Below are 71,748 nucleotides of genomic sequence, written 5' to 3'. Positions count from 1 at the left end.
CATTTTCATCTCTTTTCAATCCTTTTTTCTCTTTACCTTCTTCGTCCAACCGTAACTCTAGATTAAAACTCTGCGTTTTGCAATTTGGGAAAATTAGGGAAAGGGATCTAATACTAGTTAAATTTATTATAAAAGGCCATAAAAATTAAAATTAGGATGAATGACCAAGGTAAGTGTAATTGACTATCATAAATTTAGTATAAAAGCTGTCAACCTTAAAATTAACATGAGGTATTGTCAAATTTCAAAAAAAAAAAATCTTTAAAAAAAGTTATGCAGTTTTCAATTTTACATCCAAAAATAAAAAATAGTATTAAATTTAATTAGAACAATATGATTTAAAAAATATTTACTTTTAACTAAGTGAATTAATATAATTTTTTAAAATCATTACTTTTAAAAATTAAATCAATATGATTTTAAAAATATATCCTTTTAAATAATTATTCAATTTTGTCAAGAACACATATCAAAATCTTGATACCTAGATTTTTAAGAGAGATGACATTATTAACTTACTGCAGCTAGGCATTAATTTAGGTTTGCCTTAATTTTCTGTTTTTCATCTTGTTATATAAAAAAATAGCTTTCTCTCAAATAATGTGTTTTTATTAATAACTGTCAAATATAATGTTTGAGATGTGGTTAAAAACAATATAAGAGATATGATTAGGGGCAATACAGTACTTTTAAAACTATATTTTAATTTTTTAATATATAGTCCTCCTAGATAATAACTATTTTTAAGGTCCTCTCCAATAAATATTATTTTTTGCAGGTCCTTCATCATAATTTTCCCTTGCACTTTTGATTGTCTTCATCTATTCTCGATTTTATTGTTGTTCGAACTTTAACCTACCAGTTTCGTTTTTCTTTTTAAAATATATACAATGGTCATGGGGTTGCAAAGGTGATACTTGGTTAATCATTAATTCAAAGAGATATGTTAAATAAAGAAAAAAATTTCATAGAATACTTCTTAATTTTATTAAAAAAATATACTTACTTTCACTTTGGTTTTGGCAAAAGGTTGCTTGTATTTCAAAATAATACAATAAATATTTAAAAAAATATTTTTAAAATAGGAAAATTATCTATATGATATTAATGTTTCATCGAAAATTGGCTCACCATGTGAACCGATTAGTAGCATTTAATTTTGGGAAAATATCAACAGAGGACCATTGAAACTACTTTATATTAAAGAAGGACTATAAGATTATGAAATTGCACTGTGTCCTCTTGATCATTAGCTAAAAATAAGTTTTCAGAAGAAATGATCACAGTACCTCTAAAATTTAAAATAATTAAAAAAAAGTCACCTCCACTGTCACTAGCACCGGCCACCAGACCACCACCGATAGCAATGACAATTATATTGAAGAATAATTGATAAAGGTGACTAAGTGAGGGATTTGATCATATAACCCATTAGCTTTCTAAAAAGTTTGGTGGCCTGCCTATGTAATCATATATGGCAAAACAAAATATATATAGTAATCCAAGCTTCTAAACTACTTTCATATTATAACATAACAGTGTATTATTGTTGATTTTTGAATGGTACTTTATTATTTTATTAATGTTACTTGTTATCTGACTTAGTTAATTATAAATTGAGAGTTTTAAACATTCATGCATTTTATAAGTTCTAATTTGTAAATTGACATTTAAATGACAATAAAATAACATGTTTATGTAGGTAATAAATTTAGTTCCAAACCACTTGTTAAAGCTCAAATGGGTTGTTTTTATTTTATAATAATTATTGTCAAAACATGAATGGCTTATTGCTTATAAGAAGTGAACACTTATTCTATTAGATTTGTGCTATTGGTCATCAACAACAAGTATCCATTTGAGTTTTAATAATAACTTATTCAAAATAAAGAACAATCTATTCAAACTTTAACAAATTAGAAAAACTTATAGAATGAATTTAATTGTATAAGTATTTGTATTTTATCAATAAGTATCTACTTAGATTTTTAAAATAATTCATTCAAAATTAAAAATAATTCATTTGAGCTTTAACAAATTATAAAAACTGATAGGATGGGCTTTATTGCAGAAGTGTTAGTCCTTCATCAACAAGTATCCATTTAAGTTTTGATAATTACTTATTCAAAATTAATAACAATCTATTAGGATTTTAACAAGTTAAAAAAATTGATAGAATGAACTTAATTTTATGTGTTAATCATTCATTAACAAATATTAATTTAGATTTTTACAGCAATCAATTCATGATTAATAACAATACATTTGGACTTTAACAAAATAGAAAAACTGATAGCGCATATTTAATGAAACAAATGTTCACCCTGCATAAACAATAAACCATTTGAGTTTTGACAATAATATATTCGTGATTAACATGAAACAATAAAAGTAATATTAATAAAATAACAAGTGTTGTTCAGGAATTAATAACACACCATTACTCCTCTGATCCTATTTATAAATCACTTTCAACATATTTAACAAATACCAAGAAAAACCTTAAAACTCATTAACTCTGTCTTAAAATTTAATAAGTTCTCAATTTTGCCCCTATTAAATATATACACTTCAGTAACATATTTTATCTCTCCAACATTCAATGGAGGGTAAAAAAAATTTATGATGAAAATTAAATGGCATGACTTATAAATAGAAATAAAAAAAAGATCTATTTTTACCTTATAAATAGGACTAGAGGGAGTATGTTATAAGAAACAAGTAATTTGTAATTAAATTTATTACCTAGATGAACTTGTTATTTTAATGACACTTAAATGTTAATTTACAAATGAGAACTTGTAAAATATATGAATTTTTAAAGCTCCTAATTTATAATTGACTATGTTAGATTAAAAAATAACATTATTAAAAAAAAGACAAGCACATTCAAGAATTAATAATGCACCATTGTATTATAACATAAAAGTGGTTTAGAAACTTAGGTTACATATATATATATATATATATATATTGTCATATATGATTAATTGGGCTTGATGGCCACCAAGCTTATGAGGTGGCCAATAAAATTGTCACAAACACTGTGATGACCCCACCAACTATAGTTCATGGCTAGTGCCAATGACAAAGGGGTAACTTTTCTTTCATCATTTTAAACTTTAAAGGTAATGTGATCATTTTTCATAAACTCACTCTTTTTCACATTCTCATAACAAATAAGATGCCTAAAATCACAACCAAGTACCATAAGCTCAAAACTCACTAGACCATATCCAATAGACTCATTATGACCTATGCATACACCACATCATATAAATAACACAAATATCTCATTTTCAACTCTCAATCCCTTGATATCAAAAACAAAAAAGGAATGTTAACCTTACATACACACAAAATATTCAATATTTGATACATCACAATTATCCTTATATTTGTACTAGTATTTTAACCTTATAGGAAATAATTCAATTACATACAATGATTTTAGGGCCTAAAATACAACAATTTGATCATGCAATTCATATAGCACGAGTATATTCAAAATGCATCCCTAGTTGGTAAATATAATCATAATTACATTTTAAACAAAATAAAGTATGAGGCTTTACAATAGAAATTGATAATTCCTAAGCTTTTGGATTTTTGTGTTTATCTACACCTAAGCTAGAGGACGTCAAGTGTGAAGAAAGAGGAGTAAGTACAAATACTTAATAATTAAGGTATATCTATCTTATGTAAATGCATGTCAATTGATATTTTAAAATATGTATGGAGTATATAAGCATACATACCACAACTTCATCGCATGTAACTCAAGCCAAAGTCACAAGTAACCATAACTTTATAAAATCTTATCACAATACGAGCAACTATGTGACAATAGCAATATTTAACAATCAAGACTTGCTACAAACTTAGTAACCATGTGACAAGTTAATTATTATGGATGATCAACTCCAACCTTATATCATCCTTATATCTTACAACTGAAATCATGGGCTATAAATCAAATATGTCTTCTTCTATATGAATAGACTATCCAAACTCACTAATTATGAGAAGTAATCGAGCTAAAGGTCACTATACTCATCCTCAAACCACGATTTCTCCCATTCTTCAATCCCTGGGTTGTCAAGAACCTTAGGCTAATCTTCTCAACATACAAATGGAAACAAGTTAGGTTTGAATCCTTTGACAAATAGTAGGACAATCTCTTGACAAATAGTAGGACAATCTCTTGACAAATAGTAAGACAAATGCTGGCCTTCAGATACCAAAAGGCTGTCATACCACATGGATTTACTTACATCTCTTCCTAGACAAACACCACCTAATATGATCATGTGATGAATCATGCTTACACATATGGCATGTTCAATTCACAATAATATGCTCAACTACCAATCTAGCATAAATGAGGCCAAAAAAACATAAATGTCTCATAAATCCATATCATCATCTCATCACACTCACTTGCATATAGCTTAATCTCAAGAGACATCAATATATATATATATATATATATATATATATGTATGTATATATATATGTATGTATGTATGTATATGTATATATGATTTTTATCATAAGCATCTTATATATGAATCTCACACCATTATGGCATCATATGAACTCAATAACTTACGTTATCTTCTACTATATTAGAAACATTTTCATTTTATCATTAGAATCATAAACAAAAACAATTACTCTTTCTCATTTTCTCACTTCTCAAGTATATATATCACATAACAACCATTATACAATTTAACTTTCATTTTAAAGATACATTTATCAAGAATCAAATCAATTAACACATAGATGTACAAAAATAGATTTCTTTCGATTACCACAAACATTTGAAAGGTTAAAAGTTTACCTCTTAAACAATTGCTTTTAAGGCTAGTTCTTAAGCCTAATAGGTGCATGAATGATTATTCTATAATTAATCATACTAAACACTACTGATAACATCATTATATGTTACCAACACTCTAATTCAACACTTTGAACACTCAATGTTCTCAATCTCTTGCATTCAATCATGGCCATTGAATTTATTAACTTCCACTAGCCTCAACTAACTTCATTAAATTCTTTATTTATCATTAATGGCATTAGACAACCTTCAACCACCATAATAAATGTCATTTTCTAACATTTATGAGAGCCATCCACTAAAGTTGTATAAAATCATAAATCTTAGGTTCGAATAGCTTAAACAACTCTTATTAACTTCATTTAAGTCAATGGGTTCGGACTCATAAGCCTATAAATTTGAAAATCAACTCTCCACTACAAATCGTAACTCAAAAACTTTCAAAAGTAAAGAAAGAAAGAGGAGAGGAGCTTAGTAACTTACATTTAGTGCTTGCAAGCTCTAAAATACTCTTAATGCCTTGAATCTCCAAGCCCTAGTAGAGCAAATGATGAGCTACTTTTATTTTTTAAACTAACACAGCCCTTATTTTTGTAGAATTTCAACCATGCACCTTAACGCACATTGCACGCAATATGGCATGTGGTATAGAGAGCAACTCCTCGTGATTGTGACCCATGCATCATGGCGGACCTCTAACAGGTTATAACTTGTGTCACAAAATTACCTCTTCCGTATTCTTCTTCCTCAAAGGCCCATGTTTGCCTTAGACCCAAACTTAAGGCTGCAACCAAAGCCTAAAAGGGCCATTAGCCCTCTTTAGCCATCCTGTGACCACTCACTATAATAATTTACTTAATTACTCTCATTTATCTTAATTAATTAGAGGTTAGATTTTTAGGATATTACATATATCCACTCAAATCATGATAAGTAGATCTTAAAATGTTAACAAAATGAATAACAAGAATTTATTATATAATAAATAATCTATAAAAGACTCACATCTTAATTTAATTAGAAATAAGTATATTAAGTATATAAGGCTAATTATATAAGCTTTTTCCCATAATATTTTTCATATAGTTGGTGACATATGGCCCACCCTTGAGCAAACATATTTCCTCCTAGTTATAATGACATTAAAAAGTAAACATCTAAATAGCTTCTATTTCTTTTTCCTTCATATATACTTGTCACATAATTCATTCAATGTTCATTTTGAATTCATTTTTTTATTTAGATTCTATATTTTAAATTACAATGAAATATTTTATTAAAATAATTATTACCATGTCATATTAATGCAATATGCATGACACACGACATGGAAAAAACATTTTTATTATTTTCAACATAATTTAAGGAAAGATAAAATTATAATTTTTACTTTTAACACACATGATGATGCCCTAATTTTTTTTTTAAGATTAGCAACATTGTTCTCATTGTTCAAGAATAATAAAATTTAAGAGAGAAATGATCATTTTATTATTCTTTCTCAATCAAAACAGCTTTTTATATTAAGCATATGCAAAAAAATATATATATTTAAAAGCTGTCCTTGACAAATGAGAACAATGTCACTCAATTAAAAAAAACAAGAGTATCGTCATGTCTATTAAAAATAAAAATTATAATTTTTCCCGTTTTAAACTGTATTACCAAAATGTAACTCTAGATTTATACTAGTTTTGAACTTTTGATTGTCTTTATAATATATTTTTTATTCTATTGTTGTTCGGACATAACCCACCAATTTCGTTTTTCTTTTTAAAATATAAACAATGGTCATGACCTCAGGTTATACCAGGTTAATCATTAATTTATGGAGATATTTTAAATAAAGAAATAAATTATTTTGAATTCTACTTAATTTTTAATAAAAAATTTATTTACTTTCGCTTTGGTTTTAGTGGAAGGTTTCTTGCATTTCAAAATAATGTATTAAATATTTATTATTGAAAAATTATTTTTAAAAATAGGAAAATTGTCTACATAACACTAATGTTTCATCGAAAATTGACCAGCGATGTGAACCGATTAGATTCTTTTTCATCCAGTAGAAAAATTAGATACATAACATATAATAAAAAAAATCCACTGATTATAGGTGCTCGAAAGGGCATCCCACAATGTAAAATGGGACTTTACATGTATTTGAAGGTTCTTAAAAAAACAACAAACAACATAATTATCTAAATATTTTTTTTGACATAAATAACTATATAAAGATATTTTGTTACATTAAAAAGAGACTAATAATACCCACTATAATTAACCGGATTTTGCATTTCATGTAAACGAGATCTCATGATTAAATACTTATAACATCTTCCACAAAAGCTAGAACTTGTTGATATTAATGAACAACTTTATGACATATAAGGATAGCGATATTCACTTATACTTACAAGCATTGTTTCGTTAGCCACAGAAAAAAAAAAAACAAGCATTGTTTTAAGAATTGGACTAGATGGTTGGATCATTGACTAGACTCATTAATATGGCTTAGTTTAGACTAAAAAATTGTTTTTATGGGGTTGAGTCATGTTGGACTAGAGTAGAGCTGCCATTGATCTGGAGCTTGATCAAAGATGAATCAGAAACCTAAACAATTTTTAGAAAATTGAATGAGGTTGAACCTAGTATGGGGTTGGTTCTATTGAAAAATATTAGTCTCTCACAATACGATGAATTAATTCAAATCCTTTTTGGGAGAAGTAATCACTTTTAATGCCTAACCGTGCCTCAAACAGAATTGCTTCTAATAATAGGAGACATGTGTGTAACAAAAAAATGGCTAAATTTTTTTAAAAAAAGAAAAATCTAAAAATTAGACTATTCTAAAAGCCCAACTTGATTTTCAAGCCCTTCGCAAGCGTATAATATGTTATTTGAGACCATTTTTTAAAAAAGATGTTAAAATCTATATATGCAAATGCATATAGTTGAGTCTACTATTGTTTGATATAACCAATATGACCTACTTATGTTTGACAAGTTATATAATCATAATTTATAATGTTATTGATTTATGATCATATTGTGTTATTTTATTTTATTAGTAACTAAACATACTTTGCATTTATTACTTATGTTATATATATACATTTGGTAATTTATTATTGGGCTAAAACAATTTTAGTCCCTTATGTTTTGAGGTTTTTGTAGCATTCATAAAACGTTACAAGTCTCAAGTGGCTTTTCATTAGTTAATGAAACATTGCAAGAAGATGTTCAAGAAGTCTTGTACCTTCTTTTTATTAAAAAGGATGGACAAGTAGCATTTGGTTCATGAAATGCCAGCTCTACCCCTTTTGTTTTTTTAAAAAAAAATTTGGTTCCTTAACTTTAATTTCTATCATTTCATTACTTAATGTTTGATATGGTTATCAAGTTCTTCCTCAAAGTTTTGCAAGACAAAACAGCCCATAAAAAAAAACCAAATGTGAAATTAAATTGTTGACCAATATATACATTTAGTAATTATTATTAAATTATTATGTCACTAGTTCGACCAATATAATATTAATCTAACTAGTTAGACCATAAAATTAAAAGCCAAGATCCTTTAACCTTTCTAATCTAACATCCAATCAGATTTTTAAAACACTGCATACAAGGTCCAATATAATTTAAATAAACCAATGAAATAGTTGAATGTGACATTTAATTATAAATAGTTAACGATCAAGATCTTATAAATTTGGGTCTGGCCTCTGATAGCTATTCATTTAACAATACAAATCTAGAGGGCAAAAATAATGGAGATTGGCAGAGGTGTTTTAGTAAAAATGATCATTATGATTATGTTTTCCTTCTTAGCAATTCAAGTTCATTGTGAGCCATTCCAACCCAATTTTCCTACCATTCCTCCTACGATTCCCCCGACGATTCCTCCTACCATTCCTCCTACCATTCCCCCAACGATTCCCCCTACGATTCCCCCTACCATTCCTCCTACGATTCCTCCTCGGCAGCATGCTATTCCTCAAACAATTATGCATGATCATTCTATTTCTTCTGTCACTCCCACTTCTTTTTTAGATGAAGCTGACCATTTCTCTTCTCATGAATTGGTCTCCAAACTAATACGAGGTATGGATTCTCTTTTAAACTTTAGCTCATTTGTAAAAAAACACATCTAGAATAAAAAACATGCTGGGTCATGTTTGAGTATTGTTGGGACCAATTAGAGGTAACAACTCTCCCAAAGTTGTTTTTTACATTCACATGGACTTGAACTTGAGACTGTGTTTAAATAGCTGCCATAACCCTTTCCATTATGACCAACATCTGCCACATTGGTTTTATTCTTATATTCGTAATAGAGATATAATCTACTTTCTAGATAGGTGTCATTACTTTTAAAAATGAATTTATTCTTTTAAAAAATAAGAATTAAAAACTTTAAATCTGCACCAACTCAAAGCTTCACAATACCATGCAAGAGCTTTGCATATGAAATTCAACATTTGAGTGGTGAAATAACATAGTGATCAATGACAAAGATTTTTAAATATATATGAATTTTAATTGCGAGAGTTTGAATTGAATACTTTAAATCTAAAATCTAAATCCAAATTCATGAATACAAATGATATCTAACACGTATAGAAGTGCTCAGAAATGATATAATATAGGGAGAAATTAATGTATGTATATGTGTGTTTCTATATATACTCACTAATAAAAATAAACTGATTCATAGATCTCGAAAAAAAAATAAAGTAACAGAATTTTAGTCATTTTATGATGTGGTTTTGCATGGATTATTGAAGCAGTAAGGAATCCATGGCATGAGATGATTGGGAAGAAAGTTGAGGAAGCAGCCATGGAAGTTCAGAAAGCGATCCCTTCTGCGATGATAATTGTGAAGAAGAAAGACATGCCGTCAATGGTTCTGCAGAGCAAAGGACGAGAAGTTGCAGTGATTATGTTCACTGACAATAATCACATTGTTACAAACATTTGGGTGAAAACAATTCCTGAGAAACATTGATGAAACTTTGTTTGTGTGTTACAAGGATGGAGAAGTATACAGATGGTTATGCGTGTTTTTTTACTTATTTGATCTGGAAACCCCCTATTTGACTTAATCGAAAGTTCGTTAATGTATCGTTGAAGTATATGCACTTTTATGTGTGTATTCTTGTCGTTGTTCTGTTTGTTTTGACTTCTACGTACGAAAATCCACCTTGTATTTTATGTATTTCGTGTTAATAAAGTATACATTTTGTTGATGTATCTTATATATATATATATATATATATGTGTGTATGTGTATATGTATGTATGCGTGCTTGAATGTTGTGTTGTGTTTTATTTTTTGTTGGTGTTCTGTGTATTTTTGGCTTCGATAAGACTCTGCCTTGAATTTCGTGTTAATAAAGCATACATTTTATGATAAGAAAAAAAGAACAAGAACGATGGGTTTATTGTAAGAAACTGGACTTTTTATATGGTGATCTTTCTATTATTTTAGTTGTTATTTTCTCACACCAATTAGTTAATTGCAGTAATAAATTATTATTTTTACTTTTATTAATTCAAATCAAATTCGTCTATTATGTGTTGCTGAAATGACTCATTTAAAACAACCCATACTTCTCAAAAAATAATTTAGGAATGAAGATATCCTTGAACCCATTTGTCTTGTCCAAAGAGCCTCCACTATTTCTAGTAATATGAGATGCACTCTCATGTTTAGAAGAGAGATGGCAGCGTGGGCGATTTGAGAGTACTTCAATATGTATAAGTAATTTGAACATGGAGGTATACCTTAATTCTGGTGAATCTCTAACCTAAACTTTTTTTTTTTTGTAAAAGAAAAAAAAACAAGAAAGTTGGTCTCCCTTGAAAATCTTTATCTTGCATAACAAAAAGAAAGAAGAAATTAAAATTTCTCAATCTCAACATTTCTTTCTTCAACTTAACCCAACATTTTCATTGTAAAAACATGGCGTTATCAAATGTTATTTTTTGTTGGCTAAAAAAAAAACCGAGAGAAAAGGTTATTATTTTGTATTAAAATGTCAAAATTGTCCCAATAAATAGTAGGAGCAGTAATAATTGGTGATTATGTATTTTAATTTGTTTCTGGAAGCAGTATGGTCTTCTCTCATTTATACATCTCAATTTTTTATTTTACATATTTTTTTCTAAATATCTCATATATTATGTTTGTATACTTTATTCATCCTCATTTTAATATCTTTTCAATTCTATTTTTCTTTCCTTTTTAAATATTTTCAATAAACCAAATCTAATTCCAGATCTGGTCTTTGAAATACTACTTGTTTTGATTGTTCACATATCTTTCAATAGCAGCACTGTCACTGAATACGATCTATCTCTTATATGTTGGACACTCTGGTTAATATATGGAAGCCAGAAATGATAAAGTTCATAATCACATTGAGCCCAACCCTCAACCATCATTGATAATGCCCAGCGGTTTATAGCAGAATACTGGGAGAATCAGGTGCGATCTTCAAGCATGGAGACTTCAACAGATTCAACAAGTTCTACTCTAACGAGACAGTGGTCTCCTCCTCCTTTGGAGTTCTTTAAAATCAATTGTGATGGCTGTTTCTTTGAGGGCAGAACTGATGCATCTATGGGGCTAATTTGCAGAGATGAGTATGAGTATTTTGTGTGGGCTTTTGGTGACAAGGTAAAGTCCATTTCTGCCTTTATGTCTGAAGCCCTTACCTTGAAAATGATAGGATTATATTTGAAAGTTGTCGTCTTAGCCTCATAACCTGTGTTAACGAAGGCCAACCTGAATTGGAGGACTGGAGATGTCGGCTTTGTTAGCTCCTAAAGCTGGGTTTTCTCTTACATTCATTGCAACAACCAGTTTTAAGGATGTGTATCCGGTTGGATGAGTATCTACACCAACACTTCCTTTAACCTGTCTTCTAGCCAAGGATGCTTCAAGCTGTGCTGAGTCTTCGACCGATCACGATATTTCTTCCACACGAATTGGTGTTGGCTGATGGTTTTTTTTTTTTTTTTCCTTTCTTTCTTTTTTTCCAACTGTGTTTTCCTTCCCGTTTGGCTGCTCGTTGGTTCATTTCTTTCCTCTTTTTTTGGCTTTTACTGTTGACTTGCACTGCTACTCTGCTAGCTTTTGTATCCCTCCTTTCTGGAATAGCATTGTTCACTTTCGGCCAAATATATATATATATATATATCTCTGAGTGTATATATGTATATATATTCTCTATTCTGTTGTTGTTATTTACAGACGTGAAGCCAAGTTCTTTTTTCTTTTTAAAATATAAACAATGGTCATGGGTTCAAGGACGGGTCCGTCTACAGTGCTCATTAGGATCTAGATTTAAAGTATTATTCTATATTTTTATTTTATATTTATTAAAGAAAAAATTTCTAAAAATTATAAAAAAAATTAATAATTTTTTATTTTTAATCTGATTTAAATTTAATTTGAAAGGTCCAGCTTAATATTAACATTTTTATAGTTGCTATACATAAACTATCAAAATATATAGATATACTTTGCACATTTGAATAGTCAATATATAATAATTATAGAAATTTTAATATTAAGTTAGACCTTTTAAATTAAATCTAGACTAGCTTAGAAATAAAAAAATTATTAAAATATTTTATAATTTTTAAAAATTTTATTTTAATAAATATAAAATAAAATAATACTTTAAATTTGGATCATCTAGATCAAAATTTGAATGGTTTAGATCTCACCATATTGATAAGCACCTAAGTTAGATCTGTTCATGGACATGGAATTGTAATTAGGGAGAATTACACCTAAAGACATCTCAAAAAAAAAAATTATTCACAGATAATGACTAATATGGAATTGTTTTTTGTTAAAATGATAATAGAGATTATTTTTTAATAGTGACTTGTTGTGGATCCTTACTAAGTCCTTGGATGCAATTCTCCCTTGTAATTAATCATTAATTTATGGAGATATTTTAAATAAAGAATAAATTATTTTATTTCTTCCTAGTTTTTTGTTTTAAAAATATGCTTAGTTTCACTTTGGCTTTTGCAGAAGGTTGCTTATATTACAAAATGATATAAGAAATATTTAAAAAAATAAAAAATCATATCATTTTAACAAGCTTCAAGAAATATTATGCTATTTTTTAAAATTAAAATTGTCTTTATAATGTTAATTAATGTTTCATAGAAAACTGGCTATTTGAACCCCTAAGTGGTGTTTTTTATACATATTTATAAACAAATCACAGATTGAGGTGTTGAAAGGGAAACCCACAATGTAATATATTGGATTTGGAAGGTTATTAAAAAAACAATAAACAACTTAGTAATTAGTTAAACTTTTTGTTACATAAAAAAGAGGCTTATACTCATTAATTAATTAACCGATTTTGAATTATATAAACTAAAACTCGAAATCTCACACTTTAATATTTACTCCCTTTGAACCATAATAGACTGAGAATTGGTAATTATTTCATTATTTTAAATATTCAATATAAGTGCCTTGATAATAATGTATAATTAACAACTCACTACATCATTTTTTTTAAAAAGAATAATAAATGAAAGTTATGGGAGCATAGTTAAAAAAATAATTATAAAAAATTACCTAATACACTATATTTTGGAATAAGTGAGTATAACCTCTTTCATTCGAACTCACATTTTTCTAAGTAATGCACTAGAACTAGCATTTATTTATATGAATAAACAACTTCATTACAGATAAATTAAAGGTAAAGATATTCATTCCATACAAGGTCCAATATAATTTATACTAGTTTTGAAATTTTGATTGTCTTTATAATATCTTCTCTATTCTATTTTTGTTTCGTATTTAACCCACCAATTTTGTTTTTCTTCTTAAAATATAAACAATGGTCGTGGCCTCAGTTTATACCAGGTTAATCATTAATTTATGGAGATATTTTTAAAAAAAGAAATGAATTATTTGTGATTCTACTTAACTTTTAATAAAAAAATATATTTACTTTCACTTTGGCTATAGGGGAATGTTTCTTGCATTTCAAAATAATGTAATAAATCTTGATTAATAAAAAATTATTTTTTAAAATAGGAAAATTGTCTATATAACATTAATGTTTCATCGAAAATTGACTCGCGATATGTGAACCCCGTTAGTTTATTTTTTTTCATCCAGAAAAATTACATGCATAACATATAATAAAAAAATCACTGATTAGAGGGGTTCGAAAGGGCATCCCTCAATGTAAAATGGGACTTTAAATGTATTTGAAGGTTCTTATAAAAACAACAAACAACATAATTATCTAAATATTTTTTGACATAAATAACTATATAAAGATATTTTCTTACATTAGAAAGAGACTAATAACACCCACTATAATTAACCGGATTTTGCATTTCATGTAAACGAGATCTCATGATTAAATACTTATAACATCTTCCACAAAAGCTAGTACTTCTCGATATTAATGTACAACTTTATGACATATAAGAATAGCAATATTCACTTATACTTACAAGCATTGTTTTAAGAATTGGACTAGTTGGATCGTCTAATGGACTCATTAATATTGAAACTGAAATGATTTTTAAAAAATTGAACGAATTTGAACCTAAGATAGGGTTGGGCCTATAAGAAAGGTCTAGTTCCTCGGAAAATTCAGATTTTTATTGGGAGATATGCTCACTTTTAGTGTTTAACCATGCTTTAAATAGGATTATTTTTAATAATAAGAGACATGTGAGTAGTTAAAAATTAGACTATTCTGAAAACCCCACTTAATTTTCACGCCCTTGATCACAAGCATATGATATGTTACTTGAAACCATTTTTGAGAAAGATGTTGAGATCTATAGGTGAAATGCATATAGTTGTGAGTCTACCACCGTCTGATATAGCCAAGAAGACCTGCCTATGTTTGACAAATTATAAAATCATAACTTATAATGTTATCAATTTATGATCATGTTGTGTTATTTTATTTTATTAACAACTAGACATACGTTGGATTTATCATTTATATTCAATATATACATTTAGTAATTTATTATTGGGATGAAACAACTTTTAGTCCCTCATATTTGGAGGTTTTATCCACTATCCAAAAAAAAATGCTTTGGTGGTATTTTAAATTTTAATTTTATGGCATTCATAAGACGTTACAAATCTCAAAAGTATATAAAGTCTTAAGTGGTTTTTCATTAATTAATGAAACACAACTAAGAAAATGTTCAATAAGTCTTGTACTTTCTTTTTAATAAAAAAGGAAGGAGAGGTAGCATTTGGTTCATGATATGCCACCTCTCCCCCTGGTTTTTTTTTTTTGGTCCCTTAACTTTAATTTCAGTACTTAACGTTTGATATGGTTATCAAGTTACTTCTCTTAAGTTTGCAAGACGAAATGGCCCATTAAACAAAAAAAAAAAAAGAAGATCTGAAAATTAAACTGTTAACCAATATATTTAGCAATTTATGATTGAACTATTATGTGACTAGTTCGACCAATATTGGTCCAGCTAGTTAACCACAAAATAAAAAACCGAAATCCTTTAACGTTCCTAATCTAATATCTAATCAAGGTCCAATATAATTTAAATAAACACTGCATACAAGGTCCAATATAATTTAAACAAACCAAGAAAGCTGAATGTGACATTTAATTATAAATAATTAACGATCAAGATCTTATAAATTTGGGTCCGGCCTCGCATAGCTAGTCATGCAACAATACAAATCTAGAGAGGAAAAATCATGGAGATTGGCAGAGGTGTTTTAGTAAAAATGATCATTATGATTATGCTTACCTTCTTCGCAATTCAAGTTCATTGTGAGCCAATCCAACCCAATTTTTTTCCTATTCCTCCTTTTAATCCTCCTACTATTCCTCCTTTTATTCCTCCTACTTTTCCCCCTCTTATTCCTCCTGTGATTCCTCCTGTTATTCCTCCTCCCATTATTCCTCCTGTTGTTCCTCCTCCTGTTATTCCTCCTCCTCCTGTTATTCCTCCCCCCATTATCCCTCCTCCTCCGGTTATTCCTCCTCCTCCTGTTATTCCTCCTATTTTGCCTCTTGGTTATCCAAAGTCTATTCCTTCTCAGAAGCATGCTATTCCTCAAACAATTATGCATTATCATTCTATTTCTTCCATCACTCCCACTTCTTTTTCAGACGATGCTGACCATTTCTCTTCTCACGAATTGGTCTCCAAACTGATACGAGGTATGGATTCTCTCTTCAACTTTAGTTCATTTGTAAACAACACATCTAGAACAAAAAAAAACATACTTGTATTGTTGGGACTAATTAGGGGTAGCAACTCTCCCAAAGGCATTTTCTACATTCACATGGACTTGAACTTGAGACTTTGTGTTTAAACAGCCGCCATAACCCACTGGTTTTATTCTTATATTTATAATAGAGATATAATCTACCTTCTACGTGTCATTACTTTTAAAAATGAATTTATTCATTAAAAAAATAAGAATTAAAAACTGCAAATCTGCACCAACTCAAAGCTTCACAATACCATGCAAGAGCTTTGCATATGAAATTCTACATTTGAGTAGTGAAAGAACATAGTGATCAATGACAATGAATTTTAAATATATGAATTTTAATTGTGAGATTTTAAATTGAAGACTTTAATTTTAAAATCTAAATTCTAATCCACAAATCCAAACGATACCTAAGAAGATTTGAAGTTTATCACAAGTTGTAATATTTTATTTTAACGATAATCCATATATAGCAGTGTTCAGAAATGATTTAATATTGGGAGAAATTAATGTGTTTATGTATGTGTGTCTATAGATACTCACTAATAAAAATAAACTGAGTCATAGATCAAGAAAAAAAAAATTAAAGTGACAGAATTTTAGTCCTTTTATGATGTGGTTTTGTGTGGATTATTGAAACAATGAGGAATCCATGGCATGAGCTGATTGGGAAGAAAGTTAAGGAGGCAACCATGGAAGTGCAGAAAGCAATCCCTTCTGCGATGATAACTGTAAAGAAGAAAGGCATGCCATCAATGGTTCTGCAGAACAAAGGACAAGAAGCTGCAGTGATCATGTTCACCGACAATAATGATATTGTTACCAACATTTGGGTCTTGGTGAAAAATATTCATCATGAGAAACATTGATGAAAATTTGGGTTTCACAAGGATGGAGAAGTATAATAATACGTACACACATGTGTGTACCAACAGATGATTGTTTCTGGCTTAATTGAAAACTCGCTACCTTGATGTATCAGACACGTGGATGTATATATGTGTGTTTGTACGTGGATATTTTGTTTTATTTTTGTTACAGTTGTTTTTATGTGTATTTTTACTTCTGGGAGACTCCATCTTGTATTTCGTGTTAATAAATAAAGTATACATTTTGCGTTAAAAATAAAAAGAAATGATGGGTTTATTAGGAGATACTAGACTACTTTTAATTACATGTTGATCATTCTATTATTTTGCAACAATTTGCATTAAGTTATTGTATCTTTTATGAACTAAATTATTATATTCATTATTAATTTAAATTAAATGTGCATAAACGGTAAGATATTAGAGAGAACTACTATGCCGTTGATTGGAACGTCAAATTCTTGTCCGCTGGTGGTCCCTGTCATTCCGCAAGTGCCTATGATGACTACAAAATCTATAATAACATAGTTTCTGTCAAATTGATAATAACATTCATAAGCAACATGACCAGACTTATTACAAACTGGACAAACAGGACAATTATTACGACCAGCACATCCATGTCCACGAGATCCTCTATTGTTGCGACCACCACCTCAAGGTGGACCTCTATTTGGAGGACGAGAATCAAAATTGAAAGTGAGATTAGCAAAAACATTACCAAGACTCGCTATTGGACGATGAACTCGATCAAGTCTGGACTTGTATGAAAGAAGTTTTGACTGTAATTCCAACCATGTTAGATTTTCTTAATCAGCAAGTTGACAACTATAGGAGTATATTCTGAATCTAAACTAGATAAAGTAGTCATAATCAAATCAAAATTAGAGATAGGACCCCCTGCTAATGCCAAATTATCTGATAGAATCTTCATTTTGTCCAAGTATTTGTCCATACTCAGACTACCTTTCTGTGCCTATTGTAAATCACCTTTGAGTTGCAATGATCACGATTGAGTCTGAATATCGATGAATTGCTGCACTCCAAGCCATAGCTGAGCAGAGGTTATGCAATGTAACATGAGAAATGACTTCAGCTATCATTAATCTGAGTAGCCATCCATATAACAATTAATCAGTGGCTGTCTAATCCTCAAAATCAAGTACGTACTTCTTCATTCTCAACAATATACTTTGTTGAACACAGCTTCATGCTGAGTAGATAACCATCTAATTAATGTCTTTTAACTATGGAGAGAACATGTGAGCTCCATAGGATATAGTTCATGCGATTCAACTTGATTGGACTAGCTTGATTCAAGCTGCTGAGAAGCGGTGTGACTTTTGTAGTCATTATAGGCACTTGTAGAATGACAAGGACCATCGACGGATGAGAATTTGACATTCCAATCAACAATATAGTAGTTAAGGTCTCCATGGACTTTCTGCTCTGATACCAAGAGAAAACTAAATAATAAATTTAAGATCTAAATTACACACTCTATATTTGATAATGTACAAAGGTGTTTCCCCTTTTATTTATAGAGAGAGAAAAGAGAAAGTCACAATAGGTTATAATAGAAATAATTATAAAACAAATCACATAAATAGAATAACAATATCACGTGAATAGATACAACAGCCATGCATCAACTACGGCTTGGACTTCAACTTGGGCTTTGCTTTTGTGGGCTCATGTTTTATCTTATCAGCTTTTGTGGGCTTGTGTTTTATCTTATCAATATTGTGCTTAGAGTTTAAGTTTGAGTAATTTCATCTCCACTTTTTTTAAAAAAAAAAAGGTTGAAACTAAGTACTGTTAATTAAGTTCCAATATATCATTTAAAATATAAAAAATGCATAAAAATACCAAAGACAATATGTTTATAGAAGTAGAACAAATCATTAAAATTGAACATGTCTTATGTTGCCTTAATATATTTAAGTCAAAAAATTCTTTAAAATGTTGATTCTAAAGTCGGAATCAATATTATTCTAACTGAAAAATGACAATATATTGTAAATATGAAAAATCGCTGGTAGTGAAAATGGTGTGAACGTGGAGTTGGAACAAATCAAGGTTGATATTAACTTCGGCTTGTTTGATACAGTGGAATAATTTTTGATGAAATAGAAATAAAAATGAGAATGAGATTGAAAAGTATGTCTAGTATGGAGATGAATTAATGATACTCTTTCCAGACCACAATACAAGACTTCTTGTAGAAAACTAGCTTAGTCCAAAATATAGAGTATCAAATAGTTTTACTCCTACATTATAAAATAAATGATAATAAGGAAGTAAAATGTCAGGTGCATTTGATGGAATACATGTTATATGTGTTTACATTGTTTCAGGTTATGTAAATATTTGTTATAGAAAGGTACAAGTCCTATACAAAAATTATTAGGGGTAATACTGATTCCACATTATTCAACTTTAAATTATCGGTTTCTCTTTCATGAATATTTTAAAGGTAAAAATATTATATACCTCAAAGTCAACATTAATATCCGTTATTCTAGCATTGTTATTGCAATGATGCTGATACTTAAAAGATTGCGTAGCATCAATAAATAATTTCAGATAGTTAGTGCTCCTCCCAAAATATTTTAGAGGCTTAACACTTTTTTTTTTTAAAGCAGCCTCCACTCTTTCCACTAATATGGAAGCATTCTCGTGTACAGAAGAGAGTTGGGTCTCCCTTAAAAAGCTTCATCATGCCTCCCAAGCATATGAAAATTACTCAATCTCAACATTTCTTCCTCCAACTAAACCCAACATTTTCTTTGTACTAAAAGTTATTATTTTCTATCAAAACGTCAAAATTTTCCCCCAATAAATAGCAGTAGCAATCATTATTCGTGATTTATTTTCATTTCTAGAAGCATTATGGTCTTTTAATTTCTCACATCTCTATTTTTATTTTTATTTCACAGATTTTATTTAAATATTTTATGTTTTCTAAATATCATATATATACTCATTATTTTTTCAATTATAATTTTTTCCTTTTTAAATATTTTCAATATACCAAACATAGCTCTAGATTAATACTACTAGTTTTGATTGTCTTTGTATATACGTTTTCTATTCTATTGCTTTTTCGACTTTAACCCAATTCCCTTTTTCTTTTCTAAAATATAAACAATGGTCATGGGATTGCAATTAAACACAAAGAAATACCTGGTTAATCATTAATTTATGGAGATATATTAAACAAAGGAATAAAATATTTTGATTTTGTGAGAACATAATTATTATTATGTTCATGTATGACTAGTTGTGTAATAGTCATTGCTGTCGAGAAGATTCTAGTAGGGCTACATGTCCTCTAGATTGTATCAGGTGATATAATTTTACTCTCATATGTGTCATTATTTGATTCATTGTATTGTAACGATCTCTGCTATATATATATATATATATATATATTCATGAACATACGTCCTGCCAGAATATCTTTTTGCTCTTGGCATTTTCCCTCTGTCCTTATCTACTTCTTTAATCTTGTTATCACAGCCAACCATTGGCTTTTCTTCTTCTTTCATCGCCAGAGTGTGCTGGAGCCCTGATCTGTTCCTCAACGCCTCCTTCTTTTGTGATTCAGGCTGCCTCTAAAACAAACCTATTGTTCAACTCCTCCCAATCTACTTCCTCAATTAAGTTGGACCGTGGAAATTACATCTTGTGAAAGTCTGTTGTCTTACCTCTCAGTAAAGGCAACAAGTTGGAGCATCATATTAATGGCTTGGGTCGCATTCCATCTTAGCTTGTCATTGAAGGTGCTACGATGAAGACTAACCGCGACTATGAAGAATGGAATTCTATTGATCGTCATCACTTCGGCTGGTTAAGGAACACCATGACTGCTGAAGTTATTGCTCAACTCGTTCATTGTCTCACATGATCCTTTTCTATAATTTTTTGGGTCCTTATCTCTAATTTTTTTAGAATATAAAAAATACATAAAAATAGCATATCACAATCATGGGTAGTTACAATAGTGTGAACGTTGAGTTGGAGCTAATCATGGGTACAGTGAAATAAATTTTGACGGAATGGGAAGAAGAATGAGTATGTGAATGAGTGTCGGTCAAAAAACAAAGAATGAGACTGAACAATAATGAAATTAAATGGCTGGTATGCATGTCTGGTGTGAATGTGAATATAGGGCATTTTTTAAGGGAAAAAATATTTGGTCCAAATAAGACATCAGGTAGTTATTATTATTATTTTTTCAATCATATACGTACTTTATTTTATTACTTTTTTGAAGAAAAAAATGATTCATTGAAATTTTAATTATTATTGTTATGACATTTATATAGTATATTTAATTTAATGAGAGTATAATTGTAAAAATATAAACTTTTTAAAAAGATTAAGGTTTTCACCTAACCTTTTTTTTTTTTACAAGAACAATTAAGTAGTTATCAATGCCTTATATTATGTATGGTCGCAGATTAGTAATTTTTATTTTACATACATAATATCTACAAAAGGAAATTACCAAATTATCCCCATCCAAATAAACCACACCATCATGCCCTCTTCTACTTCCTCGCATACTTTTCCCTTATTGGACGTGTAGTTCCTGAAATAGATTTTATTTAAAGAATATTTATGCTTTCTAAATATCTTAAATATATTATGTTGTATATTCATTCTCATTTTAATCTATTTTCAATTCTATTTTTCTTTACTTTCTTAATATTTTCAAAATATCAAACGTAGCTCTAGATTAATATTTTTGTTCGAACTTTAACCTACCAGTTAATCATTAATTTATGGAGATATTTTAAATGAAGAAAAAAATTACTTTGAATTCTTCTTTGATTTTATTAAAAAATATGCTTACTTTCACTTTGGTTTGGGAAAAGGTTGCTTGTATTCCAAATACAATAAATATTAAAAAATATAAAAAATATATAAAAAAAAGGAAAACTGTCTATTTCATATTAATAGTTCATCGAAAATTCGCTCGTGATGTGAACCGGTTAGATATGTTTAATTTTTTCATCCAGTAGAAAGATTACTTACATACATAACATATAATTTAAAAAAAATCAGATTGAAGTGTTTGAAAGGGCATTCTACAATGCAAAATGGGACTTTTCATGTATTTGAAGGTTATTATAAAAACAACAAACATTATAATTATCTTAAGATTTTATTTGTAACATTAAAAAGAGACTAACATGATTGCTAGTATTTACTGATATTAATATACAACGTTATTACATATAAGGACAGCGATATTCACTTACAAGCTTTTTTTTTTTTTTTGAGAATAGGATTAAATGGTCAGATCATCAATCGAAGTCGCTAATGGCTCAATTTAGACTAAAATTTTTTTTCATGGTTGAGTCATGTTGAACTCGTTAATGGCTAGTTCCTCAAAAGTCACCATATGCCAAATCAAGATTCAAATCTCTATTGAAAGATGTGCTCATTTTTAGTGTTTGATCATGCCTTGAATATGATTACTTTTGATAAGAGAAAACGTATAGGGTAACCAAAAAATGGCTAAAAAACTTTAAAAAAAAACTAGAAAAATGTAATAATTAGATCATTCTAAAAACCCAACATAATTTTCAAACCCTTCGTGAGTATATAATACATTATTTGAGACTATTTTTCAGAAAGATATTGACATTTTTATGTGCAAATGCATATATATTTGAGTTTACTGCAATTTGATATAACAAAGACCTATCTTTACTTGATAAGTTATAAAATTATAATTTATAATGTTATTGATGTATGTTCATATTGTGTTATTTTATTTTATTAATAACTAGACATGCTCTGGATTTATTACATATATTATATATGTACATTTAGTAATTTATCATTTAACTATAATGTCATTGGTTGGACCACTATTGATACAACTAATTAGACCACAAAATTAAAGATCCTTTAGCCTTTCTAACCTAACATCCAGTGGAACTTTTAAAACACTGCATACAAGGTCCAACATAATTATAAACCACACCCCAATTTATAAGATCTTGGTCGTTAACTATTTATAATTAGCATACAAGGTCCAACAGCATAATTATTTTATAATTATGCTGTTGGACCTTGTATGCTAATTATAAATAGTTAACGACCAAGATCTTATAAATTGGGGTGTGGCATCCCTTGGCTATTCATTCCACAACAAAATACAAAGAGTGGGAAAATCTATAGGGGGAGAAAAATAATGGAGATTGGAAGTGGTGTTTTAGTAACAATGATACTTATGATTATGCTAATTATTACTCCTGTTCGGTCTGATCCTCCTCCGGAAGCCAAGCCTGATGGTCCTTCTTGTTCGAAACCTAAGCCTGATGATGATCATCACTCCCACTACTTCTTCAGATGATGCTCTTCATTTCTCTTTTCACGAATTGGTCTCCAAACTAATACGAGGTGGATTCTCTCTTCAACTTTAACTCATTTGTAAACAAGACGTACATCTAGAATGACAAAAACATGGATTGTGATCCAAATTTATATTTCTTTTTTTATATGTGTGTGCTCAGAAATGATTTATATTAATATTGGGAGAAATTAATGTGTGTATGCATATGTGTGTGTGTATTCATTAATATCATTAATAAAAATAAACTGATGCACAGATCTCCAAAAAAAAATTAAAGTAACAGAATGTTAGGAATTGATGATGTGTTTTTGTTGGGATATTGAAGGAGAGAGGAATCCATGGCATGAGCTGATTGGGAAGAAAGTTGAGGAAGCAGCCTTGGAAGTTCAGAATGTGATCCCTTCTGCAACGATAACTGTGAAGAAGAAAGGCACGTCGTCAATGCATTCTACGCAATAAAGGACGAGAAGTTGCAGTGATCATGTTCACCGACAATAATGACATTGTTACAAACATTTGGGTGAAAACAATTCATAGGAAACATTGTTGAAATTTCGTTTGCGTTTTACAAGGATGGAGAAGTATAATAATACCCACACACAACGTGTGTGTGTGTGTGTGTGTGTGTGTAGATGGCCGTAATCAAGGTTAACTGATATTAAGGTCGGCCTATTTGATACGGTGGAATAATTTTTTATGGAACAGAAATAAGAATGAGAATGAGATTAAAAAAGTATGTTTGCCGGCCATGAAGATGAATTGATAATATACTTTTTCTGAACCACAAAATAAGGGTTTTTTTTTAAAGACTTGTTTGGCCCAAAATATAATATATTAGATAGTTTTTATAATTATTTTTCTAGCTACACCCTGGAATAGACAATAATAACTGTAAAGTGCATATGATGGAATACATATTATATATGTTTATATTGTTTCTGGTTATGTAAACATTCCTTAGTTAAAAGTTATTAGGCCTATACAAAAATTAGAGGCACTGACTCCACGTTGTTATTAAACTTTAAGGTATTGGTTATTCTTTCATAATTAGGGTAAACTTATACACCTAATCTTATATTCATTAAATCAAAACAATTGAATCTTTTATAGATTATTTATTTTATAATAAATTTTTGTTATTAATTTTATTAACATATTAAGATCCACTTATCATGATTTGATTGAATATAAGTATCTTTTTTTAATATAAGTAAATTTAGTATATAAGTGTTTTCTTTCATAAATATTTGAAAAAAAAATATTCTTTACGTCAAAGTCAACATTAATGTCTGTTATTCCAGCACTATTATGGAAGCATTCTCGTGAAGAGAGTTTGATCTCCCTTGAAAAGCTTCATCATGCCAACCAAACATATGAAAATTGCTTAATCTCAACCTTTGTTTCTCCAAACTAAACCCAACATTTTCATTGTACAAGACATGGCTTTAGAAAAAGTTATTATTTTCTATTAAAATATCAAAATTGCCGCAATACATAGTAGTAGTAGAAATCATTCATGATTTGTTGTTATTTCTAGAAGCAAGCATTTGCATGGTCTTTTCTCATCATTTATACATCTCTATTTTCATTTTACATATTTTAAAACATTTTATGTTTTCTAGATCTCTTACATATAATGTTGTATACACATTTTCATCTTATTCTCTTTTCAATTCTATTTTTTCCTTTTTAAATATTTTCAATATAACAAAGGTAGCTCTAGATTAATACTGCTAGTTTTGATTGTCTTTAATATATTCTCTATGCTAGTTTTGTTTGGATTTTATAAACCAATTCCGTTTTTCTTTTTAAAATATAAACAATGGTCATGGGATTACAAAATAACACAAGGTGATACCAGTTAAACCATTTAAATAAAAGAATAAATCATTTTAATTTCTTCTTAATTTTATTTAAAAAAATATACTTATTTTCACTATGGTTTTGGCCAGAGGTTACTTATACTTCAAAATAATATAAGAAATAATCAAAAATAAAAAATTATATCATGTTAACATGGTTAAAGAAATATTGTACTATTTTTAAAATAGAAAAATTGTCTATATAGTGTTGATATAATGTTTCGTAGAAAATTGGCTCGTGATGCGAACCGATAAGTTTTGTTTTTTCATCGAATTATAGAAAGGTTACATACATACAAATTAAATATTATAAACAAATCACACATTGAAGTGTTTGAAAGGGCAAATCACAATGATGTAAGATGGATTTTTTTATGTATTGAAAGGTTACTCACAAAAAATTAAAAACTTAATTAGCTAAACTTTAGGTAACATGAAAAAGAGGGTAATTAACCCATTTTTATCTTCACATAAATTCTAACCTGAGATCTCATATTTAAATAATTATAATCTCTTTTGCTAGATCTAATATTACATAAAAAGAAAGGATATTTGGAGTTAGCTTCTCTCCACTACAATGGAAATATTGCTGCAGATACAAATGTTAAATTGAATTTAATTATTTAAATTGTATAGCTTTTAAAAATATAGATTAACTTGTATTGTTAAAATTTGATCTAAACAGTTCAAATTTACAATGCACATTACAAAGAAACCAAGTCCAGAATATTCATTCACAAGGTCTAACATAATTTAAAGCAACCAAAATAGCAAAATGTCACTTTTTTTATTCCATTGTTCAATATCCTGGTAACACAGGAATATTATCAATTCTCGCCTAAATTAATCTAAATCCCCACTATATAAGACCATTATTATCAATGATGGCCTTGATCACAAGTACCTCAAGGATACTTTTAGCATATTTATTTAACCTCACTGCATATCTTAAAATTTGAATATGGAATCCCAGGATAAGCTAATTTCACTTTCATGAAGGATGATCAAGATACTATAAATTGGGGTTTGGCCTCGGTTGGCTCTTCATTCAACAACAACAATCCAACGAGTGGGAAAATCTAGACGCGGGAAAAATAATGGACAATGCTACCAGCGGCGTTTTAGTAAAAATGATAATTATGATTATGCTTACCTACTTCTTAGCAATTCAAGTTCATTCAGTCCCTCCCTTCTCTTCTTTGGATGATTATACTGATCCTCCCGATGATCATGATGTATTATCCTCACTCCCTCCTCTACTTGATACTATCATCACTCCCATCTGTTCTTCAGATGATGTTCATCATTTATCTTCTCATGACCAACCAATCTTAACACCAATATCAGGTACAAATTTGTAAACAAACCATCTAGAACCTACCCTATTTTATTTTATTTTATTCATGAAAATTGCATATGAAATTCTACATTTTAGTAATTGATGGTTTTATTAATTTGTTGGGCAGTGAATCCATGGCCTCAGCTGCTTGGGAAGAACGTTAAGGAAGCAGCCATGGAAGTTCAGAAAGCGATCCCTTCTGCGACGATAACTGTGAGGAAAATAGGCTCGCCGTCCTTACAGGTTCTACGCAACAAAGGAGGAAAGGTCATTGTGACTATCTACACCGACAATAATGACATTGTTACTCACATTATGGTCTGGGGGCAAACAATTGTTAAGAAAAATTGATGATATATAGTTTAATTGTTTGTGTTTTATAGGGATGGAGAAGTATAATAATACACACACATACATACATGCTTACGTGTGCCTTTTTACTTATTCGCTTTGGATGAGTTGAAACCTGATGTGGCTTAATTAATTGAAAGCTAGTTGATGTATTACATCTACATATACATATGTGTATGTGTGTGCGCGTGTGCGTTTGTGAGTGTTTGGTTTTAGTTTTTGTTGTTGTTATGTGTATTTTGGCTTCTAAAGAGACTCCATCATGTATTTGGTGCTGATAAAGTATACATTTTGTGGCAACTAAAAAAAGAGTGTTGAGTTTATTGGAATTTGGATCCCTTGACTGTACGTGACAAAATTCATGCCATTCATTAAATCAATAATTTGAAGAATCTTGCTGCAATAAAAATTAGGAAATATTGAATCCAAATCCACCCAAGAAGATTTGGAGAATCTCATCCATTAAATAAAGTTTGGAGAATCCTCTTTTTGGTGATTTCTTTCTATCAAAAGAGAGAAATCATCTTGGATGGATTTAGATTCAGTATTTTATGATTTTGGTTGCAACAAATAGTTTTCCAGATTGTTGATTTAATGGAAGGCATATATTTCACCATCTGGTGCAATTTCATCTTCTTTTTTCTAGTTATGAATTAATTACTATTATGTTCCCACTTATCATTTAAAAACAAACAAATACATAAACAAAGTACATGACACAACATGATGTTACATTTATTTGTGTTAACTTATATCTTAACATAATTTATGCAAACAACTTATTTGATAGAGTTGACTTGATCATTATTTAAAGGATTATTTTAAATCACTTCAAATGTGAGGGATCGTTTTGAAACGATGAATAAAATTATTGGACCAAGATAGATTTTCAACATCTTATTTAAAAACAAATTAATTATTGCCAATTTTTAAGAGACATGCTACTAATTTTGAAAAATATCTAAAAGGATCATGAGTTAGCTTGTTTATTTTGTTAACACGAATTCAACACAATTCATTTAACTCAAACAACTTCTTTCAAATTATGATATTACTTAACCATGTTAACTTTCAATGATAAATATTTAAATATTAATTATTGGAAAAAATAATTTAATAATTAATATTTAAATGTTTCATAAATTTTCCTTATCATAGTTTTATGTCTTGAAATCATTGAATAATTAAATCATTGTTATTTAAGGCTCAAATAAGTTTAGAATTTAAAATATCAAGATAAAAGGATACAAAATATGAAAATTTATACCCATAAATTGTAATTTTCTTCAAGAGAGGCACGCGCCCCCTCACTTGCATGTGGCTCTGCCACTGTAGTCAACCCTTATTGTTTTTTCAGATTCATTTATTATATAAATCAATACAAAATATAAAACCTAGAGCTACAAATCAAGAACCTTGCACATATTTTTCAAATTCTTCACAACGCACAAGGTTTAATATCTAGTCCAAATGAAAACTCATGGACATCTTCCGAAGCACATTCTTGAAGGACCTGTTCCATTAAGAATGTACAAAGCAGAAGACCTATTCCATTCCATGTATTGAGAATGTACAGAGCAGAAACTGAAAGCTGGTTTTTACATCTAAAGATATTGTATCAATGAGGACAGGACATCATACAATAAATTAAACCTTATGTGCAGAAATATATCTTCATCTCAGAAGGAGGGATCAGTGGATATTAAAAGTCACTTCCAGTCCTCCAAATAGCTTTATCTAAAGTCTAGCATCATTCAGTAAAGAGTATATCTCTTGGATTTTTGGATGCAGCCTCCCTCCAGCTAGGAACTCATGAGTTTCTCCATTAACTTCAATCAAGCTGCATCCTGGTTCTTTCTCTGTCAAGCTTTCCTTCATCAAAAGCCTTTCCTCCATTGCTTCTTCGAATCGGCCCGATGAAGCATGAACATTTGATAAAAGTACATGACCACCAGAATCACTGGGATTTAACTCACAAACTTGTTTTGCAGCCCTTTTTGCTATATAAGGATTCCCATGCTTCCTACAAGATGAGAGCAGAGATCCCCATATAATAGCATCTGGCTTTATTGGCATACCCTTTATTAGTTCCTCTGCCTCTTCTAGGAGTCCAGCTTGACCTAGCACTTCAACCATGCAAGTATAATGTTTTAATGATGGCTGGATCTCATATTTATCCATCATTAGAGTAAAATAGTCCCTAGCTTTATCAACTTTGCCTAGATGTTTACAAGCTGTTAAAACACCAATGAAACTTACATCATCTGGCTTTAGACTTGAAGAAGATTCAAGCTCAGAGAAGAACTCAATTGCTTCTCTTTCAAGACCATTCATGGCTAGCCCTATAATAATGGAATTCCAACTTGATAATCCTTTCCTAGGACACTCCTCAAACACATGGAGAGCATTTTCAATAGATCCACACTTGCAATACATGTCAATAATTGCAGTCACAACAATGACGTTAAGCTCAAAATCACTCTTTCTTATATAATCATGAATCCATTTCCCTTGTTGAAGGGATCCCATGTGAGCACAAGCGTTCAACAATATTACCATTGTAAACTCACTAGGCTCAATCCCTTCATTCTGCATCCTGTGAAAGAGCTCCAATGCCTCTGTTAGCTTCCCGTTCCTTACATACCCACTAATCATTGAATTCCATGAAACAGCAGTTCTTGTAAGCATTTTATCAAACAGATTCTCGGCATCTTCAATTTCCCTGCATTTAGCAAGACCCATGATCATCGAGTTCCAAGCCACGACATCAAATTCCAAGAGACCATCAAACACTCTCCTGGCTTCATTCAAAAGCCCACTATTGGCATACATATGGATCAGACAATTACGAATAAACCCATCATTTTCGAGACCCAATTTCAAAACTCTCCCATGAAGCTGAGCTCCTTCATGACCAAGACCCATTTGAGCATAAGCCTTAAAAACCGAAGGGTAAGTCAATCGTTCAGGTTGAGTCTCTGAGTATAACATTTCAACGAAAAGCGATATTGCTTTGTGTGGGGTTGAACTACGAGAGAAGCATCTGATGATAGTGTTCCAAGAATAGAGATTTGGGTTGGGAATTCGAGTAAAAAGCAAGTAGGCATAGTTGGAATCCCCAGAAGGAGAGGCGCAAAAGGTCAAGACACGGCTAGCGGCAATGGGGTCGTTGATTAGGCCAGTTTTGGTGGTGCGGGCGTGAATCTTTCGGAGGTCTTTCATGGTGGAGCATTGCTTTTCTAGCACGGTGAGGCATGGATGGTCTGAGATGAAGTTGGATATGGAAGGTGATGAAGATAATGATGAAGGTGCAGGGGAGAGTGCGAAGCAGAGTGTTGACATTTTCTTCTCGTGGCCCTCGTGTCCTTCTGCTTCTGCAGAATCGACTTTTTAGTTTTTAGGCTATTAGCTTTTATCTTCTCTGGCGGCAGGGAAGATAAATAATGATAAAAAATTTTTTATTTATTCTTATTAAATATATGTTTAAAATCACTTTTTCTCTCATTTAATTTTTTTTGAAAATATCTCATTTAATATTTTATTTTACTCATAGGAAATTATAAAAAAATGTAAAATTAAAACAAAATAATTAATAAATTCATCTTTTTATATAATATGACATGTTAAAAAGACTATCAGTTTTTCTAAAAAGTGACGTGTGTGTGTGTGAGAGAGAGAGAGAGAGAGAGAGAGATGGGATTAAGCATTTTTGTTAATTTAGAGATTATGGATCATTTTTATTTTTAAACTTTATCAAAAATTTGTAGGTATTCTAAATTTAACTAAGTTAATTACATTCCCTCAATGATAAAGACATGGCTAGAAACATCAAAGTTATGAGGGAAAGAATATTTAATATTGAAAAAATAAAATTGACTCATAATTAAGTTTAAAATACTCAAAAACCTTTTAAGTAAAGTTTATAAATAAAATAACACTAAGCATTTAAATTTAAGAAAAAGTTGCTCGTAAGTCCCTCCTTAGAAATGAAATTGTGCTAGATAATCAAATAATTAGGATAAAAGCATATAGGCATAGAATGCAAGCAAATAGTCATGAAAGCTCATACCGTTTGCACCCTAATCTTTTAATTTTCCAAAACATTTTGGACCCTAAGGAGACAGTTTGGTCCTCGCCGCAACTATTTGATATACTCCATTCATTTTTATATATAAAAAAATTATATTATATAATTTATGAAAGTTGATTAACATAATCTATTAATTATTTTTAATTAATGTAAATTATGTTTTATATTAATTAAATAAGCATCTATTAAATAATGTATTATGTGATTTAAGAAAAAAAAAGTAATGATTCTATAAATAAAAATAGAGGGAGCAGCTACTGGCTTGTTGAAGAAAATGAAATATAAAAAAGAAAAAGTGCCTGGCATTTATTCTTTTTTATTTTTTAATTTTTATATCATATGAAATTAATTTGTAATTTTTCAAAAATTAATTGACCTAACTTCTAAAGATGCAAACGCACAACTTTTCAAATGAAAAGCGATGTTTTGAGAGTCATGGAAGACTTATTATTGAAAATAAAGGAACAGGCCATGGTATCCAATGACATGATTTTTTTTTTCTTGGGCCAATGACTATAATTTAACTGTGCAAAAGCTCAAGAAGCGACTTTAACAAGAAGATACAAAGGAATCTACACTACAACTATATGTTTTTTTTTTTTTTTTGGGTAAAATACCACAATACGTGTGGTTATTATTTTATGGAATATATAGGTATTTTTCAAATGCGAATTGGTCTAAAAGCGTACCTAATGATAACTTTGACTTTGCGCGATGAACTTTCATTAACTCAAAATAATTTTCTTTACAAACAAATAATATTATTCATATGGTCGGCGGCATTGGTCCACCCACATGAGCAAGCATAATTCCTCTTAATTATAGTGACATTAAAAAGCTAAACATAAGTAAATACTACTATTTCCTTTTCCTTCTTACACTACACAATGTCCATTTTCAATTATTTTTATTTAGCTCTTAAATTTTAAATTGTAATTTAAATATTTTTATTTCCTCTCTACATTACTTTTTAACCATGTGAATTAATTTTTCTTCTCTATTTACTTTTTTATATTTTATTAATGGATAATGAAATTTTCAGTGTATCAAGTTTGTCTCAAATATTAATTTGGTCCCAAAAATTTAAATTTTATGAATTTAGCCCTTATTTTCTTAAATTATCATATTACTTCTTTAAATTTTCAAACAAATTAACTCTTAAATTAATTTAATATATAAAATATATTTATGACTTAACATGTATATATATAGTTAAATGAAAACATATTAACCCCCAGTTAGTTTAATTTTTATTAATTTAATCTCTCATGCTGTATTTTATTTTTTTATTTTTTTAACTTTTTGAGATTAACTTTTCTACTTAAATAATTACACTTTTTTTCATTAATATATTTATGGTTGTCATCTATATTTCCTCATTAGTGTTCGTATATTTTAGCAATGTTATCTCATCTTTAAACAATAAAAATCAAATGATAATTGAAATAAATTTAAGAAAGTAAATCAATAAAAATTAAATTTAAAATAAATAATAACCGAGACAAACTTAATTATTAAAACTTTCAATATCTCTTTTATTAATATAAATCATCCTATTTAGAATGCCAAAATGACATTGAGTTTGTTGTATGGACAAAATTTAACAAATTTTAATGCAGAGGTCATGTTCAAAAATATATATAAACTTTTAAAATATAAGAATCCAACGGCAAAATTACATTATAAAAATGAATTAAAATTAAGGAGCAAAGCTCCAGGGGTTGAGACTTGAGAATATCATTGTTTAATTTTGGAAAAAAAAAAAGTATGAATTGAAACTGTTTCGTTTTTCAGTATTAATCCAAAAAAAAAAAAACAAAAGAGTGGATCATGGGAAACTTATCTGATTGGCAGACAAATTGTGAGAAATGGTCCCTCATCTTTACTATAAACAAAGGTGTCAGATAAACTGATAAAGTGATGAATTTTTTTTAAAAATGAGATAAATAGTACTCCTTCCACTTTTTTCCTTCTGGAGTCTGGACCAACCAAGTGCAGTACAAGCAAATAACAGCACATCCATAAATGAGATTGATACCTCATTTTTATTATTTTAATTTCAACTTTTTATGCAAATTTTAATTTCAATTTTAATTTTAAATAATATTAGTTAATTACCTATAGATTATATTTATAAGGCAAAAAATTACACACAACATCCTTAAAAATTTCACCTCCAACCCAAAAACTTTATTTCATCCCATTTATTTTTTAAAAATATGGAATATATATCTACAAATGTAATTTTCTATTATATTGATTATAGAAATATAGCATTTCTTTAGTAATTAATTTTAGTAAATTTTATTTTTGTATTAATTTAATAAATATTTAAAATTATATTTTTATAAAATGTTAATATTTAAATTTGGTCAAAATTTACCTTGCGACCTCAATAACTAATTTTTCTATGTCCGTCACTTGAAATTTTGTGATTTTTTTTTTGGTTTTATAAATTTATTCCCTTCGTATAAGGCACTTTTTTTTAAGTTTATATTAAAAAATATAAGATATTTTGGATCTGTAAAAGTATAATTAATACAATTTTAAAAAAAAATACTCTTAATTATCTGTATAATTACTAAGATTTTTTAATTGAGATAACATATTAAATAAAAATAAAAAAGTGTAATTTTAGATGTCAGTAACTAACCTATTTAAAATATAAATTAGTTAAAAATATTTTAATATTAAACATAAGGAGTATAGTTTTAATGAGACTCACGGTGACAAGAATTGAAGTTATTTGAAACAGAATGAGATGCCATGCATGCTAACAACAACAATAATATCTCCAAGCTCTTATGGAAAACACAGGACGGAAAGCTTGTTAAAGTTAATGTTTAAACAAATGATATCAAAGAAAGATTAGGGAGATTTCGTTCAAAAAAAAAAAAAGAAAGATTAGGGAGATAAGGAAATAAACAGTAGAAGAAAAAGAAAGCAAAAATGGAGGGGTCATTGGCTACAATCACGAGGCGTCACACACGCCGAATCTCTCAGTGCCATTCTCTCATCTTTTTCTCTCTGCTTTCCACTTCTTTATATATATATATATATATATATATATATAGCCCCACCCACACACTCTCACACTTTCAGTGTTGCTTTCCCTTTCTTTGCTACCCTCACAGTCTCCTGAAACCGCACTGAGCAACAAGAGCACCTCCAAGATTCAAGATGGCAAGCAGAATCATGTTCTGGTTCTGGTTTTTCCTTCTCCTTCTCACTCAATTCCTCTTTCTGGTAATTTAATCCCTCTCTCTCTCTCTCTCTCTCTCTCTCTCTCTGTGAGATGTGTATGGGTATGTCTCACAAGCTTCTCACTCAGACACTGATATATATGCAGAACATGTTCATTCTGATTCTGATTTCCTTTTTTTTCCTTCTTCTTCTTTCTTTCTTAGTTATGTATTCTCTGATTTTTATCCTCCCCTGTTTTCTCCTGAAGAACATGCTCTGAATCCTGAAGCTACAAAATGCAGTTCCTGCTCTGTATCAATTGAACCATACTTTGGACGATTTGGCTTGCGTTTTAATTGCAGTTTCTTTTTTCTTTTTTTTTTGGGTTTCTGGTCTGGTTTGAGTGGGAAGTTCATGTTAGGATAAACTGGGTACAATTCTGTTAATTTTCCAAACTTGTTTGGCTATTTTGGATTCTTTGTTTTGGAACAGAGTCAACTGTTTCTTCTCTTTCCATGGAAATTTTGATGGATTATAGTTGGCATGCTTCAAACCGTATTGTCTCTTCTGTGATTTTCTTTGATTATTAATTTATTATTGTTATTATTTTGCTTTTCATCGAGTCCTTCAATCAATTATGGGACTATTATAAAAGTCTTCAAATCGTGTTCTCGCTCATATTTATACCTTCTGCTTTCACATTGAGTATAATATATTACAACCTCTCTTTGATTGTTAGTTTTGAACTTTGAATGCAAATCTTGTGTTTAATTACACTTTTAGTCATTCTAATCTGCTCAGAAGGAAGAATTAAAAAAAAACAGTATTTTATTCCCTGCATGCTCCAAACATGGCGATATTTTATTATTCCTGCTAATCCTTTTTTGTCCGTGTCGTTTATTCTCAGAAATGTTGTCAATTCTTTATTTTAAAATGTATTTTGATCATTCCCGGTAAGAACTTTGAAAAAAAATGTGTGGGTCATATGTAATCATATTCTTTGGCATTACTTTCTTTGAATGCATGAATACAAGTAACCTATAGTTTGTTGATTTTCCTTTAACGAGGAGGATAATTTAAAATTTAAAAAAATTAATTATTTGATTCCTATATTTCAAATTCAATTAAAATTCAACCTATAATTTTAATTCATTATAATTTTTAAATTCTTATGATTTGGTTGTTATTTTATCTTGAATTTTGACTGGCAGAGTTAACCCTATGAATTTAATTATTTAAAATATTAGTTTCTGTATTTTAGAAAATCAAATGATAAGGACTAGCGTTACATGTTAAAATTTAGAGATTAATGTTTTAAATTAATAAAACTATAGAGAATGACTTGCAATAGAGTTAAAATTTAAAAAGTGAGTATGTGAAAAATTTAACTATAGCGACAAGTAATTAAGTTTTCCTTTAAATTCTGATTACAAAATTTATGACTAAGTTTATAAGCATCCAAAAGGCACAACAAAACAATCCAAAAGCTTTAATTACACTTTGGAATGAAACCCACAGGATCAAGCAGGAGGACAATGAAGGAATCACATGTGATCTCCACATCACAAAAAGACATTACCACTCCAATCACCACAGTCCCAAAACCTAATTCCTACCCTCCCCACAATCTCATCGTCACCATCATCTTCTTCATCTTCATCATCATCCCCAATTCTAAACCCTAATTCCAACCCAGACACAGTTTCCCCAGCTTCAACACTCCCATCCAACACCATTAGTACACCAACCACACCCAACAACAACAACTCTTCTATGTCGTCGTCGTCGTCATCTTCTTCTAGTTCTGGTGTGAGCTGGTGCATTGCTAGCCCTAGTGCTTCTCAGATTTCTCTGCAGGTGGCATTGGACTATGCTTGTGGCTATGGTGGAGCTGATTGCTCTGAGATTCAGCCTAATGGAAGATGCTATAACCCTGGCTCTGTGAGAGAGCAGGCCTCTTTTGCATTCAATAGTTATTACCAGAAGAATCCTGTTCCTAATAGCTGTAATTTTGGTGGTGTTGCTGTTATCACCAGCACTAATCCAAGTAAGCAGTTTTTCATATATTTTTTTAGTATATGTAAATTCTTGTGGATTAGATAATGGGCACAGATAGAAAAAAACAAGAAACTTTTGGTGGATCTTTGAATTTCCTTGGAAGTTTTTTGGGTATTTAGGACCTACAAAAGTGGCACTTGATTGATATGCATGCAGCAGAAAGTCTTTTTCTTTTTAATTATTTTTTAATATTTTCTCTTTCTTTCTTTCTCTCCAACTTTTGCTGGAAGCCACACGTTAAAAAGTCTCCGAAGCCTATTCTCTGTATATATTGTCTGTCAATAGGGTCTCTACTTTTTATTAATTTATTATTTACTAATATATATGTTTTTCTTTCCTTTCTTTTTCTTTTCCAGGTTGGGGGCCGTGCCAATATCCATTCATAAGGTGAGGTGACCTTACTCTACCCACTTATATTTTAAAAAAAAAAAAATTCTGGTCACATTTTTTTTTTCAAGGAGAATCTTTATCATGTAAAACTAATTTGTGTTGATCTTTTTAATATGGTAAAAATATTTATAATTCTGCTCTAATTTACGGAACTCAAGATTAGTTTCAACATTTAAAAGTCATGTAGCTAGCTAGCTCCTTTTATCTGAATCGCACTCTCATTTTCCCTAATTATTACGTCCACAGATTTTTAAATTTCTTTAAAAAAAATAATTTTTGATAAGATTTTATTGTAACTTTAAGAAGAACAGGCCATGAAAAAGTCATTTTCTTGGGCAAAATTTTACAAATTTAATTTAAATCTTTTCCTTTCAATTAACTTATTTGTATAAGCAATTTCATTGCATTGCTTTCAACTCAACCCTTGTTAAAAATCTAGACCATTGGATTTGTAACGAACGGCCTCGATTTAATGTTTTAAAAAATTATTTCTAACACGTACAACAATAATAATACTTGAGGACGTAAATTATAGTACATTTTAAATCTGACGGTATAAATTTGTAATGAAGATGAAATAAATTAGAAGTTTAGTAAAAATAACTCATAGTATATCATATTTTTTTGGTTCAATGGCAGATATTTAAATTATAAGTCAAGTAGCATTTGGAATCCTAAACTTTTAAAACAATACAACATTTCCTTTAACGTTAATAAAAAATAAAAATCAAGAATTTTTGTCTTTTTATATGATTTTTTGCAATTTTTTTAGATTAATTAATTGTTATAGTTAATATGGGTTAACAATCAAGGTAATATATTACACCGTTTTAAAATGTTAAGGCAAACATTATATGAAATATGAGTTTAGGATCTTAAATGTTAGTTTAGTGGCAAATTTATTATTTAATCTTTATTTTTAGTTTGTGGTTTTTAAAAAATGTGTTAAAATTGAATTGGCAGTACAAGCACGTCAGTGTTGAACACAACAACTCGATGGGCGCGAATGTGTTTGGGTCAGTTCCAGTGCCTATGAACCCATATCCCTCATCAGCAGCAGCAACATCAAAGCCAATTTGCTTCCACTAATTCATGTGATTATTATGTGCTTAGTAGAATTTTTGTCAAACACTTTTTGTCTCTGAAAACTGAGAATCACGATATCAGATAATTTTTACCAATTTTGCTTCTCTCTCCAAATTATTTTCCCCATTTTTGTCGTTACCCGACCATAAATCGTACAAGAAGCATCAAATTCTTTTTTAAGTCCGAGGAAGTTGAAGTGCTAAAGTGGCCGGAATTTTTATGGATCAATCTAAATTGTTTAGCGCATATACATAAAAATGAATAATACTAGCTCGGACTCTCGTGTAATTGATGTCTACTATTATAGCTTAATGTATTTTTTTTTTGGTTACCAAAAAATGAAAAGAGTGTAAGTAAAAAGGCTTTTGTTTTGATGAACAAGCACAGCGGAACAAAGAATATTTTAGAATAGCTCAACGAAAGAGAAAGAGGGTAAATTGTAGGAAAAATACAGAGTTGTTTGCTGAACTCCAAGATTTAAACTCCACTTTTCAATTTTATAATTTCATTGTGATAAATTTATAATTTATGTTTTTAATTTTATTAAAAAATAAATTTATTTATTCTTCAATTATGTTAAAATTTAAAATAAATTATAAATTTATCATAATGAAATTATAAAAATAAAAGTCAAACTTGCATATTTCTAAAGTTTACATTTGAAACTTAAATTAAATTAATTGATTTCTTCAAGAGCCTCTTTGTCACCCTAAATTGTATCGTGTTTATTTAATCATCATGTAAGGGCTCATATGGAACAAAACAGTATTATGTCATAATAAATATCAAATCAATCTACAATAATTATTTTAATTAACCAAATTAATTAAAAATAGGGAGCAATGGCCCAGAATAAGAAGGAAAAATGGACAAAAATAATGAAAATACGCAGATCTTAATTCAAATTTTACATTTAAATTTATAAATCCTTATTATTTATTATACATTAGTAAAGTCTAATTTATTGGACCCACTCACATTTAAATAATCAAACAATCTCCTCTTAACAATAAATTAATAAGTTTTCTGTAACAAAGACACCACGAAAACACCATGGTTCAAATTAATTGACAAATTAAATGAACACTTATTTAAATATTTTTATATCTTTTATGCTATGAATATTTTTAATAAAAAAATCTGTTATGATTTGCAATCTCATTCGTTCTCAACCACCAGAAATACCACGCCCATTTCTTTACAATTCATAACTATGTCGATCACCTTTTATCAAACCCACCATCTCTCTTTTTCTTGACCGGCCCAGTTTCCATCATGGAGGACCAAAATTCCCCTCCTCCAGCCATTCCTGCCACTCTCCGAGGCCGCCGCCACGGCAGTGTCGGCCGCCTCCTCATCGTCGTTTCATCACAAAAAATTCTTTCGGTGACAAAGATCTGATCTTCTCAAGTAACAAAAGGTGATCATCAGATTGGTTTTCGTTTTCTCAGTTGTACTACAGCATTATGGGCTAACTATGAGGCCTCGAAAACCTTCTCCATAACCATAATAAACGACGCCGGGATTCCCCAACTGGCCGCCGTTTTGCTCTCTCTTACGTCTCTAACGACAGAGTCACCCGACTACTCCCTCAACACCAGCTCCTTCGTCGAACGCTTCCTTTATCCTGATCCGTTTTCAATACCCCAAGAAGCACATATCCCACGTTACCCTCCGCCTTGCTCGCAAAAATCTCACCGCCCCTCCGCCATAGTCTCCGCTGGAAGAAAAGTCAACGCCTACGTCATTGACCTGAGTCCATCATTACTTGAAGAAGACAACCATAAAGAAGAGATCGTGTCATCTGTTTTACGTGCCATGGTTCGAGTATGGCTATGGGATGGCAAGTCTGGTGCTCCGGCGAGGCTCCTTGACGGCGTGGTGGAGTACGTTGCAGATTTGGCCGGATTTTCTGGTGAGGAAGTCGCCGTCGCCTGGGAAGGTTCACCGGAATGCGAAGGACGACGGAGGCCGATGGTGGATGGATAAGAACCCAAGGCACGTGGCAAGTTCTTGCACTTTTGTGAGTCACAAAAGGAAGGGTTCATCCGACGGCTGAATCAAGGGATGAGAGACACGTGGCATTCGGGTTGTAGATAATGCGTTGGGATTTCCCCGAAGAGATCGTGTGGTCTTCGCCATACTTCTGGGCCCCACAGAATAATACAATGTTGGTCGGGAGATGGTGATCGTCTGCAGCCAGATGCAATGTATTTTGATACGCTCCTTAACCAAAATCCCGTGTTCATTATCTGGTAAATTTTGTGGGAGATTGATTGAAAAGATAAAAAAATGATGGATTTGAACTTTCGGAATATCTAAGTGATAGAAAAATTAAAACGAGGTAACATATATCATTTATATTAACTTGTATTATTTATTTTCCTTTCAAAAAAAAATGCTCAAATTTATTACTGCTAGTAACATTATGATCTCTTCTGAAATAAGGTCTGGCTCGGTTCAATTATGTTACTTCTTAAAAAAGTATGTTTCTTAGAAGCTATATATAAGTTACTTATTAACTTTTTATATTTAGAAGTTACAATTATTTTTAAAAAATATTTTTTTATTCGAAAGATAAATAAGAGATAATATTACTTGGCTTAGATGTTGCATTGCAAGTTACTTCCCCGGATGTAAAGGAAGTGCGATCAGCACCTAAGCAGTTAAGGTTAGAGGAATTGAAGTAAATAAATTTCTATCTTTTTCACCTCTTGAGAAGTTGAAGCTTATGTTTGGTATATAGAAAATAGAAATTATTATATAAATTGAGTGCGTCATATTATTTATAGTCTATTATTAAATATTTAAGTTATTTAACTAAATTTTATGTGATCTCTTTTTAATTGATTTTTTCTTATAATAGAATGTGTCTGTATACATATAAGCTATATAGATATTAATTTTTTACCTTTCTTCATGACTCATTATTAATGTTAAAAGTAATTCATATTTAATCTTATTTAAATATTTATTTTTATTAGATAGATTACAAATAACTTAACATCCAATTCTAAGCTACCTAAAAATTCTTCATAAAAAAACTGCTTTTTAAGAAGAAAAGAGAAATATATATATATATATATAATATAAAAGAAATAAGATAGATGTATTTCTCATTTTCTTTGTATAAAACATTTTTTGACCTATCAAATATACACTAACTTTTTTTCCGTGTCTCTTTTTACTTACCCTAACTTATTTAAATATTTATTTTTATTAGATAGATTACAAATAATTAACATCCAATTCTGATCTACCTAAAAATTCTCTATAAAAAACTGCTTTTTAAGAAGAAAAAGAGAAATTTATATATATATATATATATATAAAGAAAATAAGATAGATATATTTCTCAGTTTCTTTATATAAAACATTTTTTGACCTATCAAATATACACTAACTTTTTTTCCGTTTCTCTTTCTTACTACCCTAACTAAGCAAGTAACCCATACCAAGAGAGTGATAAGAAATGATGATGAGATATGTCTGAAATCTAATTTTTTTATCATTTTCGTATTTTCCCTTAATTTCTTTTTAGATTCAACTAATGTATTATTTACTTGCTAAATTTAGAAAGTAGAAACGTTGCCAATTTAATAATTTGATTTGAAATGGTTTTGACCACTCAATTAGTGGCTAGTCACTGGGTTGGATATCATGTGCTCTGATGGAATATGAAAAGCACATGCACGTGTACGGATTTAACAAGATATATTTTATTATTCTAAACTTTTAAATAACTCTCATAATTAATACACCCTTAATTCATGTACATTATTTTTTTTTCAAAAATTTGAAATTTGATGTTTTTTAAATATCATATGATAAGATTTTTCATAATTATTTAATTAAAGATACCATTGATTAAGTAAATTTGTGCCGTTCATTGTATTCGAATCCTTGTTGCATGGGTTGTCAAATATTGATAATAAACCTAACACATCGCTTGTTTACATGGAACGTGAAAGAGGCCAGGTGTCCATTTGTGCCACGTTGTCAAATCCTTTTATTTGCTGTCATGCATCTTGATTGTATTTGCAACCGATCGAACTTTTTCAGGGGGAAAAACTTGAATAGAAACTAATTATACAATTTTTAAAAGCAAAATTACTGCTACATCCCACTTGATGTTGTTTTTATTTATTTTGAATACAGTCATCTCTTTTATTTAAAATTGTATATACCAAAAAATGTCAATTATTGCTCTATAATTGTCCAATTGACAACTACAACAATAATAATTAACAACTGTCCAGCAGTAATTAACAAATTTAATTATTAAAGATATGAAACGTCAAAATAATTTTATGATTTCATAAAAAAATTTGTATCGTTGGCCCAAAAATAAAAAATCTGCATTTAGATTTTTTTTTTATATGAGATCAAGAGTGATGTTCAGTTTCTTTTCAACATCGAGAGAGGCTCTAGACCTTTATTTATTCAAAGATCACAGCTCACACAAGACTCCGTCCTTCGCCCTGTCTCATCTTTGCCTTCTAAAATAGCCCAATGCCAGGTGGGTTATACAATACAATATTTCATTCGATTTAAAGTATGATTTTTAACATTTTTAAATGAAAACAACAAATTTTTTCAGATACTGTTAAGTTTAATAATGAGCTATATTATTCAAATTTATATAAAACTTATTGAAAACATAAAATTTTCGAGCAAGGTTTTTTTTTTTTTAAATACAAAGGAAAACAAGAAAGCAAAAACACAAGCAAAAGACAAAAGTAGAAAAAAGAACTAGGGAGGACGAAGATACTCTAAAAAGTTTGACACATTTGGGGCTAAATGATGGATACCAGGAGCCTTTTCTAGAGATCTTTTCGCAAGAGAGTCAGCTTCTTGGTTCTCCTCATGATCAATTCGACGTACATCCACAAGCCAACTCTAGCTGAGCATTCACGAAGCTCCATAATGATACTTCAGCATTCATGAAGCTCCATGTCACCACCTCTTATTAGATTCACGGTAGTCGCAGAATCATAATGGAGAACAATGGATCGCCATCCACTCTGCCAAGCACTTTTTAAACCAGTTAAGCAAGGCCACAATTCAGCAATGAGGGCATCACCGCTCTATAGTCTAAAGCATAAAAGCATTCAATAACCCCATGTTGATCCTTAAGAACTCTCCCACAGCCTACAGGATCAATTTGTTCCGAAAAAGCTCCATCAACATACAGTCTTAGGCTGTCACGACTAAACATAGTAGAAGAATCCTCACCCAATTTCCTTATTAAACTAGTATTACTTAGAACTTTCAGGCACTGACTCAGGCACTTTAGAATTGCCAACGGATGACCAGAGATAGAATTATTAGATTCCATAATATTCTAAAACACATTTGCATTTCCTCTCTTCCATAAAAGCCAATAGATAGTCGCAAACTAGCAATTCCATTTAACCTCAAAAGACCCAACATCATTTGTAAGATTGAGTTGACACCAATGCCATAGGTGGGAATTAAAAAAATGATTAACAAATTCAGGTCTAACATACTTTCTTCGCAAGCTCTGAACCTCCGGGCAGTCATTCAAAACATGCAAAATGTCTTCATCAACAAACTTACACCACGTGCAGAGAGCATCATTACTCATATGCTTTTTAACTCTCATTTGATTAGTCAAGAGACGGTCATGCAGAACCATCCACATAAAAGATTTGCTGCGTTGCGAAATTTGAAGCTTCCAAATCTTAGCCCAAAGAGGAAAGGAGGAAGGCTCTTCATCCCTTACTAAAGAATAAGCAGAGTTGATAGAAAAGTGACCATGCTTCTCATGCTTCCACCTCAGTGATTCTTTCCCATCCTGCATTGTACATCTTTCAATTTTGGTCTAAAGAAGGTCCCAAGTTTTTTTAATTCCACTCCAAAGATGTGAGCCCGGTCATTTGCACTCAATTATAGGAAGTAAATTAGCTCCACATTTATATTTACTCCTCACAACTTGGGTCCAAAGAGCTTCTCTATTATGAATAAGCCCCCAACTTGCTTTCATTGAGAAAGTTAGATTTTGAGTATGCATATTATGAATACCAAGACCCCCTCTCTTCTTATCCTTACAAACCTTATCCCAAGAAATAGCATGAATCTTCTTCATTTCAGTTGTTAAACCCCATAAAAAATCCTGAGACTTCCTTCCACATCCTCACAGATAGACACAGGAAGTAAAGCAGTTTGCATAGGATACATAAGAATAGACAACAAAATTGAGGAAACTAACGTGCTTCTACCTGCAAAGGAAATATTAGTAGCCTTCCACCCCCATATCCGTGACTTCACCCTATCAACCACATAATTATAAGTGTTCCTAGTCATATACCCATGATGCACGGAAATACCAAGGTATTTTCTCAAATCCAAAGTAAAAGGGATGCCCAGCTACTCTATTGTTGCATTCTTGTGTGGTTAATGTTATTGGAAAAGAAAACTTGTGTCTTCTCCTTGTTAACTTTTTGCCCTGACGCCACACAAAATTTCCCCTAACTATTAGAGCAAGTTTTTCACATTGAAACACAAGCCATTTGGGCCTTTAGACAAATAACGTAATTTGTTTAAGGGGCCCATATATATAAAGAGTGAAGTGTTAAAATACATCAAAAGATTAAATTCTTTTTTTGACAACAACTTAGAAAGCTTGAAAAAAAATATAAAAATTAATGAATTACTCTTTGCTATCCTATTTATAAGATAGAGAAAAATTTTTTATCATATTTATTATTCATGTCATTAAATTTTATCATAAGTTCTTCCTGTATTATTCATCAAATGTTAATGAGAGAAAGTACCCCTCCAGTCTCTATTATAGGGTATCTTTTTTAAAAACATTTCGATTTGGATAGAAAGTTATTAGTTAATATTTTTTTTCAATTTTATCCTTATTACATATTATTAAAAGAATAACTTAATTTTAATTTAGTATTTTTATTTGACTTCTTGAATGTTATATTTCGCTATTTAATAGAGCAAAGGTTGAAACTTTTTTAAAAAAATTAAGATAAATTAAATGAGTTAGTAATCAATTTATTTATTCCAATAAAATAGTTGAAAGTAATTATAATAGAAAGAGGAGGAAATATGTTTTAAACTACTTATATTTTTTGAATAAAAAATATACATATTTAATAGGATAAAATTAAAAAGTTATTAAACTTTTAGACAAAATAATATGTTTTAAAGTTTTCCTTAGTTTTAATAAAACACATTAAAAGTGACCTATGGATAAAATCAAGACAAAAAAAACAATACTTCCTCATCTCAATTTATAAGATATTTATAAATATATATATATATATATATATTAATAATAAAAAAACTCATTAAATATGCCTTATAATATATTTTTTAAATAAAAATGTAAATTTTTAAAATTTTATTCATTTAATACTCAATTTTTGAAAGAATATTAAAGAGCAAAATAATATAGTGGAAAGAATAATATTAAAAATTATTATTAATAAAATTTTATTTTTATTAAAGTGTCTTATATTTTAAAAAATTAACTCTTTTAAAAAAATTTTATAAATTGGGATAAATACTAGACTGATCCAACAAATTTGTCTTAGATGTTGAAGAGAATAAATACTCGCATTTGCATATTGATTTTCAACATTAAAAATGTGGACCGGAAAGAGAACTACGGCTCACCTAAGAATATTGAAGTGGAGCCACATCATGAATGTGGCCACTTCTAATAAATGAAGACTTGTTTGTCATTCAGTTATATACCAAACATGACAAAATACCCTCTCGAATTGATGTTTTGCCCATCTTTATTTTTGCCTCGCATATTAGTTTTCTTTATTTTTTTAATGTTTAAATTTCCTTATTTTGATGATTCTTACCCGTGTTGTTTTAGTTGTATAACACTTCCTTCATCACATTTTATAAGATAAGTATTTTGGTTTAAACATGAATAATGAAATCAATTAAAACACAGCTTATAATCTTAATTTTTAAAAAAATAAATTACAAAAACATCATTCACCTAATAATGATAGAGATATTTAAAAAATAAAATAATTAGAAATAATTTTGAAATAAAACTTCATTAATGAATCATTATTTTTCTAAAAATAATATATATTATAGATATGGAATATCCCATCACTCCAAAAACAAACATCTCATAACAGGGACGGAAGTGACAGTAAGTTTGCTATTATTTTGTCCAAAAAAGTTTTCTATTTATTTATTTTTACTTGTGGACGTTAGTTTGATATTAAAAATTAAATGTAAAATCATTTGTATAAGGGTTTTTTATATAACTATATAATTAAATCAGTTGTCCTAAAACGTATTAGGTCTTTTTTAAATGTTTATGCACATAAAGAATATGAAGAAAATGGGCTCTAGGCCCTCACCAATTTGATGCCCCTCATTAATTAGTTCGATTTATTATATTGGTCCTGAAATATTAATTAAGCCATATGTAGTTGGCGAGGCAAAATATTATAAAATAGTGAGGGGGTTGAATGATGGACACACAAAAAGGTAGGGAAGCCAAGACTTGTGGTGGGTGAAGAAAAGAAGAGGAGATAATGTTCAATATCTATAAATTAAAGACTCCTTTTATTCTGTATTATAAAATATTTTTATTTTAAAATGCTGTGTGATTTAAACATTAGGTCATCTTGTGAGAGGCTATCCCATCTCACTAACCCAGCTTTAATTTTGTTGATAAAGTACCTTATAATTATGAACAAAAGAATAAATATTAAAAAATGGGACAGTTTTCCCATCTACCTTTATCATTTAAATATTTGATGAATTATATCAATAAATAAATAAAATATAATTTTAGATCCCTATATTTTACTTATATTTTATTAATGATTCCTGTACTTTGTTTTGGTGTTTTTGATCCTAAAATAATAAAAGGCAAAAGTATAAAAATTAAATACATTAAAAAAAAATAAAAATTAATAATAAAATGTAAATAAAATATATGAATCTAAAGTTATATTTTTTTTATAAATAAAATAAATATTTGATGAAGCCTCTGTCTTCTCTATGCTGCATCTCCTATCCAAACTTTTGGTTGGCTTGACAAGAAGGGGAAGTTGCTGGGGCCTAATGAAAGTTGTTGGATTTGTCCGTTTTAAAGTAGTGGGCCTATTTCTTTTTCGGCTAGTCACTTACCATTTTTTTTAGTCTCTCATAAACAAAATATTTTCAATTTGACCATTCCTAAAGTTGCTTTGGTAATTTGGGTTCTTATGATTAGTGTCTTCTCAATCCAATTCTGACAAAAATCTTTATCACTAATAAATTTTCAGAAGTAAAAATATTCATATGCTAAGAAATAGATAGACGTATAAAATTGTCTTCTTCATACCATTATAATAGTCTAGTTAATGTGTATACTCATTTAAAATTAAATTTCTTTACCATTTGAAGGTTTTTGTTAAATATAGACATCTAATAAAATTTCATAATTAAATAAAATCTGATAATTTGGATTAAGAAAGCCAAAGAAAAATTGGAACATAGGCACACACTCCATGACCAAAACAAGTAGAACATTCCATTTAAGCTAACCTAGCTGACATAATTAAATTTCTCTCAAACTATCATATCACTTAAAAGTATCATGATCTGAACATCTGAACACTTGAAGTAAAAAAGTAACAAATATATTTTTATAGCCCCAAAAAGGAAAAACCTTTTCTTCATCACTTTTTCCTCATATCTTGTTGAACGATACCCTCATTCCCTGCAAGCATCAAATACTTATCCTTCCTTGTAAGATTTGTACACTCAAATCCCAAAGCATCTCCCAGCCTCCTCTGTGTATAATTAGCCACTTCAAAGCTGGACTTTCCACCACTACATGTGAGATTTCTGGGCACTTTCTCAAGAATCTCAATGTAATAACTTGGCCTTGGATTCATCAAAAAGAAAATTGGGTCCAAACACTTAAGCCCACTAGCAGTGGTCCCATAGAACATACTCACTTTTGCATTAATGGCCACAGGAACAATCTCATCAGTCAATTCAGCAAACAATGAGCTAAATCTCAACAGATATGGCTCCCTGCAAGTTGTTCCTTCAGGGCACACCACCAAGTCACCTTCTTTCAGAAGAATTTCCATGGCTTCCCCATCTTTCTTTCTGTCCCTAGTAAGTCTCACTGTTCTTATTGGAGCTATAATCTCAGAGACTCTGCTTAAACTGTATGTAACTGCTGTTAATGGCTTGCCCAGACATGTGCTGAGAAACACAGGATCTAAGAGGGTCCTGTGAGTACACACATATAGGACCCCATTGGATTTGCGGGACTTTTTGTGGTTATCATGGACCTTGAAATTGAAGCGAACACCACTGAAACTGCCAAGAACTAGGGTTAGTTTGTAGGGTACGATGATACCCAGAAGAATCTGTAAATAGCTAAGAGAATTCCAATTGGAAGCCACATGAACATGAAGAGTGTTGCTGATGGGGTTGGCAGAAATGCTAGCCTACCATCATGGAAAATCAGAGGCTTTGGGTATTTTTCCCTTGGCATTATTGAACCTTCATTTTTCTTCACCACATAAGCCTCCTGTCATGTAATTTAAACGCATTAAATACAGTACATGTGGACAGATACAACATTATTGTAATTTGTACCTGCAAAATTTAACATCTCAGGAAGGTGGATTCATATTTACAAAGTGTCTAGGTAGGATAGGGTGATCTCAGGCTTTTATAATTGTGATTGGTTTCTCTTTATGTTTTTGTCTGAGTGATCTTGAGTTTCTTTTTCTTCCTCTTTTACTCACTTGTGATGGTTCCCAGGTTATCAGTTGTGGTGGTGGGGAAAATGAACAGAAAAATGTAAAACATAAAAGAAAACAGTAAAACAGAATCACATTTAAAGCTTTGGTCTCCTTCATCCTCCATTGTCATTTTCATGCTTTTCTCTAGAGAGCACTATCATTTTGTAGAGCTTAAAAACAAGAAAAAGAAAAGCCGTTAATAATCTAGCCTCTTGAAGAGTCTTTAAGTTCTTACCTTGCAATGAGAGATTAAGAGATGATCATGAACACTGTGACTGCTTCCAAGTCCAATGTCAGGCTTTCTATCTCCGAAGTACTGCTTGAGAGCTCCATGCTTCACGAGCAAACCAGGCCCAGAAACCAAACCAGTGAAGTAGCCTCCGAAATTCTGCAACTCTGTTCCTATAACCTCGTCAACACTCAAATACTCCTTCAGAAACCCTTCAACCATGACTCTAGGCAGACTGGTGAACACAACCCTAAACCCCACTGAACCCAACACCTCACAGGCCTCCAGGTTCAGATTCTCCAGATAAAACTTGGGTAAAACGGCCCTTGAAGTGTTTTCCATATCCTTCAACTTCAACCCACGGAAGGTTATAAAGATCATGACTCTTAGCCTGAGTTCATAGTCCAGAATCCATAGTACAGGACATGACAGAAGCAGAAAAAGGGCTCTGAAAATGCTTCCACCTTCAAAGGCAACAAGCATGAAGAAGGGGAAGAAAGAGTGGGATCTCAAGAGAACTCTGTGAATGTCACAGGCTAGTGTCTGTGACTTCCTACCCTCCAAACTACATTTGGTAATACTAGGGAAAGATGGAGAAGAAGGATGTGATGGCTTGACTGACACAATATTTCCAAGTAAAAGCCATAAGAGCTCATTCTTCTTGCTGCTCTATGACATGAGGAAGCTAGAAGCCTGAGAAGAACCATTAAGAGCACCATGGTGACTACTTCAATTTTGAAAAATTTTCCCCTCAGTAATGATGGTGATGAAAGTACTTGCAAGGCTATATTGAGAGGGTGAAGAGAGTAAATGGGTATTTGTGGGGAAACGAAAGAGGTTGCAGAGAATATTTATAAGAGTCATTAAAAGGGTGCAGGAAGAGAAGGTTGACTGGCATTTGGTTAACCACACAGGTGGCATTCATTAACTTCACCTTTCACATTTCATTTTGTTTTTTTTTTTCCTTTCAGTTTTTGTTTAGCCATTTTGCTTCTGTGTGACAGTGTCTCAATAATTTTCTTTCAGTCATGCAAGTTTACTCCATATTTCACCTCTTTGAGGTTCTGCTCCTTGCTGACTCTGTCCCTATTTTCCATTCATTCATGCAAGTCTCCTTCCACATTTTGCTACTATCTTATTGCTTTTAACTTTTCAAGCAGGATTGGCGTGTGGTTGTGATGTACCATCTGATTATTACGCCAGTGTCAGGGTAATTTTATGAAATGGTTTAACTCTCTACTCTCAAGAAGCCGAGTAGTACTTTCTTTGAGATTTTGCAAGAAAATCTAATAATGAACAAATGTTCTCCATCTCCCATTATTGTTTTATTAATCTTCAATGGAAATTTACACCTAACGATCCATATCTTTAACATATTTAGGTTATCAGACTTTAAAATTAGCATTAGTAGTAGTACATAACTATTTTCGATAATCAAAATACAGAATTTTGTTTTTAAAAATAACACAATGCTAATGTTTAATACTCTTTCCCCTCCAAATTGCAAGGCACTTCCAATTTTATTTATTTATTTTGCCCTTAACCCCAACTACTAACTAATAAGTTGAGTTAAAAAGAGATTCTAAAGAGTGAGAAAGTTTACACAAGAAACTCACATTAATAATAAGTACAAATGTAAAATTAGAAAAATATTTTTTAAAAATACCAAGTAATATCATATATTTTCGACCAAGCTTTGTTAGAAAAAAATGTCTTCAAATTTGGACAAGAGGGAGTAAATCTTATGGAAGTCTTGTAATAATTTTGATCTTAAATAATAAAAATAATTTTTAAAATAATTGGTGAAATTTTGAAAATTTTTAGTTCTTTTAATAAAAATGTTTTACTAACATCTGGGTAGTTATTAAGTGCAATTTTTTATCTTCAAATATTTATGTAATCCCACGTCAGACCCCTTTTTTTTTTTGGCCCTTTTCCAAAGTTTTGTTAGTTTTAATAAAAATCACTGTTTGTTGACCATTGACAATTTGACACATAACCGTTGGTAGGTTGATACGTTGGTGACCGTCATTGAGAGTCTCAGTTTATTTTTTGAAAACTGGATTCAACATCCACACGCACAGTATAGTTATTTGTTGCTTCACCGCTTTGGAAAGCGTAACTCTTTTGAATTTTTCGTCGTTCCCCTTTTCTATTTTCTCCAGCAAATATATATTTGTATGGATAAATGAACCAATCACAAGTTAGATCACCCACACAAACGATTCATTGACTTTTAAATCCTCGTTTCTCATATTTGTCCCAAGTCAAATTGCTTTGTCGTTGTGATTAATTGGTGTTTGTTCCCAAGAGGCCAAGACTATTGACCCTGAACCAATTTCAAATTCATTCTCAGTAAATTGCGTTTTGATCCATGTCATATTCTATTACTAGTATTAATTTATTTTTAATTGTTAGTACCAGTGATTTAACGTAGAGTATAACAAAATTATTTATTATAACATGCCACACAAAAGTGAACCAATTACTGAGTGGTGAGGATATACAACTAATTGACAATTTTAGTTTTATTTAGTTAATTAATCTGCATCAAACAAATACTCCATCCACCATTAGAGTTAGGTATTGTGGAAGAGGTTAATTGCTTACAACGTGATAAATTAATATTCAAACCCCATTAGAAGAAGTCTGCATTTGGTGCACAATCATGGTTTGAAGAAGATTATTTTTAACAGAAGAATATTCCGTCTGGTCATTATTATATGATATTTTCTAAAAGAAATTAATGGTTCTTAATAGTATAAGATAATTGACGAGATATTAATTACATTTTTAATGTTATTCATTTATCCCTATTTAAATTCATTAAATATGAGAGAGAATATAATATAAATTAAAAAATTTTCATTTAAACAGAGATAAAATTGAATTTTTTTTCAGGCAAAATTAATGATTTAATCACACATCTTATTTATTTTGGTAAGATCATTAGAGGTACTTTATAATAAGATTCAGAGAAAGTAAACCTGAAATGTCGAATGCGGGAACTTCAAACTTTAGACTTGGGTTAGCAATTAGGTAACCCATATAACTCAAGCTTGTTTTGGAAGATTTTCTTTTTTCAAATTATAATTTGTGAATTTGGATTCTTCGTACTTGAAAAAGGAGCAGACTTATTATAACTAAAAATTGAAAAAAGAGTGAAAAATATAACTAATATTATGGCTGTAATTCTGTACCTTTTGCTGCATGTATTTAAACATTTTGAAATTAATATTCATAAATTTGTGTGAATATTATTTTTTTTCCTTCATTGAAAAAGCAAGCCCAATAAAATTTACGAATTCTCAACTTTTTCATTCCCTGACGGTATACAATACGGTATGAAAGATTTGAGATTTGAGACATGTTCGGTGTATATATGCATGAATCTCCCTTGATTGATGCATATCACTTTGACTTCAAGAAAAATGTAATTTTCCACCGTTCTTGTGGATGTAATGTCGGTTAACTTTTTATACTTCATAAATTTTCATAATGGTGGCCAACATGTCTTCACAAATTGTCAATGATTGATGTGGTTTATTCTGAATTTCGTGCAAATATATACCTGATCCATGATATAATCTATATGTTTATATACTATAAAAACAAGGGATCTCATTATATTAATAGGGTTAAAAGTCAATTTTTCCATTAAACTATAGATACAATAATATCTGAGATTCTAATTAATTTTTTTAGTGCAATGTCATTCCCATCAACATTTTAAAACAATGCAATGTTACTTGTATTGTTAATAACAATTAACTTTGATAGTTAGCTAAACAAAATTTAAAAACGCTTACAGGAAAAATCATTAAAAAAAATGGCAGAATATGCTCGCTAATCAAGAGCGAGGGATCGCATAGGAAGAAAATAACCTTTTTTAGTCCTTTGTCGTTAGTTGACCCTATTATCATCTTATAGCAAATCAAAGTGACTAGTTAAAATGTGTATTATAGTCTTTTACCTGAAAAAAAAATAGCATTTGTCTCTTGGTATTTATTGTAACTAAATTTATAATATATTTCGCTTTTCCTTGATTTAAGGAATTTTATCAGCATTAATTTTCTTATAGGATTCTCTTTCTTTAATTTTTTATGTCTTTTGCTGTTATTTTTTTATCAACTAACTATCAAAATTACTATTTATTAATAGTAAGATTTATATTACACTGTTTTAAAATTTGAAAGGAAATATTACATTAAAAAAAGTTTAAGATTGTTCATAAATCTATAGTTTAAGAGTAAAATTATCATTTAACCCTTATTCATAAGTCATGAACATTATAACTTGTTTTAAATTTTCTATAAAATATGAATACAGAATATAATTGCTCATAAAAGATAAATGCTCATATAAGTGGGGTCTACTTCTTGTTTATCAATATGTTCAAATATGCTTGAGGACAAAAGATCTTGAGCCCCAAGTCACACTTAGATGATGGCAAGTTAAGTTAGTCATATGACAATAGCATGACTAGATATGTTATTAATGTTTAATTTTACATACAAAATGTGGAGACACAACTTGGGAGATGGGCATGGTAGGCTGTGTTAGTGAGGTTGTTAGAAGGTGAATTCATGAGATTCTCATTTAGTGGTTCGGTGAACTCTTAATTAATCATTTGATGATATGTCTATATATTCCTATTGCTTCCACATATTTTGCATGCAACTACTAACATTCTTCACATATATTTCCCCTCTCTTTCTTTTTGCATGCAATCTTATGGCTTTTGAATCCAATGTGTTTTATGACATCCATATTTTGCTTTAATTACACATATGTCCTCTATATTTTAAAAAACTTATACTTTCACAGTACATCTAAGAATATTACTAAAAATATTAAAATATAGTATTTATTAATTAGAAATTATATTTGCCTAAATTATATTGACCAATTTATTGCTCATTATATTAAATACTTAATTCATCAAGTTTTCTTTTTGTATTGTAGGTATTTAAAAAAAGATTAATCAAGATATATATACTTAAAAAATTACTAAATAAGTAAGTTCGATTGAATATGTTTATTTAGGAAAATAAAATTACAAAATTAAGAAACTTTGTAATATCATTAAAAATTTAAAAAAGTATATTTATAGGTGTTTAGACTTTTTAATATAAAATGAAAATATGTAAAATAAAAATAAAATAAGTATGTATAATTTTGTGGTCAGCTAAAGATAAATCAAATATATTAAATAAATTGTTTCACATTATTTACGTGGAAATTTTATTAAATTTTTGTTGACATTTTTTTATTGTATATAATTGGTCATGCTTAACTTTTTAAATTTTTAGTAATTTAAATAATTTTTATTATGCTTAATATATAAATAGAAATACTTGGGTGCCTGTAGATACGTAGACATACACACACAAAATATATATATATATATATATATATATCATGTTTTGTTATTAGACCCACATACATATTAACTATATAGTAATATATCGAAATACTAGCTTATAAGTAAAAATAAACTCAACACAAGAGTTTATCTAAATTCATGAGCTTGACAATCAGACGCCAAATGCGTTTTGTGAAGGTTAAATTCGCATTAATATTTAAAAAATAGATGTTGATCTAGGAATTGCATTTGCCGTTTTACCCAAAAAAGGGAGGAGACTAATTAACAACTTGATTATATGAAGTTGATGAAGTTATTACCTTTATTACTTTTTTCCTGCATCCAAAATAAACTTCAATTTATTTTGAAGAATTTCCATTTAAGAAATAAAAAATTATTTGGTTGATTAAAAAAATAATAAAAACTATAATATGCCTCATGACAATGTAAGATTGAATGGGATTGGAATTCCTTGAAGCAAGTAGCTTAAGTTTATTTATTAACTAAAGTCTCAATTATAACTATTAGATTTCATCAATATTTAAAAATTATTAAGATATATTTTTAAAAAAAATTAAAACAATTCTCACAATTAAGGCACTTTTTGCATATATTGTCTCCACCAAAAATTTGATATTTGATATTTTTTAAATATTATATAATAAAATTTCTTATAATTGCTCGATTAAAAATTGAACAATTATTATTGTGCTACAAAAGGCACTTATTGAATGACTGAACTTAATCCATTCGTGATATTAAAATATCTAATTAAATGTGAGGTCTATATATCATAATTACATTCCCTCTACCCAGGGCAAATTATATTTTCTTTTACTAAATGCATTATATTTTAAAAGATTTGATGAAATCAAATTATTTATGTCTGCCCTAAGGTTTTATGCAAAATTATTATGATTACCACTTTTTTTTTTTGGAGGAATCACATCCAATCCAAAGGTCACCCAAAAATATTATTTACAAACAAGTATTAATATAAAATGAATTATTGTTAAAATGAGAACGTGACTTGTTTTTTTTCAAATAGGATTTGTTAGTCCTTGTTGATAATAATGTGCTTGAATGGTGCTTAGATGTAATTCTTCCTTCTTCCTGTAATATTCAAAAAAGTTATTACACTCATTGACAGTAGACTCAAAGAAAGCAAAACGCCTAACATACACAACTTACACTACTACAAAATAGACTTTTCACGTCACATTTTTAAGCATTTTCACATCACAATTGAAGGGGACATTATACTGGATGACTTAGAATAATGGCTTATCCACGTCACAAATGACTATGACATGGAATATCATAAACCATGTCCATTTTAATAATAGGTGAGGTGGTTCCTACAAAATTCACGTCCCCTCTTATAGGTGGTGGACATGGTTTATAAAGAAACCACGTCCCCCTCTAGTAAGAGAGACGTGATTTCTCATTGCCTAGTTCATAGATTGAGAAACCACATCCCTCTTGATATAGGGGGACGTGGTTTCTTAAGAATCCACGTCCCCTATGGTATAGGGGGACGTGGTTTCTCATCTGGATTCACAAACCACGTCCCTTTCTACCTATAAGGGGACGTGGTTTTTAAAATTTTTTTATATATAATTTGCATTTATTATACAACTAAAATAGAATTTGTCAAAATATGTCATAAAAACAGCCAATTCATACAATGAAAGTCTAATAAATAGCAATTTATTTACAACCATTTATACACTATCACAACAAAATACACCAAATGCAATGGAAAAATAAAACGATTGCATCTATAATTATATAATTATAAAATTATCTAAAATAATAAGTACATACTTTCATGGGCTAAAAAAAATTTAAGCATCATAATATCATATACATCATGTAAAACTAAAATTAATTGATCACATTTTTAGGTCAAAACAAAAATCACATTCTTGCGTGGAGACCTATTCAAGAAAATAAAAAAACAAGGAAAAAAATACCTGGAGAGAAGAGAAGAGGTCCTTAGTCGTGAGTGGTTGAGCTTCTTCGTCCATAGAGCTGCTGAGAGAGACAGAGGCAATGAGGAAGCTGGGAGATAAGAGATAGAGAGCGAGGGAGGGAGCTGAGAGATAAGAGACAGGGAGAGCTAAGAGATGAGAGACAGAGATAGGGAGAGCTGAGAGAGAGAGAGTGAGGGAGGGAGCTAAGAAAAGAGAGACAGAGAAAAGAAATGAGAAAGCTGAGATGAGAGAGGGAACTATGAGGGAGGGAGCTGAGACGGAGACAGAGAAAAGTAATGAGAGAGCTGAGACAAGAGAGGGAGCTATGAGGGAGGCAAAGATAGAGCATAGGGAGCTGACACACTAGTTTTGAAAAATGAAAAAATGAGTATGCACGGAGTTCAAAATTTTAACATATTATACATCCCCCTCTTAGAAGGGGACGTGAATTTGAGAATCCACATCCCCCAGGGGAGAAGGGGAAGTGGATTTAAGAATCCACGTCCCCCTCTCAGTTGGGGGATGTGGATCCCCTAGGAGGGAGGGGGACGTGGATTGTTTAGAATCCATGTCCCCTTCCCAATTGGGGGACGTGGATTTTAAAGAATCTACTTCACCTAGTTTATGAGAGACATAGATTCTTGAATTTACTTCCTTCTCTTATTTGTGTGACGTTGATTTGTTTTTTTTTTAAATTTCATTTTTAAAATGGGACGTGAATTAGGGTAGTAGAAAAGCTTTTTTGTAGTAGTGCTATAATTAATCAAAAGCAATAAGCAAACACATAGAACGCCTAGACTCAAACAGACAAATTAAAACAGTACACAACATTCATTGTCCTATACACTTTCTACCATCTGATAAAGGCTTCTTAGTTGCCATGGAGATCTGAGAGCAGAAGAACTGAAACCAGAGAGGATATCATGAAAGTTATCGGCATCAGAAGTGACTTAGGGTGTTGATAAGTGTCATTATTCTACTGGTTTTTTCACTTTTAAAGATAAATACAACAACAACAACAACAACAAGCCTTTATCCCACTAGGTGGGGTCGGCTACATGAATTGCAAGACGCCATTGTGCTCTATCATTTATTAAGCTTTTAGAAATATTATTAATTAAGAGATCACGTTCAACAACTTCCAAGAGTGTTCTCTTAGGCCTTCCTCTACCTCTCTTAATCGGACTCAAAGTTATATGTTCCACTCTTCTCACTGGTGCCTCCCTTGGTCTTCTTTGTACATGCCCAAACCATCTCAACCGATTTTCTACCATTTTTTCCTCAATAGGTGCCACCCTCACTTTTTCACGTATGTGCTCATTTTGAATTTTATCTTTACGTGTATGTCCGCACATCCATCGTAACATTCTCATCTCTGCTACTCCAACTTTATGCTCTTGTTGTCCCGTTAGAGCCCAGCATTCACTACTATATAACATTGCCGGTCTGATAGCAGTACGATAAAACTTTCCTTTAAGTTTATTAGGCACCCTACGGTCACAAATAACTCCTTTAGCTTTTCTCCAATTAAACCACCCAGCTTGAATTCTATGTGAAATATCTCCACTGATTTCACCATCATTTTGAATAATGGCTCCCAAATATCTAAACTTTTCCACTTGAGGTATAATTTGATCTCTCAATTTCACTTCCAAATTATTTTCGAATAGTCCTTTACCAAATTTACAATATAAATATTCCGTCTTACTTCTACTCAGACGAAAACCTTTCGACTCCAATGTCCTCCTCCATAACTCAAGTTTGCAATTAACCTCTTCTCTTGTCTCTGCTATAAGAACTATATCATCCGCGAAGAGCATACATTTCGGGATTTCCTCTTGAATATGTTCCGTCAAAACATTTAAAATCAAGTGGAACAAATAAGGACTCAGAGATGATCCCTGATGTAGTCCAATCTTTATAGGAAAATCCTTTGTTTGACCACTAGGCGTTCTTATACTAGTTTTTACCCCCTCATACATATCTTGTATGGCTTTAATATAAGCAATTCGTACTCCCTTTTTTTCCAACGCTTTCCAAAGCACTTCTCTTGGTATACGATCATAAGCTTTTTCCAAATCAATAAAAACCATGTGTAGATCTTTATCTTTACAATGATACTTTTCCATTAATCCCCTTAGTAGATAAATCGCCTCTGTAGTTGATCTACCTGACATAAAATCAAATTGATTCTCAGAAATACTTGTCTCCAATCTCAACCTGTGCTCAATTACTTTCTCCCACAATTTCATTGTGTGGCTCATGAGTTTAATTCCTCTATAATTAGTACAATTCTAATATCTCCTTTGTTTTTATAAATAGGAATTAATGTACTTCTCCTCCACTCATCAGGATTTTCTTGGACCGTAAAATCACATTAAATAACTTAGTTAACCATCTCACCCCTTCTTCACCTAAACATTTCCACGCTTCGATAGATATACAATCAGGTCCGTTAGCTCTACCATTTGCCATTTTCTTAAGAGCTTCCTTTACCTCCTTATCACGTATTTTTTGATAGAATGACAAATTTTGTTCTCCTTCACCAGTTACTAAATCCTCCAAGTTACTAGATGAATCCTCTCCATCATTGAAAAGTTTAGAAAAATAAGTCTCCCATCTATTTTTAATTTCATCATCTGTAACTAAAATTCTTCCCTCTTCATCCTTAATACACCTTACCTGTTCTAGATCTCTTGATTTTCTTTCCCTACTCTTGGCAATCTTATAAATATTTTGCTCTCCTTCCTTCGTCTCAAGGTTCTTATAAAATTCTTCAAAAGCTTTGGAACGAGCTTCACCCACAGCTCTCTTAGTTTCCTTCTTAGCCATACGGTACCTCTCCCAATTTTCCTCATTGTTACACAAATGTATGACTTTAAAACAGTTCTTCTTATACTTGATTTTGTCCTGTACACTTTTAAAGATAAATATTTTACATTAACATTGGAAGAACTTAAAAACAAAAAATTATAAAAATTCACGCACATGTACACCAAACACTAACAATCAACCGAGTTCTCATTATATATAATTTGATCAAATAAATAGTACATCAGAAATCCAGAAAATACATCTCATGTATGGCACTTTAACAGTACATAGAGACCTCAATCTTAGGTGTACATATTTGTGTGTGCATATATATATATATATATATATATAGTGTGTGTGTGTGTGTGTGAGTGCGAGAACTAGTGAGAAATATTAGGCCTAAAGTTTCAGGCTTTTGAGAAGTTATTACGCCCAGGAGCCCATGAATATATCTCAGGAGGGATTGCACCATTGGTGAGCAAGTTCTGAGGTATTCCATACAAATCTGAGGCATCAAGATGGTGGTGGTGGTGGTGGTGGCTTCGACCATTCTGGTAATGCTGCTGATTCTGGGCAATCTCGTCGTCCTCCATTAATGGCAGACGATCAAAAGTAGCATTCATGAACGAAGCAGCCATGATCACCACTGGTCCTGAAGCAACCAGAGCCCCCACCACAGCACCACCCACAACCTGCCCTTGAGCTCCGGCAAGGTAGATCGTCAGCCCGGTGATCCCCGGTGGCGCAGGCGGCGGCAGGATCGACCCAAGCAAGGAGAGAATCTCAAACCGACCATGGAGTGTCACTGTTGCCCCAGAAGAAGCAAGCTGGCGTAGAGTTACATTAGTGACACAGCCAGTTCCACTGAGAATGCAAATCCCCCTCTGCTTCCTTCTTGCAAAGCTGAGCAAACTTTCATTGATATCACACCCAGATGTGACTTCCAGTGCATGAGCCTTAAGTGCATTAGCACTGTCCCTAGTGACGATAATGGGTGGTTTCGGCTTGTTCTTGGAGCCGGCCGGCCTACCACGAGGTCGCCGGCCGACAGTTTCTTCCTGATCAGCTGCGAAAGAAACTGGGGAAACAGCTTTTGGGACATCAATGCTTGGCCTAGTTTGAGTCATCCCCTTATTATCTTGTTCTTGATCCCTTTCCATTAAACCAAAGACACAAGGTCTATATATATATATATATATGGTATGCTAGTATGTTGACAAATGTGAAGTCATATAAGAGCAAATTTGTGAGTGTTTATTAGTTGGAAGCTCAAGCGAGTTTGTGTGTGTTGTAGTGTGAAGCTTAAGTAGTGAGTTTCTAATGATTAGTTTAATGTTGATCCCAAAAGAATGAATCATGTTTAGGAAGGAGTTAAGTAGCACCAACCCTATCATAAATGATTGTTTAATTCATCATGTCTATTGCCTTCCTCAACAGATATCTCTCCAAGCACGCACACACACACAAATATATATTCCTCTTCGATCACATACAGCTGAGTAAGTTCATTATAATTTCCATCAAATTATTATAGGATGTAGGTTGACATAGTACGCATGAAATGTATGGGACAAATTATGTTTATAAAGCTATATTTGATATAAAAAATTGAGAAACATTAAAGGAGAGAATGAAAAAAGGGGACAAATTAAATTTAGCCATAAAGTGCAACAACTAAACAAAAACGGCCACAACAGAAAGAGGAGTGAAATGCAAGAGCAGATAGTGTTTCCCCACAAAAGAGAAACCCCAATTACCTTCCTTAGTTGGCGACAATTCTGCAAGGTTGAAAACCGAAGGATTGCCTCCAGAGATCGTCTAGAATGTGAATCTAAATTCTATGAGAGTTCCAAATCCTCTTAATACTTCATTGCAGCTATAGGATTTTATCATAACGCAGGAAGATCCATGCTTGACCATAAATAAATGAGGCAATGAGTTAAAGAGCAATTATATGAGGATGCGTTAATTTCAACCATTTCTCTGCAATCATATAAACTGGTGCAGTGAGATATATGTCAGAGACAACGAAATGTAGAGTTGTGATTTAGTATTCTCTTTCTGTGCTTTAATTTCATGTCCGTCAACTGTTCGATTGTGTCACAGAGAGAGAGAGAGAGAGACCGATAGAGTGAACCAAGGAGGGAAAAGAAGAGAGGAAAAAGGAAAAGGGATGAAGTGAGAAGGAGAGAGAGATGGATTGATGGAGACGAAGAAACAAGATGAGAGAGCCATTGAAGAAAAAGAAGGAGCCATTTAATTGGTCTTCACGTGCGCGTACATACAAGCATAGTCATCTTCTCCCTCTGGCTCTAGCCATCCTTGGTTTATTTGCTTTTGAATGTTTTGTTCCATGTTGCGAGTGATTCGGTTGCAAATGCTCTTTGTATGACTTGATTCATATCACGATTGACGTATGGGTCCCTTTGACGGTACGTACTCTTTCAATTTCTTTCTAATAATGTCATTTTCAATTTAGTTTGAATGCAAATGTTTTTGGAATGATGTAATTCTGGTTCTTCTTATCGTCCACCGATCCGTCACCTGACCTTGTCTTCTGATTAACTTGAGCAATATATTTCGCACTGGTTCTTCTCATCATGCATGCACATGTTTGGATGGACAAGAAAAATAAGAATAAAAAAAAATACTATGAGCAAAACTTTTAAAAAATAAGAATTTCTTTTAGTATTTTTTAGTTTTCATGCGGTTATTTAACTGCTATATATATTTGAGCATTGTAAGATCCAATTAGTGAGTCACGACATACCTCCAGACTCAAAAAGTGCTTAAAAATTGCTCACTAATAAAATTCTCACATTGTAAATGGGATTTTATCTCACAATCTTGTGAGTTATAGGTAAGAGTGAGCAAAACTGAACCGAAACTAAAAATCAAATCAAATTTGATCAATCTACTTGGGTTTTCAATCAAGTTGGTTTTTTTTAAAAAAAATTTTGATTGATCAATTCGATTCAATTAGTAAAACTCAAATTGAATAGAGTGGACCAATCAAATTATCATATATATAATTTATTAATTTCTAAATTATATTTAGTTTATTAATTACTTTAGTTTATTTTATTGTTTTTAATTTTATACTTAAATAAAAGTAAATATATATGGGCTACTATCATCTTACCAATTCAATTTTATATATATGCCTTATCTATTTTAATAAAAAAGTAATATAATTGGCTCAAGTTTAAGTAGTCCAACATGAAGTTTAAAATCAAATTAATCAACTAAACTAAATTATCAAATTTTGGTTCAATCTTTGTTCAATTTGATTTAATTCATATTTTTAGTATTGTTCGGTTAATTGATTTTACATATTTTGATATCAAACTACCAATGCTTAGCCCTAGATCAAATTATTATCAACTGAACCATCCTAACAAAAACGAACACGTTACGAACTGTAGACTTGAGTGCAATGGGGAACCAGCTATGGTTAGTAAGGCCCAAAGTGAGGCATGAGAACAAGTTTGATGAATTTGGATGACTTGGGCCTTTAATGCAACCTGACCACTGTCCTTTATTCCCCACACCCCCCCCCCCAAAAGCAAGGTATTCAGATTAGCTAGATCTTATATTTTCTCCTAATTTTATATAAAAATATTTCAATTAAAATAGAGAAAAGAGAAGAGGTGACTTTTTAGTTTCATCACAGCAACTAAATAAAATTTTAAAATTTACTAGGCTTAAATTATATATTAGTTTAGCTCATATTCCATTCTTCTCGTTTTGTCAGCATTTTTTTTTTGGTAGGAAGCCTTTTTTGCTATTAATAAAATTTTTACTTGGGACGGCAGAAAAAAAAATTAAAAAACTTAAACTCTGTATTAGTTTAGCTCATGTCTCATTCTTGACTTATAGACATAGAAGTTAAGCTTCAGACTTATCCAATTCATATATAGCTTAGTCACAGACTTTATTCCCAACTCTGTCATGGTGTAATGTCAAATTTACCCCTTGATATATTCCGACTAGATGATCATGATCAGTCACAATATTAATGGCAATTGAAATAAATGAAAAACTATATTTTAAAAATTATGGTGATCATTTTCTTAAAATTTAACAATATATTATTTTATCTGAATATTTAAGCCTTCAAAAATTAATAACAATAATTATATTGAAAAATAATTAAGATTTTAACATTTTCAACAAAAAATGTCTTTATAAATAATTCTTATACATTTTTATACTATGAAATAAAAATAATATAAAAATATCATAAAAAAAGTGTCTTTATAAATAATGCTTAAACATTCATTTTCATAAATTTAACACTGCATGCTTCTCACCTTAGTTGCATTAATTTGTTGTTCACTGGTATATGCAGTAGTTAATAGTTTATTCGTATGCATGGTTTCATGCCATAGCTGTTCTATTTTTTTAAAAAAAAAAAAACATGATGTGCAATGTGCAGCGTTTGAAAAAATTTTATTGGATTTTATGTTGTTTTTAGGAAAATAAAAATTGAATCTTCAGACAATCTCTCGACAATATTCTCCATATATTAAGTCTTGGATGTCATATTTCATGTAAAATGAGGAAAATCTACAAATACTTCAAAGAGGGACCAAGTCCTACCAAAACTGATCATTACAGTTGGCCCAATTAATTCATTTCTTGCTCCCTCACTCATTACTGGCAAAAACTACAGGGATTTTTTTAATTAATTATATACAATTTGCAATTAGTTTTGTTTGTGTGATCAAATTGAAACTTTAACCCTTAATTATATAAATTTTTTTATTTTTTCTCTCTTAACATGATCTTCTGTATATTTTTCTCCCAGCTATCTTTCCATTCAAATCAAGCGTAAGGCAATACTTTTTAACTTTTCTCTAACAATGATTCGGTTGAGTTGAAGAGACCCAATCCTATTATTAACAGAGTTTATTTCTTATACTTATAAAAAAATCATATTGAAAGAATTGCTTTTAATTGGACTCAATAATACTAAATAAATTTAACCTGATATAAGTATCATATAGTTATATAAAAAAAAATGAAAGAAAGAAAGGAGGTCCCGCAAAAGAATTATTTCTACACGAGCTTGTGTGGAAAAGAACACACATTTTTGACAAAAGACACTAATTATGAGCTTCAATTAGGGAAAAACAGCTGGCTTGAAGATTTATGTGATCATTGATCCTTTCTGGGTGATTTATGAAGGTTTTAATATAAAAAACAATTAAAAAAGATTATATTTCTGAGCTTAGATCTGATTACGCGATCACATATCATAGGACATAGGCTGTATTAATTACATTTTCAGGATCACGTACTGATTTTCTCTTCTTTTTCCATATTTAATTAAAAAGTTTTCCCATGTGACGTATAATAATCTTTGATGATGATGATGATGAGTGAAGAAAGAAAACATAGTAATACTTTCGTACGTTAGAGAAGCCACAATATTCATGAGATTTTCATTGACCCTCTATACATACGTGTGTGTGTGTGTTAAATTTTACATTAGTAGTATTAACATTTCTGCTCAAAATAAAGTAATAATATTAATTATAACTTTTATCTAAGGGCGCATATCTTTATTGTTTTTAGTTTGTATTTTCTTAAAAAATTATTTCATTTTTTTGGAAGAAAAATTTTTCATTAATATTGTTAGCCCTCTTGTGTTGTGGGTTTCTAAATAAGATGAATAGTATATGATGGTTGTGCCAAAAAAAAAATTATAGTATGATGAGTTGTCTGAGATCCCAATGCTTGAATATCTGCATATTCTAATGATTAGAAAGTACCGTTTAATTAATAAAATCAAAAAAAATAACATAAGGAGTGGACAATAAAAAAGTGAATTAATTACATGGTTGCTCCCACACATGTAGATCCATTAAGGAGGAATAAGGATGAGAACCGTTGAATAAATTAAATTTGACCGACAAAGGGTCCATTAATGGACTCCACTCATGATGATTGATAATCTCACGTTATAAAAGATAAAATGGGGATAATATGTGGGGCATAAAAAGGGCCTATGATCTTGAATTCTAACGATCAATTTTATAATTTGGTTGCTTTTTAAATTGTGGAATTGCTTGTTAATAACAACACTGCTACAAAAAACATTTTTAAGAACACATTTTTTGAAGTGCTTAAAAAAATATTATAAAAAATGATAGTAGAATTTATTAAAGTGCTTTTTTAAAAAGCGCTGCGATACGTCATTTTTAGAAATGCTCATTGTAAGGAGCATTCCTAAATTTTTAAAATAATTTCTTTAAAAAAATTAAACATTTAAGATTGCTCAAATAATTAGTTCTTCAAAATTAAAACAATTGATAAAATGATTACATAAACCTTCAGAAGTGCTTAAAAGAAGAGTGATCTAAAGCAATAACATTTCGGAGCGCTCCAATTTCGAGCGCTTTGAAATGAATTCATTAAAAAAAAAATTATGTGGCCTTTCGGAGCGCTCAACTTAGAGCGCTCGTAAAGGCCTTCATTTTGAAGTGCTCTTTATATGAATGCTCCAAAAAAACTCATATAAAACCTTTCAGAGCACTCATACATGAGCCCTTTGAAAGGTCATTACAAAAAAAAAATATGTCCTTTGGGAGTGCCTGTGACGAGTGCTCCCAAGGCTTAACCTTTCAGAGCGCTCATTGGTGATTAAAACATTTTTATTTAACTAAACTCGTGCATTAATTCGGTGTATTCCCTTTCCTTTTTTCGACAGTTTCAACTTCACCCCACCAACTTTCTTATCAGTCGCCAGAGGCTGCTATTAAAGAGCCGAACTGTCGTCACTGTTTTCGCTCTTCATCGCGTCGTTACCCATCCTGCTACTGTCACTGATTCGTTATTTTTGCTCTCTTCCGTTTGGCATCGTTATGCATTTTGCATATCTATTCACGCCTCACAGATTTGATCGCATCGTCACAGAGCCGATCTGATCGTGCGTCACAGAATGTTACCGTTCAATTTGCCACTACCCTCGTCAAAACTCGCCAACACCTTTGCCCATTGTTGAGCTGTTGAAGTCATCGTCTTGTTGCTGCCACACTCATATTGTCACCTTGTTCAAGTTTTTTTTAGATTAAAAATTATATATATATATATATATATAATAATTTAGGATTAATAATTTTTTTGGCATTAGTCTCATATTAGTTAATTTTTATATTGTAATTTTTTTGTTTGGTTGTGATAGTAACATACATTTATAGATGTAATAATAACACATACTTATATACTAGTTTGCATGTCAATAAGCACACACTTATATATTAATTTTGCTATGATAATAACAATGGAAGCTAAGTGTGATAATAGTAATTTGTCATTATGGTTAATTTTGCTATGACATTATATTATTCTCATTATATTGAATGTAGTGATTATTGAAGAATAGGATATTGAAATTTAAGAGAGAAAACTCTTGTATTAATTTTTTATTGTATTTGTTAAATGTTTTATTGCGCTTATATTGGTATTCTTTATTTGAAACTATAATTGTATTAAGCTAATAGATAAATTAAATATAAATTACAATGTTGTTTGATGAATTTTAGTTGCATTATATTTCAAAATTTTTATCTAGATGAATTGATATGCTATAATATTGGATTTGATTATTTGTGATGTTTCACTTTTAAAGGGGATTTTGTCAATTTTTTTTAATTCTAAATCTTTGTTTCTTCAATTTCTAGGACTACATTAGTGATATGGATCGTAAGTGAATATCAGCTAATCGACGATCTAGAGAATACTAGGATGGTATGGACGGGTTTATTGAGTTTGCATTTTATCGTGATCAAGACTCCCGTGGAGTCATATGTCCTTGTTTAAAATGCTATTATGAAAAAAGAGTAAGGCCAATAGAATTGAAAGATCATTTGATATGTAATGATATTGATCCAACTTATACTTGTTGAACGATACATAGGGAGACAAGGAATAATGTAAATGATTGGAGGGATAGTGCGAGCTACTCAACATTTGATTGTGATAGTAGGATATATGATATGGACCGTCTTAATGAAATGATTGATATGATTGAAGAGGATCTTAGGAACTGTCTAAGATGTTTGAGAGGTTAAAGATTGATGCTGATAAACCATTGTATTCCGGTTGTAAAAAAATCACAAGACTATCAGTTGTTCTGAAATTGTACAACCTAAAAGCAGCAAATGGATGAAGCAACAAAAGTTTTACGAAATTGCTTGAATTGTTATATAAGATGTTATCGGAGTACAACGAGCTTTCACCTAATATTTATGAGGCTAAAAAAGTGCTCTATTCTATTGAGATGAGCTATGAGAAGATACATGCATGTCCAAATGATTGTATCCTCTTTCATAGAGTATTCAACTTTAGACAAGTGTTCAAAATGCAATACATTATAGTACAAGAGAAATGAATGTAGCTCGGCAAAGACATTGTGGTATTTTTCAATCATACCAAGATTTAGATGCCTATATAGTATTGCAGAAGATGCCAAACACTTAACATGGCATGCTGACAAGAGAATTAAGGATAGCAAGCTACGGCACCCTGATATTCTCCTCAATAAAAAAAGTTTGATCTTATGTATCTCGAGTTTGAAATAGAAAATAGAAACCTACATTTAGGAAGATAGTTTTAAAGACAAGAACCCAATCTACACGATGATATCATATTTTGGGATTATAGAGCACATTTAGGAATTAGATTATACCAAGTTTCGCGAACCTATTTTTTGTTGCACGTGAGTTGATAATAAAAATAGCTTTTGAATTGATGACTTAGGTTTTATTCAAGTAAATCTTAATAAGGTGACTCATAGAAATGAATCACTCACTTTGGCATTACAAGCTCGACGAGTGTTCTATGTCTCAAATCTAGTGCATAAAAATTAGTCAATTGTTCTTTTAACAAATGAAATAATGGGTAATGAAGAGGATGAAGATTTCAATGTTGAGGATGACCCTTTTATGGAAACATCACGGATATTTGATATCTCAACTGGGGATAATGCCTTCTATATTAGAGAAGATCACACGGAAGGGATTTGGATTGATAAGGGATATGTAAAACACACAAAAAAAAAAAAAAAAAAAACCTCAATGCTTGTAAGATCTTTTTTAAATTTCCTTTTATTTGTTAAAAATTTACTTTTAGTTGTTAAAAATATACTTTTTCTCTTATAGGTAAATGGCTACCCCACCTGAGAAGAATAATAATGCCCCACCCACTGAAGAAGAAGCATTTAAAGAGGTTAAGTAGGGTAAAACTGTTATGAAAGCAGTGATACGGGCTCAAGCAGCTAGTCATAAATTATCAGTAAATTGAAATGATAGGGGCCCACTAGTTAAGTCTCCTTAGTTGGTCAGTTATATAAGGATCTTAGTTTGTCATTATGTTTCTTGTTGTATTGCAGACTGGAGAAAGAAAAATGATCCACAGTTTAAAGAAGCAAAAAATAATATATATATATATATATATATAGAGAGAGAGAGAGAGAGAGAGAAGATCTGTGTATATTTTTTGGCTTGGATGAGAGTTATAGGCATTACATTATGAGAAAAGCAGCATATGTCCATAAAAAATTTCAAGCTACTCACACAACATATCATTTAAAAGATGTAAATAAAGAATTCAATCCTCATCCTCCTGAAATGTATCCAGAGATCTAGCAAGAACATTGAAATGAATTTATTAAAATGTATTAGCAACCTGAATTTCAACAGATCAGCCAGGTCAATGGCTCTAGAGCCTCAAGTACTCCTTTTTAATATAGAGCAAGCAAAAAGAGCTATCTAAATATTGAGCATGGTTTGGTAAGTTCCAATTAATATCATCTATTCATATTATTTATATATATAAAGAAATGTTTTTTAATCATTCTAATATCTTTTTTAAATAGAGGAAAGAGGCTGGACCTATGCTCTAATTTTTCAAGCTCTTATTTGGAAGACTACTCGAGAAGATAAAGAAGGAAAATTACCTGATGAACGCACTCGAAAAGTCTGAGAGGATTGTATGGGTATTGATATTTTAATGTATTACTTTATTTATATTATTTACTTATAATCAGTTTATAATTTGTTCCACAGGAAGTATTATCACAATCAATATCATAAGATGACGCGGGTAAATATGTGAATGTCCTTAGTAGGGCATTGAGAGCTCCAAAGGTCTCTCTAATTGCGTTAAAGGAGTTGGATTCGGCATTTCTCAAGGCACTTATTTTGAACGTCAGTCTAAAATTTTTACTGAAAATGGTTTTAATGCAAGGATGATGAAAATGGAGGCGACAATGAAAAAAAATTCAAGCTCAAATGGGAAAGAGATTTAAGCAAATGATTGGAGCCATAAATGTGCCACAAGCTAGCCTCAATGATAAAGATAGCTGCTCATTCATATTAAAAAAGATTTTTCTAAGGTTGTAATTTTTCTTTATATTACCTTCTCTTCATTCACAAATTATGTTTCATATTTTTTTAAAATATTAAATTTTTTTATTTTTAGGGCGAGTGTCAATGTCAATTGTAGTTAGAATACCACATTGTCATGTTATGGCACTTGGATCTGTGTATAATAATAATAGCATTACTATACACTCCAGCTATTACCTGCTGATCATTTAAATGTGACTATAACTATTCCAATAAAAAATGATGCTGAGTTGCCAGTGCAAATAGAAGATGAGGATATATTCACAATTTTTAATGTCGTTAGAACTTATGTGGCTTGACTTACAAAGCTAATTAAGTTACAGGTAAAATAATTGATGGTTCTTTAAAATCATTCTGTTTTTTGCTGGCCTTGCTAATTCATTTTATATTTTATAGTCCTCAAAATCTAAAGTAGTAAAGAAGCCAATCAAAGCAAAAGAAAAATTGTCAAAAGGATCTACCTCTATAACTAAGGTAGGAAAGACTGGCACAGAGACTACTCAACTGAAATATCCTTATCAAAACGCACTTAAAGTGATTGTGCGGACAACATTTAAAAATAAGATCCGTGAAGTAGAATTTGAAAAGGAGATTTATGATGAAATAATTAGTGAAAAATTAGCGGCTAAAAATATTAATGAGATTTTGACCAAGGATTAGCTACAAATCACACAAATTAGTTTATACATCAAGTACTTTATAAATTTTATTATTTATTGTGGTATTTATTTAATTTTAGTTATGAATGATTCTATTTTTTTTCATTTTAGGCACTTGTATCATACTTTTGTGGTGTCGGGCTCATTGACAACAAACTTTTCATTTATTAGCCATCAGAACACTAATACCTATAGTGTTGAATACCATTCTCAAGAGATTACTAATGCATTCAATGCCAAAGGCAAAAGAGACATATTATTTTTAGCTCCTCACAATTCAAGGTAAATTGTTATTGTTATTTATCTTTAAATTTAGTTAATATTTTAGTTAATGAAATATTTTTTTTTACAACATTGGGTGCTTGTTTGTATTAATCCATTCGTCCTTGTGATTTATTATCTTGACTCATTAAGAGATAGTGACTTTAAAACTATAAATTTATAAGAATATTATTTAATCAATAAGTTTTTAGTTCTATATTCTTTATATATGTTTATTATAACAATTAATTTTTACTTGGCATACTTAATCATTATATTATAAGGCTATAGCACGTTATCAAGGTAGTGAAGGTCTCCCTCCAAACATTGAAAGGCCTAATCTTATTGAGTTTTATTCATGAAAAAGAATAAAGGTTTGCATTATTTTCTTAATAAAACAAGTTGGCACGTATCTAAATGATTGTTTGATTAATATTTTATGTTTATTATTTTAAATATGTTGTTCTGGATTATGTAGAATTTTCAAAAAATTCTGAAACTTTTAAATTATAGGGGCGACTCTGCCAAATTTTTGATAGCAAATACTTGTATTTTATATATAACTTCATCCCTAAAGTATTTTAAATTAAGTTGAAATTTGTTTATACTATATTTTGATACTGACATCTTTTATTATTTTATAGGTACTTACACAATTACAAGCTTGTGAGTGTGGATACTATGTTATAAAGTTTATGAGAGAAGTAATCACAGAACAAGAGTTGATCATTTCTAAAAATATAAGTCAAAAACTTTGAAATTAAATTAATATAATGTTAATTACTTATACATTGCTTTCATATCTTGTGTAGTATTTTATTGAAACAAGATCTTCACATTTTACTCTGGAGCAAATAAAAGATTTAGTTGAAAAATGGTCAGAATATATTATTGGCCATTTGTGATAAGAATTTAAATTTCAATGTTAGAAAAATATCAATAGTTTCATTTGTTAGGCTTGTTAGATATTAAACTTGTTATTTAGGAAATTGAAATTGTTGTTTTAATTTCAAGTTCTTTCTTTATATATAAATTTTTATATTGATATTATTTTTGAATTAATTTTTAATATAGTAATTAGTCATTATTAAAGAGACGTAAATGGAAAAATTTTTAAAAATATATATAAAATAAATAAATACAAGCTACAAGAGCGCTCCATAAATAACACTCTTGTAGAACAGACATACACAAGAGCGCTCTTGAAGTGAGCGTTCCCATAAGGTAATAGAGCGCTCTCGTATGTGAACATATGGGAGCGCTCCCATATGAGCCTTTGTAGACTTATTTATCTTTTTATATATAGTAGCATTTTTGGAAAAACACTTATGTATATTTGGGAGCACTTTTAAAGCGCTCACTAAGACCAAAAAAAAAAAAATACTCTTGTAAGCTTATTTTATAATAGTGTAACTCCTATTTTGATCTAATTATGGGTGTTATCTTTGAGATCCAAACTTTATTGGCTCTTAGAACATCTCACGTGATGTTAATGGAGTCGTTGACATGCTCATAACACAAGCTTTGTCTTATATTGTTTGTTGGGT

General features: G+C 30.4%; 4 protein-coding genes and 1 pseudogene across 4 annotated transcripts; 2 read left to right on the top strand and 3 right to left on the bottom strand.

The window, feature by feature from the left end:
• Window positions 1-28,359: 28,359 nt before the first annotated feature.
• LOC129318760 (pentatricopeptide repeat-containing protein At2g42920, chloroplastic) lies at window positions 28,360-30,287 on the bottom strand. Its single transcript, XM_054963695.1, has one exon. It carries the CDS (start codon window positions 30,246-30,248, stop codon window positions 28,644-28,646), a length of 1,605 nt encoding a protein of 534 aa, XP_054819670.1. The 5' UTR covers window positions 30,249-30,287; the 3' UTR covers window positions 28,360-28,643.
• Window positions 30,288-35,745: 5,458 nt separating this feature from the next.
• Window positions 35,746-37,808, top strand: LOC129318676 (major pollen allergen Ole e 10-like; annotated as a pseudogene).
• Window positions 37,809-39,114: 1,306 nt separating this feature from the next.
• Window positions 39,115-40,019, top strand: LOC129317040 (uncharacterized; the record flags this gene model as incomplete). Its single annotated transcript, XM_054961356.1, has 1 exon — window positions 39,115-40,019. A coding segment is annotated over one exon (588 nt), but the record flags the coding sequence as incomplete, so codon positions are not given.
• Window positions 40,020-47,208: 7,189 nt separating this feature from the next.
• On the bottom strand, window positions 47,209-49,533 carry LOC129318765 (glycerol-3-phosphate acyltransferase 1). Its single transcript, XM_054963701.1, is given in 4 exon segments — window positions 47,209-48,094; window positions 48,097-48,265; window positions 48,718-49,338; window positions 49,341-49,533. Coding segments are annotated over 4 exon segments (1,578 nt in total). The 5' UTR covers window positions 49,431-49,533; the 3' UTR covers window positions 47,209-47,396.
• Window positions 49,534-59,233: 9,700 nt separating this feature from the next.
• LOC129317250 (AT-hook motif nuclear-localized protein 16) lies at window positions 59,234-61,221 on the bottom strand. The gene is made up of 3 exons (XM_054961616.1): window positions 61,138-61,221; window positions 60,624-60,684; window positions 59,234-59,956 (listed from the first exon to the last, which is right to left on the bottom strand). The coding sequence occupies exons 1-3, from the start codon at window positions 61,219-61,221 to the stop codon at window positions 59,274-59,276; spliced, it is 828 nt and encodes a 275-aa protein (XP_054817591.1). The 3' UTR covers window positions 59,234-59,273.
• Window positions 61,222-71,748: the final 10,527 nt, after the last annotated feature.

This window comes from Prosopis cineraria, unplaced genomic scaffold (genome assembly GCF_029017545.1).
Source record: "Prosopis cineraria cultivar Desert tree isolate PC_DT_omini unplaced genomic scaffold, ASM2901754v1 PC8, whole genome shotgun sequence".
In the NCBI taxonomy this organism is placed as follows: Eukaryota; Viridiplantae; Streptophyta; class Magnoliopsida; order Fabales; family Fabaceae; genus Prosopis; species Prosopis cineraria.
Note: the sequence above shows the minus strand (reverse complement) of the source record. Positions and strands in the feature narration are given on the sequence as shown.

Coding starts and splice junctions, on each gene's coding strand:
- LOC129318760 (XM_054963695.1), bottom strand. CDS start 30,248: ATGTCAACACTCTGCTTCGCACTCTCCCCTGCACCTTCATCATTATCT.
- LOC129317250 (XM_054961616.1), bottom strand. CDS start 61,221: ATGGAACAAAACATTCAAAAGCAAATAAACCAAGGATGGCTAGAGCCA. Junction 60,685..61,137: donor ATGCTTGTATGTACGCGCAC/GTGAAGACCAAT, acceptor TTCACATTCTAG/ACGATCTCTGGAGGCAATCC. Junction 59,957..60,623: donor ATTGTCGCCAACTAAGGAAG/GTAATTGGGGTT, acceptor ATGTCCCAAAAG/CTGTTTCCCCAGTTTCTTTC.